Source organism: Polypterus senegalus, chromosome 13 (assembly GCF_016835505.1).
Source record: "Polypterus senegalus isolate Bchr_013 chromosome 13, ASM1683550v1, whole genome shotgun sequence".
NCBI lineage: Eukaryota > Metazoa > Chordata > Cladistia > Polypteriformes > Polypteridae > Polypterus > Polypterus senegalus.
The window spans coordinates 22493483-22565571 of record NC_053166.1 but is presented as its reverse complement, the minus strand read 5'-3'; the positions used below and the strand labels follow the sequence as shown (position 1 = coordinate 22565571).

At 37.7% G+C, this 72089-nt stretch overlaps 3 protein-coding genes across 4 annotated transcripts; 1 reads left to right on the top strand and 2 right to left on the bottom strand.

The window, feature by feature from the left end:
- Positions 1-13422: 13422 nt before the first annotated feature.
- Positions 13423-30681, bottom strand: ik (IK cytokine). The gene is made up of 20 exons (XM_039773860.1): positions 30545-30681; positions 29977-30043; positions 29082-29174; positions 28702-28761; positions 27581-27748; positions 27191-27305; positions 26146-26216; positions 25015-25061; positions 24740-24903; positions 23275-23383; positions 23085-23124; positions 19619-19814; positions 19410-19428; positions 18357-18435; positions 17148-17231; positions 16924-16981; positions 16088-16176; positions 15858-15966; positions 14059-14093; positions 13423-13911 (listed from the first exon to the last, which is right to left on the bottom strand). The coding sequence occupies exons 1-20, from the start codon at positions 30558-30560 to the stop codon at positions 13884-13886; spliced, it is 1647 nt and encodes a 548-aa protein (XP_039629794.1). The 5' UTR covers positions 30561-30681; the 3' UTR covers positions 13423-13883.
- A 171-nt stretch (positions 30682-30852) lies between these two features.
- On the top strand, positions 30853-40797 carry ndufa2 (NADH:ubiquinone oxidoreductase subunit A2). Its single transcript, XM_039773864.1, has 3 exons — positions 30853-30994; positions 31646-31752; positions 40589-40797. Exons 1-3 carry the CDS (start codon positions 30891-30893, stop codon positions 40678-40680), a joined length of 303 nt encoding a protein of 100 aa, XP_039629798.1. The 5' UTR covers positions 30853-30890; the 3' UTR covers positions 40681-40797.
- A 42-nt stretch (positions 40798-40839) lies between these two features.
- tmco6 (transmembrane and coiled-coil domains 6) lies at positions 40840-71771 on the bottom strand. Of its 2 annotated transcripts, none has more exons than XM_039773862.1 (15): positions 71618-71771; positions 68944-69108; positions 68583-68681; positions 66329-66441; positions 63336-63445; positions 58925-59108; positions 55207-55311; positions 55029-55114; positions 53994-54110; positions 53706-53823; positions 51192-51369; positions 47911-48005; positions 47062-47229; positions 46408-46524; positions 40840-41190 (listed from the first exon to the last, which is right to left on the bottom strand). In XM_039773862.1, exons 3-15 carry the CDS (start codon positions 68674-68676, stop codon positions 41170-41172), a joined length of 1506 nt encoding a protein of 501 aa, XP_039629796.1. In that variant the 5' UTR covers positions 68677-68681; positions 68944-69108; positions 71618-71771; the 3' UTR covers positions 40840-41169. The 2 variants fall into 2 exon arrangements, with proteins under 2 accessions (XP_039629796.1, XP_039629797.1); XM_039773863.1 differs by lacking the exon at positions 71618-71771 and adding an exon at positions 70161-70325.
- Between the last annotated feature and the right edge of the window lie 318 nt (positions 71772-72089).

Sequence of the window (72089 nt, the reverse complement as noted above, 5' to 3'; positions counted from 1 at the left end):
TACAGGCGGTTTCCGAGGAAAGCTGTTAAGTGATGTGCAAAACCATTTATTTTAGTGATTCGATTAATTTTGTTCAGTTAACCACTAATTCACTTCAAATACAACTTACATTCTAGTTTAAAATCTACTGTAGAATAATATCTTAACAGTGTAACAACTTTAACCAAACAATATAAAAACCAGAAACAAAATAATTCAAACATAATCAAATGAGCAAAGATTTTTATAGCCTAGGTTTTGAGTGCTTACATCTTTCATGACTAAATAAAATTGATTTCAGTTTTGGATTAGGCTAGCCTATAACCTACATAAATAGAGCGGGATAGGTTTTGTATGACAAGCCTGTAGCATGCTGTTAGTGTATGCTGCAGGTAAACATTCGCACAAACATTAGGAAGTTTTTCTTTACACAAAGAACGATAGACACTTGGAATAAGTTACCAAGTAGTGTGGTAGACAGTAAGACGTTAGGGACTTTCAAAACTCGACTTGATGTTTTCTTGGAGGAAGCAAGTGGATAGGACTGGCGAGCTTTGTTGGGCTGAATGGCCTGTTCTCGTCTAGATTGTTCTAATTCTAATTCTAGTTCTAATTCTAACTAAGTTGTATTGTTCGTATTATAAATGTAGCTCCGTTAAATATTAACAATTTGCAGTAGATGGCACTCTAATGCAGGGGTCGCCAACTCAGGTCCTGGAGGACCACCGCGGCTGCAGGTTTTCATTCTAACCCTTTTCTTAATGAGTGGCCTGTTTTTGCTGCTAATGAGATACAAAATGAGCAAAAACAACTGTTGTCCAAAGTACAATATATTTGAAAATAAAGAATGACAAAGGTCTCAGGAATGTCGATCTGCTCAGGTTCTCCAAAGCATTTGAACAGGGCTTTTAGAAAGAGAAAAATCAACAATTTCAGAAACATCTGCTAATGCGTCACGAGACCAGCAACAAGCTACGAAATTAAAGAATGGGTTTAATTAAAGACAAGAATCTGCACCTCATTAAGCAGCTGGTTGGAGTGAAATTGGTTAGAGTTTGAGGCCTTCACTTAGTTGGTCTTCTGTTGGCTCCGTCACTTCACATTTAATTTCTGTTTGGGTGCCATTTAAGGAAAGAAATTAAACAATTCAGAGGAACGATGAAATTCAGGGAAACACATATTAAAAAGCAACTCAATTAAAATGAATTCACAAGAAGTTAATTAGCAGCACAAATAGGGCACTCATTTAAGAAAAAGATTTGAATGAAAACCTGCAGCCATGGACCTTGCGAACCCTGCTTGAGTCCTCCCAGTCAGTGAACTGCGATTCAATGTACTATGTTACATGCGTCTGCAGTTTGTTCCTCCGTTCAGGGCACAAACCGATTCTTTCGGTTTGATGATGATAGGAGCCGGACTGTCGCGGAATGCAATATAGAATGTAGCAGGTACTACGCATGCCTCGAAAAGATTGGTTCTTTAATATAATTTCATAAGTAAGTTCGTTCAGAGAACAGGTACAAAAGAACTGGTTATCTCGCTCATTGCACATCACTACTGTTAAGAAAGCTGCAAACAATTTGCAGAAAGGCCATACCTGTCTTCAAACCACTCTTTAACCATCGAAGTCACGCTGACCCGAAGCGGCCTTCGGCATAACGTTAAAGGCCCATTTATACTTTTGCATCCTGCGTGTGCCATTGAGCGGAGTTAAGTTTTATTGCGGACATTTGTATATTTATAGAAAAAAAATGCTGACAGTTTGTGTCGCTCCAGATGATGTCAAATTTCTTTACAGGCTATTATTATATTTGCCCCTTACGGGTTTCGTCTTAATGTATTCAGCGACCTATAAGCCGAATTCGCCAAACGCTGATCACTAACTTGGTTGTTGTAATGTGGTGAACATGTGTCATAATAAATAAATGCACATGCTCACGAATTTCTGAGAAACTTTCTCATCGATTTGCACTGTTTTGTTCGGAATCTACCTGCAACAACACAACGCGCACCATTAGAGGTTGCTGTGGCCTCCGTCGTTGCGATGTACTGTATAGTTTTTTTTATTTATTTACATTTAGTTTTACTACAGTTACAGTAAACTTCCTTCACCCGAACGATTCAAAAACCGAGGTCATTGTTTTTAGTCCCGACTGCAAACAGGCTCCACCCCTTGGCCTCGTTTCTCTTCCCATTCCAGTAACTTCGTCTGTCTCCAATCTTGGAATCAAAATGGATACGTTCCTGAAAATGGATGCTCAAAGTCAACAGCACAGTAAAATCCTGCTTTTTCCATCTAAGGCGAATCGCCAAACTCAAGCCTATTCTTTCTAACCACCTCCTGGAATCAGTAATTCATGCATTCATTACGTCCCGGCTTGACTACTCTAATTCCTGCCTTTTTGGTATCAGTAAAGCCACTCTTTCTAGACTCCAACTGGCTCAAAATGCGGCTGCAAGGCTTCTAACTGGAAGTAGCAGAATCCAACACATTTCACCGATTTTAAAAACCCTACACTGGCTGCCGGTTAGATTCAGAATCGATTTTAAGATTCTCCTCCTAACCTATAAGGCATTAAACGGTCTAGCCCCCGCCTATTTGAGTGTCTTGCTCCATTGTCACAATCCCCCTCGTGTTCTTAGATCCACAGATCAGCTGCTCCTAACCGTTCCCAAGGCACGTTTTAAAGCTCGTGGTGAAAGGGCTTTCTCCGTCTGTGCACCCAGGCTCTGGAATTCCCTGCCCTTAGTGGTTAGGCAAGCCGCTTCAGTCACCACATTTCAAATCTCTTTTAATTCTTAACCTGTTTCATTTTCCACTTGCCTTTTGCTATTTTCTCTATTTTATTTGGTCCCTTGACCTGTTTTTAGTATCTCTGTTTTAATTCTCTCTTAATGTTTATTTTTAATATTTTGCTTTTAGTCCTGCTTGTTGTAACTGTACAGCGCTTTGGTCAGTTGTAATGCTGTGTTTTTAAGCGCTCAACAAATAAATATGGTATGGTATGGTATGGTACACTTTCGGAGAGGTTCACGTCAGGCCACACCGTAAGTTCAAAGCACAATTATAAATCAGCCTTAACGGCTAAGACGATATCAATTTGCTCGTTAACGGTTCTCTCCTCTTGTTATGTAATGTAATGGCTCTTAACTGAATACGCCACTGTTACGATAAAACTGGGTCGCCAGACCTCCGGAGTTTCAACAAACAAATCCAGATTGAACAAAAATTGTATGCAGTAAAAAAAAAAAATAGTACTATTGAATATCTATTAAAGAGGCTCGCTAAATTTTTGAAGACAACTTGGCGTATCACGTTTTATGAACAAAATCTGTTAACTGCTGAAGCAGACTGAATCGTGCGTGTGTTCCTGTCGCCGAACGTTTCTTGTGCCCATTGTGGCTGATCCTGTATAATTCGTTTTGAAAGTGATCCGGATAAAGGCTTTTCGACTAAAATGGTAGGTCGTATCTTGATGTATTCTATTTACATATATCGTGTCATATTATATGAAACATAAAACATGTTACAAGATATCAAACATAACCGTATTTTGGGACTAGTTCATATATTTTCTATGTTTTATTTGCATGTACTTATGTTTAGGTTATACATGTTTTATATATATATCTGTAAATATAATGATCTTTTTTTTTTTTTTGTCTTCCATAGTTCCTTATCTTGTTTGGTCGTTCGAAAACAGTGGCTGCCCCGATTTGTGATTTTGGAAATCTGGCAACCCTGCTCTAAAGATTGTTAACAAACCAATCTGCGCACAAAGCCTATAGACCTTCAGAATGGGACGAACCCTATGGTCAGTAATCTTAAATTCAGGGTTAAAAAGCTTGTTACTTTTAAACTGTTGCACGTCATTCATTTCTTGTTCGAATGATCCACGTTAAAGTAAAGCTTCAAAGTGAATAATGTTAAACTAGGGTTTTTTTATTTTAAAAGAGCCATGAAAAACATGTGATAAAAAAAAAACCGCGTTGTCAAATTGTAGTTTTATTTTGGCCTCAAAGCCCATTAATTTACTAGTGGATGAAGTTGGCTAACGTTAGTTTACCAGCTACAGTTTAGTTACGGCAAATGGCGCCTAAAACGAGCTATTGGAGTGCTACAAAGGGATAAAAAAAACATTGTTTTGAAAGGTCACAATTAATCAATTTCGGAAACTTGTTTGTTCGTTCATCGTGGCGTATAAATGCATTTAACCTCTGACAGCTTCTGTCAACTTGTCAAAGGTTAAATTGCGCCGAAGAGAAATAAACTAACAATCAGACTAAGATAACAAACGTCATTTAGGTAATTGAACTTGGGCCACGTTTCATAAAATGTTAAGTTACACTATTACAGTACACGTTTATTTAAAATATATTTTGCAAAACGTTACCGATACCAAACCCTCAATGAATACACAATTGTTCGTTACCTGACCTCGTAAAAATCTCCTTTTGTGATGGCGCCTTTTCGTCCAGTAGGAAGAAGTGGGGAGGAGCCAAAAAAAACAAACTACCAATGAACGCCCAGATTCTAAGATTATAAAACAACCCATCATCTGGAGTGGCTTTAACTCCCTCAGTGTTGACAACAATTTAATAAACACTGGAAATTCAACACCCGTGATTTATCTGTACAGTCATGAAAAGGCTGTATATTTGCATTTTATTCATGTTCCCACTTCTGCACAGGCAGAGAACAGCCTTCAATGATTTGTTACTGTGCACATCATGATTGTGTTATATAGTGTTTTCTATGCATTATTATGACAAAAAACTAATTTTGATATAAAAAAGGGAAGGTGGTGAAGTATAGTCAAGTTACCTTTAAGTTCAGTCAGGGATTTCCATCTCCAATCCTGGAGGGCTGCAGGTTTTCATTATAACAGTTTTCACTGCTGATTAACTCCTTTTCCCTTCATTTTAATAGCCCTGTTTTTATGGATTCAGTCTTCTGAACTGATTCTTTTCTTCATTAAATAGCAGCCAAATAGAAATGAGAGGTGAAGAGAGCAAACTTATGACCAGCTAAGTCAGGGCTTCAAACTTCAACCGATTTCTTAATTTGAAGCCCATTCTTGTTGTTAATTAAAACTATTATTTAATTCCATGGCTTGTTGCTGCTCTCATACTGCACAGCGGACATTTCCAAACCTGTTGATTTTCTTTTTACTTTCTCGTATACAAAGTATAGGGAAAGTATTGTAATTGTCCAAATATTCAATGTTCAGATTTTGATGAATCTCAATGTTTTAGTCCTTCCTGACTTTCTTGTATACGAAGCATAGGGAAAGTATTGTAATCATCCAAAAAAATTGACCTCGAGATTTTGATGAATCTCAACATTTTAGATCTCCATGAATCTGAAAATACCATTTTTGGAATTATAACTGTGTGTGTGTGTTTTTATGTAAACACAATGACTTGAGCAGTGACATGCGGTGAGGTTCATGGCTGGTGAGGCACTGACTCCTTCATAGTCAGATTTACAAATATATGAAACTAAAAGAGTAGATAATTTACTATTCAGTTTGGCAGCATGCACATTGACTACTGGTTATGTTTCATATCTCATCAGCATACTTTACATACACATGGGTAAGGTACATATTTGGCTAAGAAAGAACGATACATTGGTAGCAGCAAGAGAGAGTGCATTTGCTCTGCACCCTCCAAGTGTTCTAAATTTGCTGTTGCAATTCCATAATTCATACTCATTTAATACAAATGAAAGTATAGAGTGATGTACAAAAAAAAAAGGATTTCCATTTTGACCTTGATTGAAATATTTAGCTGTTTGTAAAAGCTTTTAATTCTGATGCTTTGATCAATTTTAATGCAGACTGAAACAAAAGGATAAAAAGTTCAACAAAAGGATAAAAAGAAAAACTAAAAACTAAATTTCGACCTTAAATGAAATATTGTTTTAATATTGGATTGTTTTTTTCTTATTCTGATCCCATTTTTTATAAAATTGAAAACCGTTTATGGTCTTACCTTTTATTTGTAAATGAAGTCCATGCACCTATCTTTCTCCATGAAAATTTTCGTCACTTCCTTGTAAAAGTCCTCTTTATTTTCATTAGTTTTAAAAATCTTTAATCTTCCATTTTGGAAGTCAGTTGAAACAAAACATAAAAATAAACGGACCGCTGAAGTGCACTTGACTTTCTGATGTCGCTAACTTATTGGCGCCTCTCCGTAGAAGAAAAGCAGCAATGAAAACCTGTTGGGCTCACATCCGCCCCCTTCAGTGCGGCAAGGTACTGTCTGCCTCACCTTGTGCCTTTTCACTGCAGTTTTATGTCCGGTCAGCAAGACTAAATATGTCACACACATTCAATAAAGATATTATCCAGACTGTGGAAAGTCAGGGTGTATAATAAACGTGTCTGCAAACATTAGATTGGGACATACAGAGAGACAGCAACAGGCACACACCAATGGGTTGTATTAAGCTGACGCCATTATCAAAGTACACATAAATGAAAATGAGGTGGCAACCATTTTACCGGGGAACGAGTTGGACAACCATGACTATCAATTGTTGTGTTTTTGGCTGTAGTAACAGCAGCAAGAAAACCCTAAGCAAAGTTTCTTCGGTTCATAAAAATCAAGGAAAAGAAACCGAAGCACTAACGGAAAAGTGATGGAAAGCTTGGCTAAAAGCCATCAATCGGAAAAACTTGAATGACCATACTGTCAGGAAGTGGCACGTTGTGTGTTCTGAGAATCCGAGAATTTCCTTACAGGTAGGTTAGATCCACACAGATGTACTTTTACAAACGCAGTAAATATATTTAAAAAACTGCAGTTTATCTTTCGGAATGCTATGCTAAGTAAAAAATGTGACGGTGATTACTGACAGCATCAAGAGCTGCTATCTGGTCTACAGTTATAACACATACATACTTACACACTAGCACCTTCCAAAATAGGGATATAAAAGTGACATAAGTAATGATGAAATGTTAAAAACATCCTGTACTCCATAGTGAGTTTTTATCTGTAATGTTTTGGCATGTCTTTAATTAAATTCATTTTGAAAAGATTATTTGTATTATCGATAGGGTTTCTTTTAATTAAATACAAAGTATTTGCTTTCAATTCCAAATCAGCAAATTCTCTTGTAACCCAGGAAAGCATCTTTTTGACAGGAGCACCAGCATATATGCAGGATGAAGTCAACCCTGACTGGGTTCCTAACTTAAAACTAGGCTATGCTGATGATTCACAAACAGCAATACTTAGTACAGTCAACCGATGTATTTGGCAAAAGAGAAGGAATCAACGTCCTACAACTAGTGATTCCAAAAAGAGAAAGGTAAATTTTATCCCAGATTTCACAAAAGGCAGACGCCAGATGCCTGCATGGCATATTGAAAGAAGCAGGAAGATCTCCGAATCCATGTAGAACATTTTATTGGAAATATCACCCAGAAATATTCCATTTTGAAAAAGATTATTCCAATAGATTACCTAATTACATAGGAAGGAGAGACCCGAACCCTGGATAAAATTGTTACAGTGTGTTGTGCTTTATCAAACACGTGCCCTTCAGTTGTACTTCGAATTGTTCACTGGAACAATGGCTTTTACCAAGCACCAAATAATTAAATAAGCAAGGCCACGATATCAGCGGAAATACTTCTTCATCTCGCGTCCACTCTGGTATATTAACATCATGTGGATTCCTGCCGCCAACTTCTTGCAATACCGCATCGAATTTCCATCCATCCATCCATTTTCCAACCCGTTGAATCCGAACACAGGGTCATGGGGGTCTGGACTGGACTGGAGCCAATCCCAGCCAATACAGGGTGCAAGGCAGGAACCAGTCCCGGGCAGGGCGTCAACTCACCACAGGACACACACACCCACACATCAAGCACACACTAGGGACAATTTAGAATTGCCAATCCACCTAACCTGCATGTCTTTGGACTGTGGGAGGAAACCCACGCAGACACGGGGAGAACATGCAAACTCCACGCAGGGAGGACCCGGGAAGCGAACCCGGGTCTCCTAACTGTGATGCAGCAGTGCTACCCACTGTGCCGCCCACCGCATCGAACTTTCTGCATCTAACTGAGCGACGTATGACATCTTTGACATTCCCTGGTAAAATGGCGGCCAAACAGAAATTGTGACGTAATACGCATGGAACTTAATACAACCCATTGTATGCATCAACCCCGTGTGTGAGGGAAAGCGCAGTCCAAGGTGAGGCTCCGCTTGTCGCTGCCGCACCTCACATTTCTACCCTGTATTTGAACAGGAAATGCACCAATTCAGCGATTTTGACTATAAAAATGATCAAAATTATTGGAATCCTACAGCCAACAAATGTATAGTACAGACCATTGGACAATTTTATTTTATGTTGTTATTATATATATTTTTTATTTTTCATTTGTAAACTGGTGCCGGTTCAGCACACAGCTCTAAGAAGATAGCTCTTGGAAACTGAAATCGATTAGAAGCCAGTGATTTCCATCTCTAAATACCCGCTGTCTGCAATTCTTCCATTTGCAATGTCTACTAACAATGCTAAAGCAGCTAGGGTAGTTGGAACAGTTTGGCCATTCCATACACCATTATATTGTTATAGAATGATTACAATTAAGTGATTTAAATTTGTAAACGACATGCAATTAATTTAGGTGTATTTGATAAAACCCGCATAATAGATGAAAATATAAAAAGAAAAGCAGACCACAGAATCAGTAGCACTGCTTTAAAGTTGGGTTCTGCCAATTTGCAAAACCGAGCAGAAAAGTGTTTACGCACTGTTTATACATGAGACTCCAGAAACTTCACCAGTAATAGCTTTATGGAAGAGAAAGCCATTGTGAAAAAAGATCACTTGATATCTCAGCCAGAAGACACATTGGAAGTCTCTGAAGTCAACTGGAAGAAGGTCCTATGGTCTGGTGAGATCAAAATTGGAGATTTCTGGCAAAATCACCATAGATGGTGTGTCCCAGGCTGCTGACAGAATAGTCCTTACAGATGACAGTGCAGTTGTGTCCCACTGGACTGGCTACTTTGAGCAGTTGTTCAAAGCTGATCCTCCAGCTAGGACGTTGGGTATCTCTGGGTCCACGGTTCTTGAGGCTGATTCTTCCATTATCTGTGAACCACCCAATCTCACTGAGATTGTACAGGTGGTGAATCCACTGTGGGTAGGGAAGGCTGCAGGGATCTGTGGTTGTCCTCCTGGCACTGAAAGCAATCTTCGATTCCATTTGGGAGACAGGCATCACCCCAAATGACTGGAAAATGGGACTTCTCCCTCTCTAGAAAGGGTAGGTTGAATGAATGGATTGTGGCAACTACAGGTGAATAACACTGCTCTCGGTGCCAGGTATGGTCCTTGCTAGGGTCATCCTCAATAGGATCCATGAGCACTTGCTCACCTGCCAGTAACTGGAACAGTCTGTTTTTATGCCTAAAAAGTCTACCATCGACCGGCACTGGCATTGAGGGTTCTCATGGAGCGCAAATGCGAGTATCAGCAGAGTTTCCTTGCTGCCTGTCGATTTTCATCAAGAATTCGAATCCGTTGATTGAGGTGCCCTGTGGGACATCCTGAGACTTCGTGGGATCCCCTCAAGGTTGTTGGATATCATGGCCGGCCTGTACACTGGTACTGGGAGTGCTGTGCATAGTGGAGGCAGAACCTCTGCATTTTTCCCAGTTGATTCTGGGGTTCATCAGGGGTGTGTTCTTGCTCCTATTCTGTTCAATGCTTGCATGGACTGGGTGTTAGGCAAGGTCGTGCAGTCCAGTGGCTGTGTGGCATCTGTTGAAGAAAGATTCACTGATCTTGACTATGCTAACGATACTGTGATCTTCACAGAGTCAACAGAGGCTCTGATCAGGACTCTCGAGAGACTGAGTGAGGAGTCTGAGTGTCTAGGCTTGCGAGTTTCCTGATAAAAACCAAGATCCAGGCCTTTAATGACCTCTTGGGCGCAGCCATCAGCAGTGTATCTGTCTGGGGAGAGAGTGTCAACCTCGTTGAAAGGTTCATTTACCTTGGCAGCGACATTCATGGCTCTGGAGACTCTTCCTATGAAGTCAGTAGACTGATTGAGAGAGCATGGGGGATCAGGAGGTCTCTGGAAAGGGGTGTGTGGTGGTCCCAATATCTATGTCAAAGGACAAAGGTCCAAGTCTTTAGAATCATTGCTTCCTGTCTTTCTATATGGTTGTGAAACATGGACGCTATCCAGTGACCTGAGATGAAGACTGGACTCCTTTGGTACTGTGTCTCTTCAGAGAATCCTTTTTTACTTCTGGTTTGACTTTGTGTCGAATGAGTGGTTACCCTCAGAGTCCCGAATGAGGCACATTACCTGCATTGTGAGGAAGTGTCAGTTACAGCACTATGGTCATGTGGTGCTATTCCAGAGGGTGATCTGGCTTGCAGGACCCTCATTGTTGAGGGCCTGAGTGGCTGGACCAGGCCAAGGGAGTGTGGGACTAGACCACGTGTTTGTCTGGGGGTGGGGGGTTTTTGTCAATCAGGATCCCAAGCTGTTTTGTTGTGTGGTGTGTATGGCAATGCGCTGCATCAGTGTATGATCCTCAATCTGACCTGACCAGAGTCTAAACACCATGTTTGGCGTAAACCAAACACTGTGTGTATTATCGAAAACACACCATCCCTGCCATAAACAATGGTAATAACAACATCAATCTGTGGGTATGCTTCTCTGCAGCAGGCCAAATAAACCCTGAAAGGATAAAAATTAATGCAGCACAATATGGGGAAATCCTGGAGATAAACCTGATGCATTCTGCAAGAAGCCTGTGACTTGGGGAAAGATTTGATTTCCAGCAAGTCAACATACCCAATCTGAAAGCCAAAGCTTCACAAGAATTGTTTAAAGAAAAAAAAAAATGTCCAGGAATGGCCAAGATAGAGTCCACATCTCAATCCAACTGAAAATTTGTGGCTGGATAAGACATTCACTCACAATTAACAGGACACCTGACAGAGCCTGAGCAGTTTGGAAAAGAAGAATGGAATTAAAAATGGTAGTGAGCAGATGTGGAAAGCCGAGATAAAGAGAACCAAACACACAGACTCAAGGCTGTCATGGCTGCAATCTACTAAACACTGATTTGAACTTTTGCAATCATTTTGTATTTTATATTGTAACCAATTTAGGCCACTTTGACATTAACGAGTCATTTTATGCTGATTAATGACAGAAAAGCCAAATTAAAACTGCACTGATTCAATGCTGAAAAACAATAAAAACAAAACACATCTATGTGATGAATACTTTTAGACAGTGTAGATTTTTTTTTTGTTCACTTTATCGAATTGTTAGCTCTTCATCTTCTTTCACTAAACACTATTCTTCAAATATTTGGTGGTCTGATATATTTTTTTTTCCAGTTTCCATGAAGTGGTAATTTTAAAATGTAAAAATCGGGTTAATTTCAACACCCTTATACTTCACCAAATAATTTTTTCATTTTGGGGCAACTTAAGCAGATGGATTAACTCAAATTTCCTCACGTGGCGGAGAATGAGCAAAACTCCACTTGGAGCCAAAGATGTAACTTTACCCATCCTTTAAATTTCCTAATCTGTTTATCCTGTTCAGGATCATGGGAAGCCCAATTCCATCCTGGTAGCACTGGCCACAATGAGTGCATTTCCAGTACTTTAATAATCCTAGTTATTCACAGAATTCTGATTACAAAAATGCCATGTATGCCCTTATTCTGGTTAGAGAAACCAGGCTAAAACAGATAGATTTTGAGATTCCTCCAAGAGTAAACCAGGAAATGTGGGCATGTAAACCCTTTACTGGGTTGTTGTTAAGGATTCTGCAGTCTGCACAACCCGTTGCGCTCTGTTAGCTTGCATATGTCTTTGCTTCTCAGATGCTTAGCATTCACAGGTAGAAAACGAAGGGAGCGGTCACAAAGATAGAATTCCTGATGCAAATGCATTATTCCATTTCTTGGGTAAAATCTGTCTTGTTGATTCAGAATTTGCTAAATTTACGAGCTGAACATAACAGTGCTAAGGTTAGCAACACAATTCTCCGGAGACACAGGTTGCATGATTGTTGTCAGATTTTTGGCGGCTGATGAGATGCAACTTTCTTTTGTACAGTTTAATGTCGGAGCATTTTCCCCAAGGGAGAACTCCATAAGTGGACTTGTGCTTGTAAATGGACATTTTTATGATACCAGGTTTCTGCCTTAGCTAGGTTAACTCGGCTCATCCTGGTTTTGTGTGTGAAAGTAAACACACCCATGGTGAGAACCAACACTAGTGGAGGCATCACTCAGTTGTTGGGTAGAGTCATGTGGATTTGCATTCACTCACACTGAACAGATTAGAGAATACGTGTAGAATGAAAATGGTCAGGTAGGCAAAGGTGGATAACTTTCAGAACAAACTGAAAGTCAAAGGTAACCAAAACAAGAATCCTCCCAACATGAGCGGTTAAATCTAATCAAATCACTAACGACAGACGCCATCTTTTTTTATCTAAAAGAGTTATTGATATACGTACATTCACATTGCAAATTATTAGGAAGACTTGTACACCTGCTTATCCATGCAATTATTTAATCAGCACATGGGAGAAGGTGCAATGGACAAATCAAGCAGATACAGGTCAGGGGCTTTAGTTAATGTTCATATCAAACACTAGAATGGTGAAAAAAATATGATTTTAGAGATTTTGACCATGGCATGACTGTTGATGCCAGACAGGCTGATTTACATATTTCTGTAACAGCTGATCTCCAGTAATTTTCACACACAAAAGTCTCTAGAGTTTACACATAATGGTGTGAGAAACAAACAACGACCAGTAAATGGCAGTTATGTGAACAGAAATGCCCTATTGATGAGAGGGGTCAGAGGAAAATGGCCAGAATGGTTCGAGCTGACTGAATGGTTACCTTAACTTAGACAGCCACATTTTTAGAATTGTGGTGAGCTGAAAAGCACCTCACAACACCACATCAAACCCTGAGGCAGATGGGCTACAACAGCAGAAAACCACGTCACGTTCTACTCCGGTCAACCAAGAGCAGTAAGCGAATGCTGCAGTGAGCACAGCTCTCACCAAAAATGGACATCTAAAGACTGCAAAAATGTAGCCTGGTGTGATGACACGTGAACAGATTTATAAGGTCAGTATTTGTGCACCAACAGCACCTATCCATGTACCCAACCTACCCTGTCCTCGCTGGTGGTTTAATGGTGTGGAAAACCTTTCTTGGCTCACTTGAGGGCCATTAATACCAATCAATTATCATTTGAATACCATTGTCTATTTGAGTATTGTGGCTAACCAGTGTCCCTTCATGGCTACTTGTTTCCATTGCCTTATGGAGCTTATGCCATAATGAACCGAGACTGTTTTGAGAGCAAAAGAAGGGCACTACCCAGTATCAGTATCTGGTTATTATTTTTATAAACATTTCTTCATTATGAAAAGAAACAGGAGGTAAAAACAAAGCTCAAACAGATACCACAGCGTACCAGTTAAAGGGTGCTACATTTACACCATACAGGATATACAATTTACCATTTACCATAACTCCACAGATCCTAGATAACATTTCTAAGTACACCTTGCAGACTTAAAAGTGATGATTTAAAGTATAATTAATTAATCAAAACAAAAACAGGAATCAGAAGTGCAAACAGATTAATACTCAAGTGATTTATTCCACCACTGTCTTTTGTATGACATGAGTTAAATAAGTAAAGCCAGAGCACAGTTATCTACAAATATTCAAGAATCAGGGATTTAATGTGAAAAGATAAATCTTATTATTTTTAAAAGAAAGTATTTGTCTACACTTGGGGAATAAAAAAAAATATATAACAGATTGAAATGGTGGAAAAAGCAGCTTCAGTATTTTGGCCTTTTCACATCAACTCTGGAAAGAGAAAAAAAGAAAAAAGTTACAAAAGATGAGATTGTATTCAGATGTGCATTTCTGGAGGCACAGTGAGACTGTTTGTGCTTTGACAGTTATAATAAATATTCTATGTCATCTAAGACACGTCATGTAAACAGGACTTACCCATCTGCTTCCATCTTCTTTCTCTTCTCAATTATCTATGGATAAAACAAAATCATTGCTAAATTACACTTGCAGCTTGATCTGCTTTCTTGACTACATGGAATAAAATACAAACAAACAATCACTGCATCTCATAAAATCTCCAATACAAATAAGAACAGCAGTGTTCTTAAGAGACACCAATAGCTGTGGTTAACTATACTGGCAGCCTGTCAATTTAACCATATCTTTTAAAATAAAGATAAACAGAAAAAATACATAATTTTACTTCCACTCACACCTTGAAAACAGAGCAAAGAATGAAACTGTAAAGCTTAGCATTCAGAAAGCACAAATGCCAGTTTTTTGTTTTTACAATAGATAGAATTAAGAGTGCCAATAAATTAGACCATAATTGGTTTTCATTGAATACTTTGCGGGGATTTCCCAGTTCTGTTTCTTTACCCCAACAACTGATATTTAAAGCACTAATCAATAGCTTGAAATCTCAACATGAAACTTAAGGAATTTGTTTCCCCACCACCAGCTGTCACATTAAAGTTAACCCATCTGTAATTTATAAAGTTTGCCTTTATTATAAATTGGATTGTTTAATCATTCTTTCTTTCTCTTTCACAAAAGGCATGTTTTTGCACTCCTCTAGAAGGTTTTAATGTCAGTGTCTTGTAAAATTTTCAGATGTTTTCACCACCATTTTGTTTAGTTACAGTTCCGCAATTTTCTATCTCGCATCATTCTAACAGCAACACCCACATCTCCAGGGGCATGTCCTCCGACGTTGAGACCTTCCAGTAAAGACACAATGGGTTAAAGGGTACTACTTTCAGAGCACTTCCTCATCCACGTTTGTGGATACAGACCCTTTTTTGTCAATCGTTTAGAACTTTTAAAATACCCTTTTCAAAATCTTGTTTTGGTGGTAAACCTTTACTTTCACAAATTGTTGACTTTGATTGTTGATTCTTGTTTTGATGTTGGTCTCCAATTCTTTGTCACCTGGTTTTGACCACATAACTCCTGGTCCTACTCAAATTCCCTTGCTAGTTCCCTCTAGTATAACAGTTTTGTTGGTAACTGTAATTGTTTTCAATATCAGTTACAGTATAGCATATTTATTAAATCTCTTTTGTGTCACTCAGTGGGGACTAACTCAAAATAGTGGTTTCCCATCTAGATCTACATAACCATGGTGTGCCCATCAGTATTAATAAAATCATCACCAGCATAATAACTTGTACATGGAAATAAACTAATGGTATGTTGTAATTTCACGCTCAATGTTTAAGTTACCACACAACATTCCCTGTAACTACATTTTTGTTAATGTACTTAATTCAGTTTAGAGTTGCTGGTGCCACAGTCTTTCTCAGCATCACTAGATACAAGGCAAAAAACAGGATGTCTTTCTATCATAGAAGTCACTCACGCAAAGCCAATTTAGAGTCTCCAGTCAGCCTAGCAAACACCCAAAAATTTACGTGGGAAGAAAACCCATAGACACAGGGACAAAGGGCAATGTCACCACAGATAACAACTGGGTGAGGGTTTAACATCCAGAACACTGGGCCCATGATGAATGCAGCACTAACCACTGCACCACAGTGTTGCTCAACTTCCTTAAATACAAAGTAAAAAAAATAAAAAATAAAAAATAACATCCACACAGAAACATACAAATGCATATTAGGAGATTTCATAATTTTTTGGGTTAGATTACATACCATTTTAAAAGTGAGTACAACAATTAAGCCAATAATAAAAGATTTTCGTAGTTTAAAAGTTAATTGCTCAATACATACTGCACTAATCTTTTTCCACTGTCGATCCAGTTCTGCTTTCTCATTGGTTTCTTTGAAACGGCGAGTTTTTCGTCCTTCAGACATTTTGATTCCGTATTGGAATGCAGCTCTGTTACACAGAAAAAGTTCTTCTGATTAAATAAATAATCAATTAGCAACCATGTTCAATTTAGCTACTGCCTCCAACATCCAATGCAACATGTTTGACTACTAATAATATTAAGACTTACTTAGGCAATGCTTCCTTATTGTTCATATATTCACTGTATTCTTCCTGTGTGTCAAAGTCCCAGCGTCCTAGGGGTCCTTTCTTGTTACCCTGTAAAAGGACAAAAATGAAATGCAATAAAAACCAGCGAATGAATTGGCTAGTTGTCACAACTGACTTAACAACAAAAAAAAAGCCTCACTGATCTCTGGTTAAATTTAGAACTTGGGGATGAATGAAAGGTGAAAATTACATATAACCTTAATTCTAGAAATTCTACAAATTTAATATGGTGTGCATATACGTTTTGAAAGGCCCAGAATCATCTTTATTGAAACATGAAAACTCTCACAGACCCTGACTGCTTCAATGGGCACAGTTCCACTATGATGGACTCCGCTCAAATGCCCGTGGATAAGAACATTTGCACATACACTACTACTCTGGTAGGAAGTTTCTGTAAATATTGGAAGAAATGGGTGTTGCAGGCAGGATTCAAGCCCCTCTACATTTCCATTACAACACAAGAGTAATGACAGCTCAAAATGGGGCTTTGGAATCATACGTGAACAATAAATTATAAATCAGTGATTTCAAGCAGTAATTGACATTTGCAACATTAGTAATGTTTGGGCTATATTTTAAATTCATTAAATGGACCTTTGATAAAAAAAGGATCAACTTCTATTAAAAAAACATTCTGCTTAATTCCAAACTTTTACATGGGCAGGGTACCTAATACAATTTTTTGAGCAGCAAATAAACACTATAGGAAAAAAAAGAAAATGTATAATTAAAGCAACTTTTAACATTTCTATATTTTGTATGTGAAAAATATGAAAGAAAAACAATCAAGACCTGGTCCATTTTGCTGTAGTCCACTTCTTCATCACTGTCCACTGCCAGATCATCCATCCTGAGTAAGGGAGAAGAGAAAGGTGCAGGTGAGAAGAAGCCAACATGAGGTGAAACCACCACACCAGAGTGTGGATAAATATTTCATAATGTTTTTTTAATTTAACAACTGATTAATATCTTGCCATTAATGCCCACATGAAAAGGTTGGCGTGGAGATTACTTACGTTGCTGGATAGCACTCAGCATAGCTGTTGGACATCCCGAAAAAATCTCCCACATGTTTAATCTCTTCACGTTTGTTTGCAGCAGTGCTCAGTGTTAAGGAAGTAGAACAGAACAGAAAAACAGCCAAAGAACAAAACTTGATACTTTCAATTGATGTAAATTACTCTAACTACTCAAAGCTTGTGTGTACCCTGGGTTCAAACTCCACACCAGGTCTGTATAGTGCTTGAATTATCTCTCCATATCTATGTAGGCTCTTCCCTAACATTCCAAAAGGTGTGTATATGCTGGATAAACCAGTTTACTCCAAAATAATCCTACCTGAGTGAGTTTGGGTGTGTACATGACTATCATTTGATGCCTTCTCAAGGGTTGGTTCTTGTGTCCTACGCCAGCGAGATGAGCATTAATCTATCCAACCCCACAACCCTGAATTAGATTATAATGGTTTGACAATTTTATATTACTTGTATGGTTATCCAAGCTGAAGATGTGTGATATCAATTTAATATTTTATATACGATCAATTATGAAAGCCACCAAAAGAAAGTGCCTAGGCATGCAGTGATGTGTAGTTACTATGTAACTGGACTTGTAAAGCAATGGGGTGTGCAAGTGCAATCCTCATATCACTTGTACCGTGGGGTAGGAAAGAAAGGCATTCAAGTAAAAGGATGGCATGCAAAATAATTAAAACACTTTTTTTTAGCAGTGGACATCTGAAACACAATATACTGAACAGCGGGAGAAAATGTTAATTATTGTTTGACAATCACTTCCACTTTTTAAAAGAAATGGTGTCTTATTAGCCCATACAGTACATACGACACATCTACCTACACTGCAAGTATCAAGAGTGGCCTTGCCACAATGTGGTTCAGTCTCTACTAGTACAAGTTGATGTGACAACTGAGGAAAGCAGCTGCCTAGAAAGTAGGAAATGCAAAGCAGCACACCATGTGTACTATGATAACACGTCAGAAGGCACCCACAGGATCGGCACTCATACTGTTATTCACTACTGCAAAATAGAATCCCAATGTCTGGTTTAACATTTTAAGCAGTGACTTTCCTTAAAAAAAACAACAAAAACTCAAATTTGTGCAATGCTTCATAAATAATTAAATTCAAAAATTAACATGACAAATACAGTACATAAGATATTAATATGTATAAAGAAAAGAACTAAGTGTATTTTAGAAGGATATTTTTCTGCACCCTGCCATCCAGGGGTTCCAGCAAACTTTACATTAATTGATTTAATCAACTCCTTTGCAGTACCAGGACCTAAATAAAGAACACACACAAAAAAAACAAGTTTAGGAAATTAAATAAATAAACAAACAAACAACTTGCTCATAAATCCAGACAAATAAAGTAGGTTAAATCACTCCTTCCTGATCAGGTCTTCAGTATACAATAGAAATAAGTAATGAAGCTTCGGGGGGGAGGGGTGGGGTGGGAAAGAGTGTCTAATGCATTCCATCTTAGTTCTTCTTATCCCAAATCTATGCAAAGTTCTGCAATTTTGAATGGAGGACACAGACTGGAGAAGGCTACAAACTAGTGCAAAAAAAAAAAAAACACTAACTGAGGGAGTCCCGTCTAAACTAGACGAGAGTTTGTTTTTAACTTGTATAGTTTTTATTTCTTTAAATCACGGCAGGAATCTAATATTTTGCATGCTTCTGAAATGTACATATGCACAAGGTAAGTGGGAATATCCAGGCCTTATGGAGTCATAAAATGTTATCTGATAAATCAGTTTTTGCAAATTTTTGATTCTTCAGGTTACATATCTTTTAATATTAAGTACACTAATCAGATAAAATGTTGCAAAATAAAACAAAGCTATCATTGCTGGCACCGTGGCTTAGTGTGCAAATCCGTTTTGCTACTACCTGGAGGTTTCCTTTGTTCTCTGGCTTTTCCTTTTTAGATCTTAAAATAAACCTTCATACAAAGGTTCTGAAGACTTTGGAAAACAGAAAGACTACTCTCAAGTGCACACTTGTAACAGGATTCAGTGTGAATCTGCTACACTATGTACAATTACACCAACAACTTGCATAGGGAACATATTTGAAGTCTTCTGGGATGGGGAATGATACCTCTACATATCTAAAATTTCCAATAGCATTAATTCTGATATTTGACTGGCAGGGTGCACTATAAAAAAAAACAACAAATGTAACATTTCTCAAATTTATCACTAAAGAAAAGCACTACAGAGAATTAATAAAAGAAAACAAATCACATACCTTTATCCACTTCAGCTGTCTGGAAGGGCAGAAACAGAAAGTATTTTAGTACACAAACTAAAATATAGTACAGAATTAAGCCAAGATTTTAAAAACCAATCGGGTCTAGGATATTTTAATTTAAAAAGAAATCTCTTGCTTGAGTTGAGTTATTCAAATAGTATACTGGGTCATATTAAAACTACAAACAGAATACAATTAATTCTTACTTCATCATCTGGTTTTGGTTTTTCAAAATAACTGTGTCTCCGTTTCTCCTCCTCTTTGCCTCTCTCCCTCTCACGCTCTTTCTCTCGCTCTCTCTCCCTTTCTTTTTCACGCTCCTTCTCCCGATAGCGTTCTTTTTCTTTATCTTGAATTGCCTTGGAAGTGGATGGTATGTAGTCTCCAATATCATCAAAAATGCTGCGGAAGAAAGCATACTTAGTTACTGTTTAAATATGGTATCAAATAATCTCTGAAGACACATACAGGACAATTCTAGGTAAAGACTAAAAACAAAATTACGGGCATTTAGAGAGATGTGGGTCCACAGTAAACATTTTTGAAGAGGGAAAAAAAAAAATCAAAATTTGGACCATCTGGTTAAAAAAAAAAAAAAACCTATATGGATCACATTTAGAAGAAGTCTGCTTTTCTTTTTCTTCTCCTTCCTTTCCTACCCTTCTCATTTATTCAAACAATCTGAATAGTTCATATTCCTATTGATTTAAAAAGATCTCACAAATTAATTTTCTTTATGACACAGCAGAAGTGAGGAACACAAAAAGCCTAACCATACACAAGCCTCCATAATAATAACAACTAGTAAATCTGACCCATTATTCAACTACAATCTTTTTGCGTTTTATCAAATTTTTAGTGCGCTACTTGCAGGTCAGGACTTTGAGAAATCAGACAGACTCAAGACATTAAATGATTAACACTAAAGTAGTGCCACACTATTTGTCCAAGAAATGTTTCAGTTTTTTTAAATGTTATCATTGTATCATAACTTTATCTGTAAACAGTTTAAATTCTACCGATAGTTTAAAGAAATGTCAATATTTTTTGGAACTGCAAAATCCTAGTTGTAGTTTGTGTACTTTTGTCTTCTCTCTCCGACTAGCAGTTCAGCTTGTGCAGTTAGTCACTGTAATATGCCAAACTCATGGAAGCTTGAAGTCCAGGTAGAACTCTACCCGATAAAGGTATCCTTTAAAGAGGCCTTTAATTAAAGCCTACTTCACAGTAAAAAAGGTTCCACTGAATTTTCCATATAATCCAAGTTAATGCCTTGAATGCCACCAGATGCAAAGTAGAAGGCCATTGCCATGCTGCAGGCAGGTAAGTTATGTCCCAACAATGCTGCACCCTATGGTTTAAGCTGCTTCACTGTGTCCTAACTGCAGGCAAGTTTTCAAAAACACCAGTAAGACAGTTGACTGACCAAGATCTGGTCACACTCAACCGACCTCACCGGTGAAAGACAAACACATCAAACTGGTTTATCTGAGAGATCATTTTAGATCGACCACCTGTTACTGCTGCTGAAACTACTGGCATATACAATAATAGGGAAAAGTGTGGGACAAACTACATGCTGCTGGTTTTAGAGCAAGGTGACCTGTTAGAGGCCTTCTGCCTACACCTCCTAGTCAACTGTCCTGAAAAATGAATAGAACATAAGCAGCTTTTGATGGGAGCAGACCACTCAACCCAACTAAGCTCAGAGAAAAAAAAACTCCCAAAAAGAATTTTGGAGGTCCCAAAAGTTCTACTCTCTAATACACTACTTGGTGATTTATTGTATGGGTCACTGTGGGAAGAAAAACATCCAAATTTTTGTGCAAAATTTTCCCTTATCAAGTTTTCAAATGTGTCTCCTTATTCTTATTGAACCTGGTTTAAAAGTAACAGTCTGGAACTACTGCACTAAATACTTTCATATTTTTAAAAATTTCAATCATGTCACCTCTTAAAGTTTACTTGCTTAAAAGGACCAGCTCCTTGAATCTTTCTTCATAGCTCATGTCTCTCAGACCTGCAATCAGCCTAGTCACTCTTCTCTAGATTTTTTTCTAGTGCTGCAGTATCTTTTTTGTAGCCTAGAGACTAAAACTGTATGCATATCACATATCATATCAAGCACTCATTTTAATTCTTATGATACAATCACAATATAAAATGTTCTCTCTTACTACCTTGCCTTTGACATTCATGACTGTAATGCTTATGTAACTTATACCCAGGTCTGATTATCATAAACTATTCTCTAGCATGCCTTTCATGGAACAGAGTTATTGATTGCACTTTTAAAAAAATAACATCTGAATTTCACCTGTCAAAAAGTAGTATCTAAACAGTAAAAAACAGAATGTTTTATCCAGATGATGTAAAGTTAACCTCTTAACATACTTGAAGGAAAAGATGCACAATTAAATAATTACTTAAAGCAGGTAACATTAAACATGTTTTATTACTCGAGTAACAAGTGTAACATCCATTCTGATATCAGCAATTCTTAGACGGATATTAAAAATCCATGACACCAAATAAGATGTTACGCCCTCATTCTTTTATTAAGGTGTATAAAGCAACCAAGTGTAATCTCTCCAGAGTAAATAGAGGTGACTTGTTGGCTGAGAGTTTTTTGTTGTTTTAAATTATACTAGTTAAGCAAGTAATATATTTATGAAGAACCTATACTATAGTATTTTAAAACGGAAAGTAGAGCTTTCCAGGAATTTAAAAATCTACATTTGCTTTAGATAAACTAGTGATCAATACAATATAATTATAATAACAAATAATAATTTATTACAAATTGCACATTCCTCATGCTGGAATTTATCTTAGTAGCAACAAAAACAAGGGAAGTTCTATTTTTAATGTGAGCTTTCTCCACACACTCACAAAGAAGCTATTATTAGTTGTCTGTCTGTTTGGCATCAAGTTATTGAGTATTGAAGAAAACCTATAAAAACACTGAGAAAACCTAACATCTTGAAACTGTGGTAAAAAAAAAAAAAACAAATTAATTAATAGGTGTGAGATTTTGATTTTATATTTTAAAGTATTTAAGCACAATTAGCAAAGTTCACTTTATCTTGTAAAAGCATTTTCAGGTAGCCTAGGGTAGCTGAAACAGGATGCAAGCAGACTACATTAGGCTGTCAGCAGGAAACTATACGTTTATTTGCTGTATGAGGAAGGCTTCTGCCTTCAGCTTCTTTGCTATTAAAGAAAAGTGCTGAAAATGGCTAAGCAAACACACAATGCTTGACATTAATGGTCTACGTGTTTTTACTGACCATGTTTACTTATAATTTAGTACGGTTCATTTTGGCCTGTGTCTGGTTAGCAACTGGAAGCAGCCAATGATGATAAGAAACTTTGTATGATGCAAGTAACCTAATTCTGTACCTTTTACTTGTGTATATAAAAAAAAGACCTCATCTAGCAGAAAAGGTGTACATCTTGTTACAGAATACTGTGTGTGTCTAGCTACAGCGTCCTGTAATAGGAGTGCTCCCACTTCTAAGAGAATAAATGGTTATGATTGAAACTTCCTCCTGCCTGTTTTCTCTTAGAGGTTTTAGGTCACCCTGGGGTGACGGTCGTTGCTTCCACAAAGCTGAAAAAACGTTTAAGCTAACAGATTAAACTAAACACACTCCATTACTTATTACTCACTTTATATCTGCTTCTGCTGGCTTTTTTTCATCAAGTTTTCCTAAAAAAAAAAAAATTGTGACAACAATATACATAGATATAAAAAGCAAAACAAGCTGATTTTGCAAAAATCAATTAATTTTGCTTTATAAAGTTAAAAATATTTTATTATACATGTTTTTTCATTTAATGGCATAAAAATTATATATACCTTTTTCTTTCTTTTTCATCTTTTTATTCCGTGTTCCCTGGCGCAGATATGACAGAATCTGGGTTAGTTTGCTGATGACAATATCATTTGTTGTAAGAGTGGTTTGTGCCTAGATAGAGAAAAAGAAATGTGAAAACTGTTTACTAAGAGCCTAGTTTAAAGTTAAAAAGTAAATGTTTCGATCTACTAATGTAATGCAAAATTGTATATTTACACTACTGCACAGACATTTATGCATTTCTTAAAGTTATTTGAGAAAAGACACAGCTATTGACAATGTGCAGCTGGCACCCCCGATGCCATACAAATCCAGGACTTTGCGTTAAAATCCTGCATTTAAGTACAAATTTAGCATTAAAGTTTTATATTAATCATTAGTCCCACAATTCTAGAAAATGTTATGCAGACGTTGCCCATAGTGGTACAGAAATAAACAAATAGCAAAGATTATATGTTTGAAAGCAAAAAAATTCTGCATGTAAAAACTTATTACTATACCACAAAACAAAAATTTACCTGTCAAAAACCTTTAAAAAGGCTTCGCTTTTCCCATCGTTTTAACACTACTTTGAACGTATTCCGAGATTACATTTTGATTAAAACAGGCTATTATACATAAGTAAGCAATTGTATTTTTATCTCCCATAAACATCCAAAATTTATTTTGTGAATTCAGCGGCTCTCTTTGCGATTTTTGTTTATTCATTAATGAACTAAATGTCATTTTTTTCGCAACTGGTGTTAAAATTGTTTCATAAAACCCAAATAAGAATTTTTTTTTTTAATATGTTCATAATCAAAAAACTAATTTCATTAACTTATAAAAATCAAAGTATAAAAGAAATATAGCTATGTTACTTAACTTATAATATTTACTTATATAGGTAAAATATTTAACGTTTGATTGTAAAAGAATTTCATTTGGAAGAGACTAATTGGAGATTCGGTCTTGTATGTCTGCTATCAGCCACTTGACGCTCCAAATGTTTGCACAATCATTGAAAATTTTTGGAATCAATTTGGACACAGCCTGTTTCTCACATGGACATTTAGGTGACATGTTCAAGGATACAAAGTCCTGAGAACCTTTATATATTAGCTAAAGACAGAAAAACTAAAAACATTGTATATAACAAGGCACTTCAGTAAACAATACAAGCATATTAGTGAGTCTTCATTGTTTGTTAATTTATTTTTAAAGTATTTTTCTCAAAAAAAAAAAAAACGCTTTATTTTCCTCCTGGCAATGCCAGATATTTCAGCTAGTATTGGATAAAAGATTACTCTACAAGCCCAAACTAGACATTTACATTTAACTTATCAAACCCATAAGAATGTGATTTCTGGACTGATACATAACTCCAATTTTCCCAAGCCAGACAGCATTATTACAGTTTTTCCCCTTATTCAATATAGTATTAAAATCAGGTACACTTTTGAAGCTGTTTATTCAAACTTGTTTTACCTCCATGGTGGGACAGTCCGCTTTGCTCCTAATTAATGTTGTTGGAATATCTGTGTCCGCATATTCATCTTCCAAATCCACAACATAAGCCATTCTTCCAGGAAGAAACAGCTCATTTCGTTCCCCTCCCCGGTTTTTGAACAAAATGCGGTAAACGTTCCTTCCTTTAAGAAGAATACGAAGAAAACTCAAAAAGCTGCATTCAGAACATAAGCAAAATTCAAATTATTATATTGGCCTAATTACTAATTTTTTTTAAATTATATGTTCCTTACCAAGACGTGTCTTGAATTCAATTTTCTGTTCTGGGTCTTCATCTTTTCTGAAAATGCAAAATATAAAAAAATTTTAAAATCTATACAACAGAAATAAACAGTTAAAAATAAATCCATGGTTCAGCCTGAACCTCTGTTGATTTATTCTACGGTTCATTTTTTAGTTAATGTAGAAAAAAAGAAAAGCAGTTGAATTATTGAAAAAATATTTATCTATCAAATTTTAAACAAAGTAAAAGTATAGTATACTTTTATTTAGAAAGCAGTAATCCCAAATTTAAAACTTAGTTTTTTTACTTTTATTTAAAAGCTATACTTTTTCTGATTTTTGGTTTTCACTTTAGATGTAAAAGATAAATTTTTAAATAAAACTCCTTACCCTCCTCTACATCAACGTTCACCGTTCTACAGAATATTTGTTTTTGGTAAATACAACATGTTAATTTATTCTGCAATTGGAAAACAATACAAAAAATGCTCTGTTTTGCTTATAAACCAGAAAAAATGACAGCATAAGTAGAAAACAAAAACCCAATTCTTAGCAAGGTAGGAAGCAATGATTATAGGGAAATTAAAAAAATTACCAAAGTGTTTTTTTATTCTCAAAAATAGTCATGCAGCAGTTACCTTTTTGGGGAAAAACTATAACCACAATCTATGGGGAACGTACCAAGTACAAGGTTATCAAGTTTAAAGATGTTCAACATCTTTATAGAACACTTCACTCACAGATCTATTCCGCCTTTCAGGAAGAATCTCCATCTTATTCTAGTCTCCCTGGAGTCTCGATCATGCTGACACCTGTGGTTTTGTGAAGTCTCCAGCACTTCTAAAAAAGTTTTTATTTGTCTACTCTGCACAGTGTCTAGGGGTTGCGAGTTTGAGTGGAAAGCTGCCGTTTACTTCCAATACTGAAAATTCTGAAATGCTGGTACCATTACGTTTTAAGTTTAGTTTTTCTGTACTTTATCGGTACCAATATACCTTATAACCCTAATGGGTGAGAATCTTTTCTTCACTCATCATCTCAGCATATCTGGCAGGCATCAAACATTAAAAAAAAAAAACTACAAAAAGTAAAGTTTAACTTAAATGTCATCATAACTCTTTAACTGATGGTTCTTTACTTACTTTACTTCTTTTTGCACTTTTTCCATCATTTCTTCCTCTTCTTTCTCCTTACTGGTAATCTCAGCACGTACCTGAAATCAGAAAACTTTTGACATCAACCTTAAAAATATATGAGAAACTGAAATTAAAAGAACACACTCTTTTTTAAACACCAACTATTTTTGTAGGTGGATGTAGTTACACTGTAAATGCTCAGTTATCCAAGACTATAGTATGTTTGCATTTACAGTCATACAATGAACAGTGCTGCACTGCTCTGGAATCTGTTTACCATGGTTCTTAAAGAATTACTTTTTCATGTAAGTTCTTAAACCTTTATCTTATATAACATAAGTATTTTTAAGTAGCCTTTGCACTAACCATTCATTTTACAAAGCACGCTGAAATGTGACACACTTCACTAAAAGAAGAAGAAGAAACAAACAGTGGTGCTACACAGCATCAATGTGCCAAGAGTGTGTGCTACAGTATTAGTGGCATTAGCTGCAGTGATTATATTAATTTTAATTCTTGGACATATTTTGCCCAATAGGTTAAAAAAGTATAGTCAGAAAAAGAGGAGTTTACATTAATAAACGGCAGAAAAAAAAGGAGCTTCAGATTATCATCTGACTAAAGCAGAAAACACACAGAACATGACAAGAAAGGCTAAAATGATTATTCTTAAATGATGCATTGACAAAAAAATCATTACTATCCGCTTTCATTCTGAGTATGCTGGTAAAAATAGTAAATCACAGTATTATATATATATATATATATATATATATATATATATATATATATATATATTCTATTTTTTAGCTTTTTTTGGTGTTTTTAGTATACCTCTCCCTTCTGACCCCAATCCTCTTGGTCTGCTGCTGTGGCTGCCTACTTGCATTCATAATCCTGTTCAAGTATGCAATTCCCAATTACTAATGTAATACAACTTACCTAAAGATAGTCACCAGGGAACCATTCAGTAGTCTGAAGGGTACATTTGTCAAGGAGAAAAAAAAAAAAAAAAAAAAAAAGAAACAAAAATACTTCTACTGATACTTACTTTCTGCAGCAAAGCAAAATCCAACCCTTTCACCAAGTGAGTGTGCTCCATGTCACCACCCAAGAACTTGGACTCCTGGATCAGCTGTCTTCTCTTTTCTGCTGCAGATTTATCCCTGTTCAATTGGAAAAAACGAGTTGAAAAATTACTCATACTTGTAAAATCAAAGTCAACTAACCGGAATTCGGGAGAATAGCATAGATTCAGTTTTAGGTCTTGACTTAAGTGTTAGTATTAGTAAAGATTAGACAGTAGTACGATTAAACAAAAAAATTAACTGTTTTAAAAATGTAATTTTTGGTATATACACCAAGTCACCTGTACATATTTACGTCTTGTAAGGAAAATTCTCAAAAATGCAAATCAACAAAATGAAATCAAAATACTCACGCCTCAGCTGTGGGTCCCACTGCCCTATAGTTTGCAGTGGTACTAATGAGCTCTGTTTCTTCATAATCCTTATTTACACCATCTCGACGTTCTCTGGCTCGGTCTCGGTACTTCTCTGCCAGTTCACGCTCACGCTCCAGCTCTTGTTGACGAAGTTTGGCATAATAACTGAGAGGAAGAGGGAAAAAACCCCACCACACATTTAGATAAAAATTCATATGAATAAAATACTGAAAGTATTTAATAAAACCAGAAACAAGTGACTCAAAATACACAGGCTAAATATAACACAGGAAGGTCATTTTGATTTAATACACTGTCAAATGCTTGTTTATGCTAAGACAGCAAAGCATAACTTATTTCTGTAGCACTGTTTGTGATACACCACCTGAGACTGATTACACTCTATATATATATAAAATAAATAAATAAATAAAAACACCCAGACAGGTCCTTTCTTAAGCTCCAGCACAGTGCAGCAGTAATTACAGCTGCAGCCTCACAGTTCTATATTCATCTCAGACCAAACACTGTTTAAGTGTTGCAGGTTACAATGACTGGCACTTGCAAATGGGGTACAGCATAACTCAATGTCCCAAGTATTTACCTTGCCTAAAATGATACGCTAAAATAATCAAGTATGAAAAATTAATGAGTAACTTTTGATTTACAGAGAATATTTTTATATTAAGTTATTTTAAACTATTTCGCTTTAAAATTGTGCCAGTTATAATGAAAACATTATAAATGGCAGTTTATTACTGGTCCTTGCTATCAAGCAAGTCTATGTTCTAAATAATTAGACAGGTGGCTTATCAACATCAAAGGTGTGGTATGTGGATCCCCCCCTTCACTTCCCACTCCATTACTTGTCAGTGAGTCTTTGCCTGAAATTCACCACCCTGGTCAGGATGCAGCCTAGAAATGCTCATTCAAAGTGTGTCTTTCCTTATTTATAAGGCCACTGCCATATCGGTTCATGTTGTGTTCCAGCCTACAGCCTCTTCTACACTTTGCCAGCTATTATTGACTAGGATGCTTCTTTTTTATCATTTAAGTGTATTTATTATAAAAAGTATTATTTTAAATGATGGTGTATAGTTCTTTTGTCTTTGTCCCACCTTTTCTTTTTCCTTCTGCGAGCAGCTGGATCTTCATCTTCATTGTACTCCCTTGGCATTCTTGAAGTAAACAATAAACAAGTTTTGAGTTAATAGCTTTACTTCTTATTAGTTACAAGTACATTGGAATACTAATTCTAATTGCATATGTTCTCTCAGTGAAACTTAAAAGAAAACACCTAGTAATATAATCATAAGATGTAGTTTATAAGGCACACTGATCAACATACTGAGTCAAAGATCATAGAATATCTGCAATTTATGAAGGCTGGAGGTGATTTATATCATGAAAATTCATGTAAAATGATAGCCAGGACTAGAACATAATCTCTCAATATAAAGTCATTCCAAAAATATATAATTTATATACGGTCACTCACTCATGATGACGAGATTTTGATGGTGGGGCAGCAGATGGAGTTGCTCGTGGAGTCATCAACAGTTTTCTAAAATCCTCATTGGTCAGCTTGGATCTGTAATGTATTAAGCAGTTCATTGGATAAGAATCAGAGAATTGGAAAAATCATCATTAAGTGCTTCTCATTTTAAGCATTACAAACTGTAAACCTAGAACCACTATAAGTAAATACAAATGGATCATAAACAATATTTAAAAAATAAACTGAATATTAAAGTTATTATAGAACTGGAGGAGGATCAGTATAACATAATATTTACAAAGCTATTGAATCGAATTCACAACCGACTTCCCTGCAGATGGGGTCAGTCTATCCTGGGACTCACTTAAATTCACACAGGTTTAATATGGAATTGTCAGCCTAATCAGCTCGCCTTTGAGAATCTAAAGGAAAACACATGCAGCCACAGACAGGAAGACATAGACTACAACAAGACATGAGATGTGAACTCTGAAAGCTCGCTCTGAATTTCACTATCCTCTGTAATTATGACAATAAAGATCATATAAATATATACATTAAAAATGAGTAAGCAAAATATTTCTAGACGATCAATGAAATGCATCACTGAAATTGCTTCAGTTGCAAACAGTCTTTAAACAAGTTGGTTGGCACTGCTCCTATAAACAGATCAGCTTTAATATCCTTATATCTTAATGACATGAATACCATTTTAAATGTGAGTCTAAACATATATGTATACTGTTGTCAAAGCGTTTCCTTATAAAGAAGCTAAACTATTTAAACTATTAAAACAATTTATAACAGCACTTTTTTGGCACATACTGTGTGGTATATAAAAAAAAGATAAACATATTTAACCACAAAAAAAAAAAAACAACGAAACGGGACATACTGATAAGCTGATCGGTGATCGTCCAAATCGTGGCCATCTGGAGCCAAAGGGTTTGAATAAGATTCACCTAAAGGGAATAAAAAAAGATATTTTTGACTTTTGCATTCCTACTATAGTACAAAACGGATGTAAAGCAATGCAAGTAGGGTGCCCACAGATATATCCTATATAAAAAAGAACATAAGTGAATGTTTAGTTGATATATTCTTACTCTGGATTCATCATTTGAAATTACCAGCTTAGGGTATTTAAAAAGAAACCATATTGTAAAATTACACAAAGCAGTTTTACCACTATGCATATGCAGTTTTTCTGCAAAACAACTCATTTGAAATATTTTCTACATTTTTTTTTTAATTCTGGCGTTTCTCCACATCAAAAATACAAACACATGTGTGCAGAAGGTAAATAAATTAGTAACTGCACACACACGAAAACTACAACTGTTCATGTTTGACGCTTGTTTATCAACCTTTCTATTTTGACGCATGTTTACATGGCAGTTAAGCCTTTTTTTCCCAAAGCAACGAAGAGCAAACGAAGAATAAACCATAGTTACGATACTCACTGTCTCTCTCCGGCATTTTTCAGCCCTGAAGATCGTTCAGCCTTAGTAAACAAACTCCTATATGACAATACTTAACAGAACACGTAATCTGTTCTTAGAACACTCGACTAGTTTGTCCCGGAAAGAAAACGGAAGTGGTAGGAAAAGCAGACGTACGACAAGTACCGATTCATCGATTCACTCATTTGATTGCTATGACTTATTTTTTTATCCACTAACATTTTGATTGGTCACCTTGTTTCTAAACTCCACCCTCTTGCTCGCGCTCAGTTTTTTTAGAGCTCCTATTGGTATGTCGCCTTCGCTTAGTGGGCGGGGTTACGACGGAGTCTGAAAGGTGAACAATATGGCTGCTGCAGTAGTGAGAAGCTTGGGGACGAATTTGGGAAGAAACGTTAAAGAAATTCGATTGCACCTGTGTCAGAAGTCTGCTGCGAGTCAAGGTGTCAGGTAATGGAACATTGCGAAAAGTTTCTTATTCAAATGAATAGAAATGGGAAATAACAAAAATGTCGATAATTTGATGGCTTGCTAAATTTACTGTCTCGAATTTTGCCTCTTGGCTTTGTGAAATTTTAGTAAGGATATATGTTGATTCAAACGGGACAAGTAGATTGATTTTACAAAAAAAACTTGAAAGCATGAATAAAAACTAGCAAATACAGCAATGATTGTAAAATAGTGTTAGAGTCCTCCCACAATTGAACAGTTGTCATGGCTTTATACCAGCGGCAATTAGCCTTAATAATGCCCAACTATGACATTCCGCTCTATACACCTTTAGCCAAGTTTTCTTTCTTTTAGTGGCATCTATCTATCATATAGTGCCTTCACTTCTATCTATCGTAAAGAGATACATTTCCCCCTTTGGACAAATAAAGAGTAGGTATCTTAATTCTTCATTTACCACAATTAATGGTGGACAACACCACAAACAGCATTGCAGTCCAAAGGACAGTACAGTAAAAACTAAAAAGGGTCAATACAAATGATCGCAATAAGAGTGCACAAAGAAGCCTGAAATTATGACTAACTAACTTTTTTGTATGTTGTAATATGTACAAGGAACATAATTGAGACTTGGTTTTTATGTTGAAACAGGGATTTCATTGAGCAGCACTATGTGACACTGAAGAAGGCCAATCCGTTATTTCCAATTTTAATAAGAGAATGTTCCGGAGTTCAGCCCAAACTCTGGGCGAGATACAGTAAGTTGTAATATGTCTCTTGTATTTTTCTGTAATAGTTGTTTAGTACATAGCAGATTTGTGAGAGTCTGTCCTGGTAGTAATTGGCACAATAAAGGACACTAGTCGATGACCGGGCACATTCACAGTCAGTCACACACACTCCTACAGACATTCAGCTGGGGCCAGTTTAGATCTAGATAGATACTTTTGATCTATGAGTTATCCTAATGTATATGCATCCCTTGCAACTAGGGTTGTGAAAGTGCAAACTCCACAACATGGCCATGCTGGGTATATGATCAAAGAAAAAATATTATGGCCCAATGCATTTTTTTGTGATTAAAAATAAATTGATTTTATGAATGGTGGTAGTTGATATGTTTCCATTCTTAGACAATGGAGCACCCTAAAGACCAAGGTGCGATGAATGCTTTTCAATGCTTGTGTGCCCATAGTGTTCTCCAGACTGTGACTTCCTCAGAACATTCTTCTTCTTCCTTTTGAAGTTTTCCTTTGAATGTCTGTTGTGCTGTGGAACAATAGCGAGGGTGGATTTATTCTTAGAAATACACTTGAAGGACGTGACCCTTTAAATTAAAATAAGTGAATTCCATCAGCAGTTTGTAGTACTGGTATATAGCTTGTAACATAACACACTTAAATATTAATCCAGTTCCAGGTTGTGTGGGAATATAGCCCTATCCAGGTAACACTGGGTGCAATACTGGACCCAGCCTTGGACAGTGAGGTGCAGTTCACACATACACACTCCTACAGACAGTGAATTTTAGAATCAACCGCTAACCCAACACACACACATCTAGGTGATCTGGTTGAAAAGCTCATGTCTTAGGGTGACTGTGGAGTCTTAATATGGGTAGCAATTTCACATCAGTGTCACTATATCTGTACGGCAGCAGCACTAACTGTTGTGTCACTGTGCTACCCTTCTTCATAGACCATGAGGGATCAAGTAGATTTGTGCTTTACCTAGTAAGAGAAATATCAGTAAAACCAAGCAAGTTTTATATTTAGCATAATATCCATTGCACTTGTTACTGTTCACAAAGCTTCTTTTTACATCACTAATACGCGGATGTGGATATGTTTTTTTGGTACCCTTATAGCTTATTGGGGAAAAAGTGCTGTATGCCTCCTGAAAAGCGATTGAATGAAAAGCAATTGTCCCATGTATACCTACATGCCTTTGCTGTGTCATTGAGTAAAGCAAAGCAAGTGTGAAAACAGTTAAAGTATTGCTTATTCTAAGAAGGTATTCTAAAATGGCCTGGACACATTTATTGGTACCTCCTATACAAGTTCATAAATAATTGGATTAGAATGATTTTTAAAACTAGCTGCTCTCTAATTAGTACCAGTCTCCAATCGTGCATTCATTCAGTCTATTTAAATGGAGAAAAATAGTCACTCAGCTGTTAGTATCACGTGGCCTACACTGAGTTGAGAAAACAAAGGAGAAAGTTGTTTGAGGAGATCAGAAAGAAAATTATAAACAAGCACATTAAAGGCAAAGAGTAGATGGTCATCTCCAAGCAGCTCGATGTTCTTGTCAGAACAGTTGCAAATATTAAGACGTTTATGGTCCATGGGACTGTAGCCAATCTCCTTAGATGCAGCCGTATGAGGAAAATCGACCTCAGAATGGGCAGGAGGATAGTAAGGATGGTAGAGAAAAAGCCAAGAACAACTTCCAGAGAGAAACAAGCTGAACTGCAAGGTCAGGGTCTTTCAGTGTCTGATCACACCATCAGTTGCTTTCTGAGTGACAGTGGGCTCAATGGAAGAAGACCCGTGTGGACTCCAGTGTTGAAAGAAAACCATAAAAAAAGCCAGACTGTACACAGTGCTTCTGGGAGACTGTCCTTTGGACAGTTGAGACAAAACAAGAGCTCTTTGAAAGCTTCATTTTTCTCTCTGTGGACAAAGAAAAGATCACACCTACGGTGAAACATGGAGAAGGCTCGGTTATATTTTGAAGCAGCCTGTCTGCATCTGCCACAGGGTGCCTTGAATCTGTGCAGGGATCAATGAAATCTCAAGACTATCAACGTCCTGGAGCAAAACCTACTGCCCAGTAAGTGTCAGAAAACAGTATTTCAGTCACAGGTCATGTATTCACCAACAGGATAATGACCGCAAACCACACAGCTAAAATCACACAAGAAGAACAAAACATTGGACTATTCTGAAGTGGTCTTCTATGAGCCCTGATTTGAATTCTATCAAACATCTATGGAAAGAGCTGAAACATGCAGTCTGTAGAAGGCCCCCTTCAAACCTGACACAGCTGGAGAAGTTTGCACAGGAAGAGTGGGCCAAACGTACCTTTTGACAGTCACAGAAGTCTCATTTTGAGCTACAGGAATTGTTAGCAGTAATTGCCTGTAAAGGTTGTGCAGCAAAATGAGGTTAAAGGTACCATTTTTTTGTCAATGTCATTTTCATTTGTGTTGTTATTCAAGATATTCTGTTGAATCAAAACTTTTGTCAGTGTCGAGTTATTTTAGAGACAGTTGTGTTTGTTTTTTTCGGGAGGGGTACCAACACATTTGTCCATGTCTGTAAAACTGTTTCTCTGGCATATGCAACCACTCTTCTGTAGCTTATATATTCATTTGTGTAGCTTTGCCAGTGGATTGTAGCCCTTCAAACTGGGAAGTAGTGGTCACATGGGGTTAGGCCTGAAGAATAGGGTGGGTTTGATGTCTCTTCGAATGCACAGTTTTGCAGAGCACTGTTTGCAGTGGGAGTGGGTGATGTCTTGAAATGAGGGGATATGGCTGACAGTTTTCTCACTGCTTTTCCTTTTTGTTACTGCCTAAGCCAAAGCAAATCACTATAGACTATGGGGCATAATGCTTGCATATTTCATCCCCAGTTATGAACTACTTTATAAATTTCTCAAAATTGAATTCATATGGGGATGTTTAACTGCAAAAGTCAACATTTACCTTGTGTTCGTGAAGAAAAATAACATTTATTTATATAGCACATATTCATACAAAAGTACATACGATGTAGCTCAAAGTGCTTTACATATTAAAGAATCTCTCTATATAATCTTCATTTGGATCTTGATCTTTGTTTGTCCGCGAATGAATTAGAAGAAGAAGCACTAGATGGCAGTAGAGAGACAGCTAAAACATAGGCATTGCATTAAGAATCTCCTCCAGGCTTATACTACTGGAGACTGTAGTACGCCAGTCACACCTCAAAACACAGACATTCAAACTAAACAAATTGTTGTGCTTTAAATTAACTAAAGAGATCTTCATTTAGATCTTGATCTTTGTCCGTATGCGTAGACCACCTTCCAGTTTAGTACACTGTTGTTACTCACGGATGTCAACAATGTGCTGGAATAACGAAAGGGGTGGTGGACAGTGTTACGCTGGTTAGCTCCTGAGGCCTGGTTAGAGAATGAGATTGCCGAAGATAAAAGGTACGTGCCTACGTAACATATGAATGAAAGAAAGACAGTGGGTAAAATGAATGACAACGTAACAGCACTTTCCGGAAATTATTGTTGTTACGTTGTAGCCAGTGTGCGCGTCTCACAGTTGTACCGTGGCTTGCTCACATGTCAGTGAAGTGATCCCTATTTATGCTTTAAAGAGCCTGGATACCTATGTGTCCCCCTTTTATAACCATTGCTCCGTGTATATTGCCTTACTCTTTGGATTGCCACAAAGCAACCTGCGAGATTGGAGAAAGGTTGAGAAGACATCGTTAGAGGAAACGATAGCGTCGTGAAAACGAGACGGACTGTGAACAGACAGAAGCAGAAATGCTCCTACACCACCACATAATTACTATTCGGACAGTGATTCCAAGAAGGCCGTTCCTATCGAATCAATGTCCAAGGGTTTTCTTTTGTAATTTTATTTCCCTTATAAAATATCATAATGCTGTGCGACGAAGGGCCCAGTTCACGACTGGCAGCCGTGTTTAAACAGGGAGCCCTTCACAGACAACTTTAAAACGCGCAACGTAGTTGGGCGCGCATGGCTAGTAGAAGAATAAAAGACACAGTAAGAAAATAAAATAAGTCAACGTTAATTAACATAGAATAAGAGTAAGGTCCGATGGCCAGGGTGGACAGAAAAAACAAAAAAAAACTCCAGACGGCTGGAGAAAAAAATTAAAATCTGTAGGGATTCCAGACCATCAGACCGCCCAGTCCCCTCTGGGCATTCTACCCAACATAAATGAAACAGTCCTCTTTGGAATTAGGGTTCTCACGGAACAGAGTCAGTTAACCCGCAACAAGTAGTATTTGCTATCTTATATCCTATCAGGTTTTGATTATTAGTTAGGATTTGCTCCACGGTGGCAACATTTTGTTCCAATATTGATTTTGACGACCTGCCAGGCCTTGGCTCATTTTCAAGGGATGTTCTGTCACTACAGAATTCTGCACCTCATCTCTTGACCGTGGCATGTACAGCAGACTGGTCCTTATACGTGTTTGATAGGCAAAATGGATTATTGAAAGCTTCCTGTTCTCTATCATTGCAAGTTCAGTGATCGCACAGCACTTGATGTTGTGGTTTTTGGTATTCATTTTGACTTGGTTCTAACATACTATACTAGTGCTAGGCGGTATGACCAAAATTCACAATATTTGTCAAAATTATACCGGTTTCATGGTATTCGACAGGTACTGCAGTAGACTGGCTAAGAATAACCTATTCCACTGTCATAAGAATTGTACATTGTACAAAAAAACATTTTAATGTGCACACAAGTATTAATACAAGTCTGCATGGCCCCATAAAGTGATCAGTTTTCAAGGGGGTGGCACTAATGAAGAGAAGGAATCACATTGCATGACAGTTGCAGTCAAAATATAGAACCTTTTTCTTGAACAAATTTTGCAAACAACTCAAACTATAATTTTGATAATATATTTTCAACTGTCCAAAGAGGCATTTAGACTTAATAAAATATCCAGAGGTGCTTGTCAAAGGTTGTATTGCGCTGAAAATGTCTTAGAAAAGGAATAAATAGTAAATATTTTTTGTAAACCAACTACGCTTTCTGTTAATGTTAACAATCTCTGTCCACTGACATGTTAGCTATATGGATTGTCATGGCGTTGGTTATCTCGATCCACCGCTTGCTTTTTTTTGTCGTAGGCAGTACCTTTAGCAAACATGTCTACAAGTGACGTCTGACTCGAGTGTCCTCTAGCTTTTTCAGTTTTACTTGAGGATGTGGAGGGTGACAATCTTGGTTCCATACATTCGTGGTACTCCAAAGCATGTTTGCGGCTAAGGCGGTGCAGCAAATTGCTCGTGTTGCTGCCTCTGGCGACAACTTTAGCTCGACAGCATTTTCAGTAAATAGTTCTTTGGTCCACATCCGACCTTTTTAAAACCAAAGTATCTCCAGACAACAGACACGGCTCCTTTTTTCGGCAAAAGATCTTCAGTATCAACATGTTCAACTTTATCGTCTGCTACAGCCTCAGTTTCGGAATGTTCTCTGTCCATTTTCATCGCTCAATACCTCCACTAACGCATGTACTCCGTTGCATGCGTGTTTAGTGGTGTAGCAGTGAAAAAGGTCTCTTTCCCCCCCTATAAACAGTTTCCTGCTGCGCCAGATTCTAAACGTTGTTTAGCTTATTTAAACCGATGTTGCGGTATAAGAAAAATCCATATCATAACAAAATTAAAAAACGGTTTTCAGTATGATCCGGTATAACTCCCAGCACTATACACACCAGTTCAATGCAAAACTTTGGACCCACCTGGCCAAATTACATATTGTGTTGACGTGTGAATTAAAAAAAAAAAAAAAAAGTTTGCTGTTGATGTTGTTGTAACTAACTGAAGGAATGGCATGTTTATGAAAATGTTATTATACAGTAATGCTTTTTTTAAACTGAGATAATAAATGAGTAAATGTGGCATTTTCAAACACTTGGGCACCCTTTTAGTTGCAAGGTCTCTGAACTCATTAGGTCATTAGTCTGGTCAGGCTTAACATATTAATTGTTAGTCTAGTCAGGAATCAACAGCTGACGAGTCTTAAGTTCGTTGACACTTCAAGCATTGTGCAACACTCAGTAATCATGGGTTGTTCTAAACAACTGACTTGAGTTTCTAAAAAAAATACACTAATTTGATGCCTACAATTTAAGGGAAGGCTATAAAAAATATCAAAGCACTACCTGTTTGCAGTTTCCACATTTCTAAAATGTCATTAAGAAATTAGGTGTTAAGGAGAACTGTGGCGGTAAAGGCAGTATCTGGAGGATCAAGTAAAGCGACAGATGAAACCGCTTGTATACTGTGCATTAAGCAGAGCAGAGCAAACCCAACCCACAACACACACACGACTGCAAGGGTCCTTCAGGCAGGTTTATCATAGAAAGGAGTGGGGATCCGCCACAGTGCTATGCAGCAGTGCTTACACTGACATTGCCTTCATGGAAGAGCAATCGGGGGGCATGAGTCTAGACACCTTACCTTACCTTACCTTCAATCGTGTCACAAACATCATTTTAAGACACAGGCATTTTGGAATTGTGATGTGGACAGACAAGTTAAAATAAAATGTGTTTAATTTGCTTGGGGTGAGTTGCAGACTAGTTGGATTGAGTTGCTGGGTATGCCACCCTATATGGCTGAAAGTCACGGGAGCACACCACAACTTCACCTGACTGTCAAAGATTATGTAAATGAAGTCTGTGATAGAAAAATCACTGGAAAAGTTGTGTATTGTGATATGTTTTAGAGTAAAGAGTGAGGATGCACAACTGCAAGGGGTTTTGCCTAAGTGAATTTCTCACTGGTTCCACTGTCTAATCCCTAGCTACTGGTCCTTGAATAATGCAAACCTGTTTGGTATCTGCACGTTTAGTCACAAAGCATATTAGATCAACGTATATTTATACCCAGGAATTTTCAGAGTGACAAAGGAACAGAATGACTATCTAGTGCGTTATCCATATCCTGTTTACCAGGCCTTTAAAGGAATACTTCACCCATAAATAATTTTTATACACATTTGTACCCCATGTATGATGTGTTTTATTTTTTTTTGAGATGGCTAGGAAAAAGTTTAATCTAGTGTTTTTATGGAGAATGGAGATCAAGTTTCTGATAGAATGGACATCAATGGAGACCAACGCTGGGCCACAACAAACACTATTAAAAAGAGGTTGGGAGCACGCACTGACACCGCGTATTGCTGCACCCACCACACAACAAACCACCTCAGGATCACAAATTAGGATCCGAGTGCAGTCAAGCAATGAGTGACACCCCATCACCACACTAGCAGTGGAACAGCATGAGGTGGTGTTTTTTAACAGTGGCTGGAGTGCCAATCATGCCACCAACTCCCAAGTCTTCAATGCTAGTTGGAGTACCTGCTTGCAGGGCTAGATGCAGGTTAACGTCATATCTAGCACGGAGCAATTGCAGGTTAAGGGCTTTGCTCAAGGGCCCAGTGGAGTGGAGTCACTTCTTGCGTTTACGGGATTTGCACTGGCAATCTGCCGGTTTTTAATAATTGCCATTATTAGTGTATAAATTGATATAAATAATTGCATTTAAACGATTTGCCAAAATCTGTTGTATGTAAACGATACTGTTTTAAACTTTTTTTCTTCAGAAAACCCGGTTTCCACGTCTACTTCTATTAGTGTAAATGGCACTTTAGCCACTCGCAATATGGCAGACGCGCTGACATATCGCGTCGACTGGGCAACACAGCGAATGCGGCGTCTATCTGTCTATGCCCACGCCACTTTTCTCGATCCCTATTCCTCCTTCAGACTATCGCGTTCCCTGCTCCTCGGTTCTTCCTGCTTCCTCTTCAAAACCGGTACCGCCAACACGGCATTTCTCGATTCCTATTCGTCCTCTTCCAAACCCTTCCCCACACTGCCTGTGGCCTCCCATACACTGCCACTCCGCTTTTGATTCCTATTCCTCCTATTCCTAGTCGGAGTACCAAACACCTATTCACAACTACGTCTTTCAAGAAATATTTCTTTCTTCTTGATTTCTGAATTCCTTTCTCACCATTTTCCGTTATTCCTACACCACCGTATGGTACAGCAGGCATCGGCTAGTTGTTAAATATTTCTGAGAAATGGGAACAGTACAAGCAGAAGTAATAAGTTCACGTAGGATTGAGGTGGGTTTTCAATTCAAAAGCACAATTTCATGTGAACACGTTTCTTCTGGGTGAACTGCTTACATTTTCCAGTAATATTCAACAATATTTAATATTCAACAATATATTGGAAATATGCATTTGTTTTGCATGTAATGGGCATATATGACTGGATGACTTGATTTGTGGATTATTTTTACATTAGTGACGCAAGCAAGATGGGCATCATGGATGCTCTTGTAGGTTTGCTATGCTTCTACCTTGGTCGCCATAGACACTAAGTCTGTTGTAAACTGTTATCTCCATCCTCCATGAAAACATTACAAAATTTTTCCTTACCCATTACTGCAAACCACATATCATTTTTAAGGATGAAGTATTGCTTTAGAAAATAGAGACTTTGTCTTTAACAGCATAACCTTCTTATTGGAAGGCAGTTTTCATATTTTGTCACAAAAAGAATCTAACAGTTGGCCAAGTTATACAGAGTTGAATGAAGTTCATGGTCACAGTTCATACCAAGTAGTGATAATAAGAGTAACATCGTAAGGTTTTATTTTTAATGATCCACATGAACAAAAGATTTTAAGTATACTTCTGTGTGTGGGAAAAAAAGCAGTATCTGAACCAGCAACCACTGGTTAAAAAGAAAAAAAAAATCTGACTTGATATGCAATTTTGTTTTTTTCTCTTCTCACAGGCTTTGGTAAGGAACAGAGTATACCGCTGGCCAATATGAATGCAGATCAAGTAGCCAAGGCTTTAGAGTCCCTTGTGAAAGCAAAACCCTGAAGAGATTTGTGGAAGGGGACACAATTGCTGTGCAGACTTTGCATTGTTGTGTATATTTGTATTTATGTTAAAAGGAATGTTGCTTCAATGGCAATAAAATACCCATCACTCACTCTACATATTGTCCAATTATTGCGTGAAAAGTAACACACAGGCCAATCTGCTCTGAGAGATTTAATGTCATATATAACACTTTTAAAAAGCATTTAGCAATGATAATGTGTCAAATTTCTTTTGGGTTATTTTACTTCATTCTTAATTAGTCATAATTGTAACAATTTTTCTTTACCTCCACTTTAATTACTTTAACAGTTTTAAAATAGTTTTAATACATTTATATAGTCCACATATAAAAGGTTGCATATCAAAGTTCATTATGTTACAATCTATAAATTGAATAATTTAATACAAAAAAAATTACTAATGTAGACATATGTTCACCATACAAAATCCTTTTCTCTGTACACTCCGAGGCTGGCCACATGGATTTCACTTGGAACAAACGTCACCCTTCAAACAAAAAAGAAATATTTGTGACAAATGCCTTGAATGCTCCGGTACATACAATCTACTTAGAACAGAACTTCCAAACCAGTAGGCTGTTCAGCTTGGCTTATTCAGTAAGTTGGTGCAAAATGCATTGTTAATTTATTCCAAGTTCAAATTATTATATACAGTATACACAGTATATCAACACTCATTATTTTAAGCAATTGTGACTGCTGCATTGCCAGCTGTAGTTGTAAGCTTACCTTTTCATTGTCACACATCAATCTGTCCATCACAAGGTTGCAAGTGAGGAAATGAGTGATTGAGCGAGTTCCAGTAGTTGAAACATTCATCCCCTTCCAAACTTTGACTATTATGCGAAGCTTTTACTTATTATTATAGTATTGCATTCAATGCACATGTCCCACCAAATGTAATTAAATCACATTTTAATGAACATTAAAGCATCAAGTCCTATAATGCAGATGTATTCTTGAGCCACTATTTTTCTCTGTGCATTAATATTAATCTTCTACTAATCCATAAATTGGTAACTCTGTTTTAACTCCAACCCACAAAGCAGTGTAATGTGCTTCATTTAAAATGGCCCATGGCAGCCTTCTTCATTTATCAGGGTAAAACAATGCAGGATTTATACCTCTTGTGAGACATTCTCAACCCTTTAATATTAATCACTTTTTAACTTTTGAGTAATTTTTGTGCCTCAAGTGCCAACAATGAAATTTCTCTCTATTATTAAAAAAAAATCTTGGAAGGGAGACGAGACGTGATCTTCTCGGAAGACAATTTGACGTCCTGTGAGACAACATTTAAAACAAGTTCACGGACATCTAACCTAGCAGTTGTTGGAATGCTTTTGGCGGACACGCTTCATGTACTCCCAGCCCTTAAAACAACAACAAGCAGAACATGCAACTCACCAGCAGCAGCAAGCCAGCAGATGATCTGACTGCTTCTCCTTAGCATGCATTCAGCCGCCACCCTTCACAATACGAGCAGTGTTAGGGCTCATTTATACTTCACGTGTCCTCTGAGCAGGTCCTCAGAAATTAGCGAGTTGCAGTACCATCAAAAAGTCGGGGAGCGCAGTGTGCTAAAAGTCGGAATGTGACGTCAGTGTCTCTGTTTACTATCTACATGTGACAGAAAGCCTCTATGCAGATCCTACGGGATGAATGCTTCGATGTGGTGAAGAAAAATGCAGACATACAGATGCATTCGTGGTGCTTTTATATTCAAGCGTTGCATATTCCCGATTGTAATGACACGATACATTTTAAAAGTCTCACATACCATCTTTTGTGCAGTCTTTTTTTTTTTGCAACTTAACAGCAACATAATGTATAGCGCTGTATTTGAGCCACTGAGAAAAAAATAAAGGCTTTAACCTCAAAATGTCCACTTTAACCTCGTAGTTTACTTTATCATTAATGCAGACCATCGTAAACGTCATACCAGTTTTTAATCGCTATGAGCTTCTTGGACCTGACAGCAGCGGCAAGTAGCAATAGATCACCACACAGAACACATGACATGTACGATATTCCAACTCTCTGCACATTTAGAATCTTTAGTTTTGTACTTGATACCACATTCATGATGAAATGCATTAAAGTGTGTATGTTACATTTTACATATAATTTCGTTTAAATAATGAGAACTGTTAATAATTACACATATGGGAAGGATAATTACACACATGGGGGTGTCACGTTGGTGGAACGATAGCACTGCTGTCTCGCAGGGATTTATGTTGCTGGTATTTCCTGCTTGTATTCCACACTGTGCTCCGGTTTCCTTCCAAAGATATGCAGATTTGGGGATTTGGTGCCGCTACAATGTTGCTGTTGTATGCGAGAGCTTGTATTCACCTTGCGATGAGCTGAGGTCTCATCCAGGGATTGTTTCTCGCTGGAATGGACACATCCCTGGATTGATGGATATAATCAATAAACATAATTTTCAGAGATATTGCGGTAAGGTGTCATCAGAATTTAATGATTGGTTTAGGCAATTCACAACACAGAGAAGCCAAACCTGTTCTCACCGTGATAATATCTCGCACTGCCACCTGGTGGATTCCTCCAGATTTACGTAAAGTACACGCGTAAGTATAAACACTACAATGTTTCGTAGCAGGAGCATCCACTGCAGCATACGTCACGTCGCGTTAAGTATAACTCCGGCCTTATATGTCCTGCGAGAAAGAGATTTAACCACACCCGGGGCTGGAAATAAAGGACAAGTATTGTTTTTATAAAAGTTTTAAAGTAAAAGCGAAAATAATGCATATGTAACAATTCCAATGAAAATACTAATCTCTTTAAATTGTATATCCAGTAAACCAAACCCGGGGGTTGGCGAGCGAAGCGAGCAGGGGGTGAAGCCCCCTAGTTTTTAGAAATGAAAAAATGTATCGTACATTACGAATTACTAACGTTGTGTCATACAAATAGCTGGCATAAGAAAAGACTTTCCTCTACATTTTCAGTTATGTCCTCTCACATGCACACTGTCCTGTCCTGGATTATTAAATGTTAAGTTCTTAAAAAGATCAAGAGATTTCACAGACTATTTTGAACTTGTGACAAACAACCAAAATTGAAAATTAAGTTTCTGATATGGAAAACATTTTCTAACAATCAAGATGTGGAAGCAAGCTAACTAAACTACACGTCTGTTCTATAGAAATATACACAGTGCCTTTAGAAGGTATTCAGACCCCTTCATGTTGTTCACATTTTGCTATGCTGCAGCCTTGTGTTAAAATCATTTAAATAAAATTTTCCCACATCAAACAACCCTCAATATTCCAGAATGCAAATGTAATAAAAACGACACAACTATTCAGATTCTGTGCCATGACACTTGAAATATGGCTCAGGTGTATCCCATTCTGTTGATTCATCATTGAGATGTTTCCTCAGTCTGCTTGGAGTCCACTTGTGGTCAATTCAGTTGATTGGATATGATTATAAAGACAATAACCAAGACAGAAGGTAGAAAGAAGTGCAGTTTAGAGAGAGGATTGTGTCAACGCACAGATCCTGAGAATGTTACGTAAAACATTCTCCAGCATTGAAGGTTCCCAAAAGCACAGTGCCCTCTGTAATTCTTAAATAGAGTAAAGTCGGGAATAACCATGACTCTTCCTAGACCTGACTGCCCAGACAAACTAAGCAAAGAAGGACTTTGCTAAATGAGATACGAAGAACTCAATGGTCACTCTGGCTGTTCTCCACAGAACCTGTGTGGAGATGGGAGAAACTTCCAGAAGGACAACCACCACTGCAATAATCCACTAATCTTGAGTTCTACAGTAGAGTGACCACACATCACACAAAATCCCACTTGGAGTTTGCAGGCCATCATCTGCACAATACCATTTCAACAGTGAAGTATGATTGTGGATACATCACGTTGTGCAGTTGTTATTGAGCAGCATGGACTGGGAGGTTAGACAAGACTGAAGGAACAGAATACAGAAAAATCCCTAATGAAAACTACTCCAGAGCACTCTGTACATCAGACAGGGCAGAAACTTCACCTGCCAACAGGGCAATGACCCTAAGCACAAAGCAAAGACATCACAAGAGTGGCTTAGGGGCACCTTGAGTGGCCCAGCCAGAGACTGGATTTGAACTCATTCGAACATCTGAAACCTGAAAACCGCGGTCCACTAACAGTCTCCATCCAATCTGACAGAGCTTGACAGGCTCTTCAGAAAAACAATGGCAGGAAATCCCCAAATTCATGTGTGTGAAGCTTATTGTGTCAGAACCAAGAAGACTTCTGGCTGTGTTCGATGCTACTGGTGCTTCAACAAATTACTGAGTAAAGGATCTGAATATTTGTGTCAATAAGAAATTTCATTTTTTATTTTTAATAAATTTGCAAAAACTTTCATTTGGAAGTATGAGTGTTGCTTGAGGAAAGAAAAACTTAAGTTTCAATGATTTTAGCGTAAGCCAAAGTGAAGGGGTTTCAATACTTTCTGAAGGCACTGCATGTCACAAAAGAACACAGACCAAAGTGAAAAATACCTGGAACAAGTTTTATACAGAATCAAAGGAAAACACCAAGCTCCTAAAAGCCCCACATACACTACTCTTGGCTCTGCTTCATTTAAACTCTTTGGACAATTTACTGGTGGTTTGTTCCAGTAACACTGTAAAGTTAATACTGTACAGTTCGTGGAAGTTTCTAGGCTTCCACAAATAACATTTTGTACACTTGCACTCTTCTATTACTAAACACTGATCCTCCCTATGAAGATCAGAACCATAAAAAAAAAAAAAAAAAAAAAAAAAAGCAGACTGCATGACAAAATAAACATAGCAAAGTGTTTTATTCAGCTTGTGTGACACTAAAAGTTAAACTCCGGCCACTTACAGATGGCCACCTACCAGGCACTTTTAAGCCAAATGATGTAGCAGAGTTAAAGATGTTCAGCTCTGCATTGGGTGTGATGAGGATGGACAGGATTAGAAATGAGTACATTAGTGGGTCAGCTCAGGTTGGAAGATAAAGTCAGAAAGACGAGATTGCGTTGGTTTAGACATGTGCAGAGGAGAGATGCTGGGTATATTAGGAAAAGGATACTGAAGATAGAGCTGCCAGGCAAGGGTAACAGAGGAAGGCCTAAGAGAATGTTTATGGATGTGGTGAGAGAGGACATGCAGGTGATGGATGTAACAGAACAAGATGACAAGGACAGGAAGATATGGAAAAAGATGATCCGCTATGGCAACCCCTAACGGGAGCAGCCGGAAGAAGAAGATGATTATGTTTGAAATGCAAAAGAACAGCTGGGACTGTTCTTTGGCCAACTGATTGGTGGATCACTATTTTTGATAAGTACAGTATATGTGAAAGACAGACTGAAGGTGCCATATATATTGTAGATTCAATATACAGTATTGCTATAACAGCTCATCAGTGTAGGAAAGAGTACATTTTAAAAAGTGTAGCACAGTGGATAGCGATGCTACCTCAAGAAATTTGAAGACTGGAGGCTGTATATGTGGGAGTGGCTATTCACATCACTGTGGCCTGGGAAGTTGAAACCCCTGTCAGTTTTGGTTTCTGTCTTGTGCCCAGTGCTGCTGTGCCCCCCACGACCCTAAACCGGGTGGATGGTCCACAAGTTGCACAATCAATGAAGAGCTAACAATATTTTTTTTTTCATCTGAAAGGTAATTAAATACAAGGACTTACTGGTTTAAAAATGTGATCCAGAATATATGCAGCTCGTACTCTGATCTCTTTGTCTTTATTGTACTGCAAAGTTTCTAGAGCGGACACTCCTTCCTTGTTGATAAGCGGACTGCTTACCTGTGTGTGAAATAAAGGATGAGACAAAGGACTAGGCTTCCTATGGTTATTCTGTTAATTCATTCCTCCCCTTTGGTTAATGTTACATAAGACTTTTCGATATTTCAATATTTAAATTTGAATTTGAGGCAGAAAGTATTAATACTTTACATTTAGGTGGAGCCATTATCCAAGGTGACATACATTTATTATAGTTGGAGCAGACACATTTGGTAACGATAGCAAAGTGTTGGAGGTAGGGACAAAACTGAAAAGTTTCTGGTTTAAGGTCCCTGGGTTTAATCACTACATCACACTACCTATTAAAGCTACCACTGAATAGTACAGCTTTTAACAACATACATTACTGTGTAAATAGTTTTTTTAAATATTTTTTATCAGGGGTTATTGAACATATTGTAATTAATAGTGTAGCTGAGGCAGTTCACTTCCATTAATTCAACTTTGTTTCACATGAAAACAACCAGACCCTGAACTCCTCAGATGGAGAGTCAAATGGTCGTTTTACCTATTTTACAGTTTCCAATTTTACAGTACCTGACGACTGCTTGACACAATCATCCAAAGAAATTCCAGGCTGAGCTGAACCACCTCAGGGTCCGCCATGATGAGAGTGGCACAAACGGCTTGTAGAACCTCTTGCTGGTTCATTTTCTTGCAGTACTCCGGTCCTTTCTCTGCAATGTTGCACAGCAGTCTAAGGACCTATAATTCAATGTCACATATATTGTAAGTGCCATATGGGATTGTCCAGCATCACATCCAGAAAGAAAGGTGATCCCTTGCCTGGAAGGGAGACCGGAAGGATGGAAGGATTGAGAGAGTTGGCCCGTTCAAAGTATATACTCCCCCGACATCCTCGAGTGCAGCATCCACGTATTTCTGCTCCCATTTTCCAGACCACGGGGAAGGCAGGGAATCGTAGTCCCGTGGGATAACCCTGCTGGGTGTCGTGGATGCCACCAGAAGGAGCTACAGGGATTGACTATCTCTACTTTATGACACTTCCGCCTGACCTGGAAGTACCTCCTCTGGACTTTGCCCAAGCACTGGAAATACTTCCATAGTGTGGCTTAAAAGGAGCCCACCGCCTCACCTTGAGGGGTCCAAAACGTGAGGCAACAGACAACACTTGTGAGGAGGAAGAGGGGTCAGGAGGATAAGAAGAAAGATGAGGGTTTCACCGTCCCTGTATATACAGTGCTGTGTAAGGTAGATGAACAAAATAAAAATTTTTATATTTAAACCCATAATTGTTTGTGCCAATCGTGTCGAGTGTTTGGGCTCAGTGGCACCCCCATCTGTCACAATATGTATAAAAAACTTCATTGAGTATTCCTTAGGCTCCCAAATTTCATTACAAAACATTTCAGCTTTATGACTTACCATGACATTTATTCCTTTGGCAAAAGGGAGGTAGTAGATCAATACAGAAATCAAATTCAAGTGGATACAGGTGGAGCAGAGCTCAGCATCTTCAGCTTCATGGAGAGAGAAAGAAAGAGAATTTCAAGTATGTGGTTCACAGAAAAAACATATTTGCCTCAGAGATATAAAGAGCCACTAGAGTTCAAATTTACATCACAGGCTAGAATTCTCAACCAAGTGGCTATGACATTGGAGTAGAAATCAAAGGTCATGGGTTTAATGCCCATCATCTACTCTATGGGGGTTCCAGGCTGGTCAATGGTCACCACTGTGGCTGGGCTACTCAAGTACATTTCCAGAGTTACCCCAAAGCCACTCATATGTTGCCTTTGCTTTTTACTTTAGGTTAGTGTCCTTTTGCCAGGTGATCCTTTGACTCAGTTTCAGGTCCACAGTACTCAGGAGCAGGTTTTCATTAAGGATATCTCTGTATTTTGCTATCCCTCAACTGTGTCTAGTCTGCCAGTCCCTGTCACTGAAAAACACACCAACAGCAAGATGCTGCCATCACCATGCTTCACCGTTGGAATGGTATTCCACAGGCGATGAGCGATTCCAGACATGTCACTATTCTTGGTTACATCATAACAGAGGACCTTGTTACTCACAGCCTGTGAGTCCTAGTTAAGTGTCTGTTTGCAAACTCCAGATGGGCTCCCATGTGTCTTATATGGAAAGAGAGGCTTCTGTCTGGCCACTCCATCATAAAGCCCAGATTGTTAAGAGTGTTGCAGTTATAGGAGTGTCCTTCTGGAAATTTCACCCATCTCCACAAAGGTTCTCTGGAGCTCAGCCAGAGCGACCATCAGGTTCTAGATCACCTCTATTACCATGGCCCCTATGAGTGCTCTGCTTGACCAAGTGGCCAGGTCTGGGAAAAGTTGAGGCTGTTCCAAACGTCTTACATTTAAGTATTATGAAGAAACTGTGCTTTTGGAAACCTTCAGTACTGCAGAAATTTTTGTAGTCTTCCTTGGATCTGTGCCCTAAGCTTTGCTGGCCTTTCCTTTGACCCAATGGCTTGGTTGTTGCTATGAAACACATGGTCACCTGTAGGACCTTCTATAGATGGCTGTGTGCCTTATATAATCATGTGCAATCAACTGAATTGACCTCAGGTGAACTCCAAATAAGCTGTAGAAACATCTTAGCAATAATCAATATAATGAAATGACAGTTTGATAGGGAAGGGTCTGAGTACTTGTGTCAATGAAATACTCCAGTTTTTATATATTTGTAAAAACTTTTAAAATGCTGTTTTTGAATTGTCATTCTGGGAAATTGAGAGTGTTTGATGTGGGAAAACTTTATTTAAATAATTTTAGCACAAGGCTTAAACAAAATGTAAAAAAAGTGAAGGGGTCTGAATATTTTCCTGAATTCATGATGGATGGATGGATGGAAAAAAACACAACGTAGTAGAAAGCCAGATATATTTGTGAAAGTCATTAAATATCACATAACTGATTAGGGAAATTCACTTGTTCCAAAAACACCATATAACATACAAATACGCTAATAACTAGAAAGAAAAAACTTTTAAATAATGCTAAATGCATAACTGTATATAAAATATAATATTGATTTAATGATATAATAAATATTGTCAATGTGTCTCTTAAACTATATCTAGGGCAGGGGTGGGCAATGTCGGTCCTGGAGAGCCACAGTGGCTAAACGTTTTTGTTCCAACCCAGTTTCTTAATGAGAAGTCAATTACTGCTGATGAAGCCCTTGTTGCTTAAGTGACATTTTGATGCTTCGTTTTTGTGGTCTCATTTGCTAAGGTTCCCCATCCTTAATTGCTTATTTCAGTCTTAAACAGCTGCATTCACTGTTTGAATGGCTCCTTATTAGCAATAAGATGTAAATGACAAAGCAGTCAGCAGTTCACCATCTAGCTTGTTTCGATGTACATTTTTGTGTGTTCATCATGCACTGTTTGATTTAAAAACACTTAATAGAAAATGTGACAAGCTTCAAAGTATTTTGATGATATCCTTGGAAAGGAAAAAAAATGCTGAAAGAACCTTACATTGCAGACTAAAAACCATAAAATTAAATAAGGTCTTAGATTGGAGAGGATTGGTTGATAATTAAGCAATTGGGTTGGAATGAAAACCTGTAGCCACTGTGGCTGTCCAGGAAAGACATTGATCATCCCTTGGCTAGGTTAAAAACATTCATGATGGGATGACTTGATATGAGATGTGATGGTCATCTGACTTCTCATAAGCATTTAGTCAGTAGAATGTGTGTTCTTATTCAGTTTGGTTATTTCTGGAGCAGACAGACAGTCCTAGGAGTTTAACCCATTAATGCCTCGTGTTCCATTATTGGAATGACAGTCAGGTAATTTTATATGTTATGTATAATGTAAGAAGTGGATTTGCCTAGTGTTCCAATTTTGAAACGCCACATAACTCAACAATGGAATGTAATAATTTTTTTTTCTCTTCAAATTCTTGTTCCTTATGTTTTTCTACGCAACTTATGTGAATTTCAGGCACAAACTCCTTAGGCATAAATGGGTTAAAACTGCTGACACTGTTCTGCGGAACCTGAAATTCACCTATGGAATGAAAGATGCATGAAAAGAAGCTAAATTTATACATCTATTAGAGTCATATTTCTTTGTCTTATTATCTCCACAGTGGTTACTAATGATGGATATGTAAAGTTAATATACATAAATATATTAGTAGTATGCTGTCAAACCCACTTAATCTAACTAAACATTGTAGGAGCTGGAGACTATTCTAGCAGCATTTGGCACAAGGCAGGGGATGGGGCAATCAGTCCATCACAATATATACACACTCACCCACCCACACTTTTTCCTACTAGGTCAATACAGAGCTGCCAATTACATTTCCCATCTTGGTGACGTGTGAAGAAACCCCATATAGACATGGGGAATATGTGGAAACTTCACAGATACAATGACAGGCTGCTTTATTCAACCACAGAATGCTGGATCTGTGCCATTGCGCTGCTGCAATTTTCAAGGAGCACTTTACCAGCGAGCATGCAATCAGTGCTGTATACAACATAGCATTACCAGTTGCAGTATGTGGAGCTTCACCTTTAAATCTAACAAAATACTTTGCATAAAAACCAAGTACATAGCCACACCACTTAGGAGAGACCAAAGCCTAGCATAACACTAACTTCATTCCTTAAGTAGTTGAGCATTCAGTGATAGTTTCACAGGTTGTACCCATGAGATCTGCTGGTACCTGTTAGATTGTTGAGAACCCAGAGACTCTCTCTCGCCACAAAAGAGTATTGCTGGAAGAAGTGCCAAACAAAGGCACAAAGTGCCACCAGGATTCGTCCATCCTTCAAATATGCTCGGCACTCCTGGCCGTGGCTGGCTGACAGGTTACCAAGGCAACGCAACAAGGGAGAGATGAGCTGTATGACAGAAAACACATCAGTTGTATTCCTTTAGAAATATGTCACTATTGATAAGTCCCAGAAAAGGCAAACCAGGTTTGTATAACATTGTACAGTCAAGTTAAATTTTCCTTAAAATTGCATTAAAACAGTTGGGCACAAAAAAAAACAGAAAAGATAAAAATGCCAAAAGGGTGTACTGAAAGACACACGGAAGAAAGATCACAAAGGAAAAATAAAGACATGAAGGTCCTGCTTTGGCATTGCTACCCTTAACCAGATGAGGGTAATGTGCCTACCACTTATCTCTCTCTCTCACTGTACAATACTTGTCTCATGCCCCAGGTGCTTATTTTCCAATACAGCAATATCCCCTGCCAATGCGTAAAAGTATACTGTCTCTATAAATCACGGGGGGTGCATTCTAATCTGGCTTAATGTACTTGAAAGACTAAGGCTGTGCACTCAAACTCAGAGATTCTGACATTAATTTCACACTGCTGGCATATTTAAAAGATCATGTTTCACACATGTTCATTGAAGAGAATTCTGTCTTGATTTGTGCTGGAAGTTCCATCATCAGGGCACAGTACCCCAGAAGCAAAGACATACTAGTCCTCTCTCAGTATGTTACATAAATGACTTCAAAAGTCTACAGAACCCATAACAGTACTTCCAAAATATACTATATGTCACAATAACAAACAAACAGTTAAAAGTTCTTAATTAAGAGGAGCTATTCTGATTATAATAGCATTTAACTGTTTAAGAAGGGACATCAGTAACTAGAAAGTTCCATGCCATGTTCACAGAGTAAAAGTTTGAGAAAACATTAATAATTTACATTTACAAGGTAAGTGTGAGGTGTAAAACTAATTAAAAAGAAAACAAGTTAATTTGTTGTTCATGTGTACATAGTACAATGAAATTCTTACTTGCATACAGTATATCTCCTCAGAACAGCTGTCAATAATACAATACAAACAAAGACAAATACACACACAAAATAAAGTATACATAGCATTCAACATATACATACATACATTCATACATACAGAGAGAAAATGTTTTAGGTTACAATGCTTATAAAGTATATTTACATTCTGTATTTATATTAAAATGACAATTTGAAAACATGAAATTGTCTAGCATACGTTCTAACAACATGTTTTGGAAGCTGAAAATGTGTTTACACTGGATAATACAAAAAATACACAGAAATATGGAATATTATTTATTTTCTATCCACACTACCTTTTGAAGACAGGTAACAGAATAATTTAAAAGTATTTGCTATTTCTCACCCTCAGTGTAACTTCAGTGCTTTTTCTCTGAATTTGAATGTGTCTGAACCTCTCTTGCTTAGTGCTCCCTCTTGAGTGTGTTCCCGTAAAGCCCGATTCTCAGACTCTGTCATTATTTTTGACGCACCATTTATGCCTCCTGTCCATCCACTTTTATACTTCTCATCTTTGCAGGTGACTCACTATCTGTATCCCTTTTATGCGTCGTTGTACGTGACACACTTTCTATTTTGACTGTGTGACCAAAGCCAAACTGATCAATCACATTGCTCTGAGGGATAGGACACACGCACACATAAATTAGTCTTTTATTATATAGTACATTTTTGATGCAAATGCTCCAAAACGGCTGGGAATTTAATTGGCAGCCTTGTGGTTTAAAGTCTGGAGCTGCCAGGCATTTTGTGTGTAGTGACTAAGGCATTGTTCTTTAAACCCAACGGCTGATGGCTGAATCCCTACTCCTTAAACTGTAAACAGCTGTAATGTGTGTTGAGCTGATAAGTCATTTTGGATAAAGGTATCAGCAATCGGAACCCACGGGTTTCAACTGGAATATGGCAGTTTTAAATTTGAAACAGTGATGACCACAGGTGATGTGCAAGATGACTGAACCAAATGATATTCATAATTTAAGTGTCAAGCGCTGTCTCCAATTCAGCTGTAGTGAACAGATATAGTTAATGATTGCATCACATTGAGTGAAAGGAAAAAATAATATTTACACACAAAAAAATGACAAATTCTTAAAAAATGTCAGTGCATAGTTAGAGCATGTAGCTAAGCTACTTAAAAACATGCAGGTTTTCAAAGTACATTCAAGGTCAGTCTGGAGTTTAAATTCTTATATATTCCTAATACCCAGAAAATAACATTTTTTTTCCCAGTGTAAATGTGCTATATAAAATAAACACTGACCATCTCAGCATCACTTAGTCTACTCCTGCTGCTTAGCTTAATGGCTCCAAGGTCACATTTCTATTTTAGTGTGTTATGAGTTTTGTTTTTTTATTTTTTATATAAAGAAGGGAGCCACTGTACCGTACATACCAGATGAAGACCTTGTGGGGTTGCAGGGTCTTTCAGCACAACTCCGCCCAACTCCAGTAACAAAGATGAACACTTCGCAGCTGCACCTTGAGCCATCAGCAAGCCATTGTCTACATTACTAGTCAAAAAAAGAAATAGACTAAACAGTAAAAATAAGAAAGCAATGAAGAGGCAAAATATCTACAAGAGCATTATTAAAGTATTCAACATGAAATTTGCAACATGAAGAAAACTAGGGTGATAATTAAAAGGATTAATAGTTTAAAGAGGGGAAAGATATTTTGTTACCTACAGACGAGGTAGTGTAAACACCAGGCACACTCGATCATTGTCCCTATCCCGCAGGTAGATGTCCCCTCCAGTAGTCTCAGTAAATGACTGGGTAGACTGGAATCAAGCACAGCTCTGTGATACACACATAAGACAGCAAAAAGAGAAGCAGGAGATTTTAAAAAGGACCTTAAATCGGCATCATCACTAACTTATGTGGATAATTAAAGCAAAAAACAAGGCAAAAGGTACAATTCTGATCAAAATATATAATCTAAGAGATTATGTAATTAACTCCATTCTTCCATAGCCAAGGCACTGGCCTCAGCAGTACACATCACTGTACTACGTCTTACCCACTGTAGAAGTATTTCCAGAACACGAATGATGAAGAAGCTCAAAATATTTTCAGTAGCGGACCTGTAGAAAAGAGGCTCTACTTCCTATGACACTCATCTTTTTTGTTCTCAGAAAGAAAGACCATGACAAATATGCTGGGCCTCCATATTAAAGTACTGAAAATGGTGGTGCCCAGGAATTTTTTAATTCTCCACTACCTCTACAACCTGACCTTTATAAAAATAAAGAAACTATTCTTTTGTAACATTTCAAATCCTCAACCACAATTTGGTTATTTCTTTTGTTTTATTCACATGTAAATTCTAATGCTTGAAGTCTGCAATATTCTTCATACTATACATCTGTGGGGGGTACTGCTGTGTTTTTCCACATGTAAAAGATATACAGGTTAGATTTATAGTGAACTCTAAAGTGGCACTGCACGAGTACAGTAAGTGATGTGTGAGTGAGCATGTTCTGCAAAGGACTGGCATCTAGTACTGCCTGGAAGACCACTGAAGCACAGTGACTATGTAATAGGATAAGAAGGTTTAGAAAATTAAAAATCATATTTATAAAGAAGCACAGGCAGGGCAAAATGTTTGGTGCTAGCTCAGTATGAAACAGTGGTGACATTCACTTCATACTGATTTTTTTTTAGAAAACTTCTGTATAAATCTTTGGAATGCTAACTTTTAGATGAGGGCCTCTTACCGTACTGTTGCCTCAGAAGACTCTTTGCCTTGCAAAAGCTGAGAAAGGGCATACCCAGCAGCCTCCACTACAGCAACATGAGGTGACTGAGGAAAAGGAAAAATAAAAAGAATGTCTTTTCCACACTGATGCTTTTAACCCTTGTGCATAAAAATGGCTACAATTTCTGTGATGTTACCTGAAGGCATGAAGCCAAACAGGGAATCACACCCTGAGCCAAAAGCTGTTTTCTGACTGCTTGTTTCTCTGCTGCCAGATTTCCCAAAATGTTGAGGCACAATTCCTAGAGAAAGCAATAAGCAAAGTTTTGTTAGGAGTAGGACACAGTGGAATAGCTTTTCTCCTATGGCATGGTATGTCAGACTTTTAAGTCTAACTCATGGACCTACGCTGCAACCATTAAATGTTCATTTCACATGAAACCACAACCCAGCCAAAGTGAATTTCCTTATGAAACGAAGGGATGAGGTTGGTTTTTGAAAAAGCATTCACATCTCGTTCTCTTCAACTGATATCACAGCATCAATCACAACTGAATAACAAAAACACAAGCATAACCTACACACCCAAACAACTAGTCTTGGGCTTTTTTGTGATCAGATTTTTTATTTAAAAGTGAAAAAATAATAAATTTAGAAAAGAATATACAAGAAAGGAGAATCTCTCCTACTGGTGCCCCCCACACACAGCTCAAAACACTGTTTAGTGCTAAGGATTACAGTTAAAGGTATACAATGGATAAAGCCAATGCTGCCACAAGGGTGAGATGTGGTGACCGGCAACCAAGCCAAATAAGACAGGGTTTTATTTTAAAAAGGACATCCTGCTGCACACCAAAACCCACTTCTTAAAAAGACACACTCATATCTATAGCAACACATTCAAAAAGAAAAAGATGTGAAAATACTGTTTCCAGTATTCAAAAGAATGTGAACTGGCTACATTCCAGTGGGAGGCCACAGCCATCTTTATACCAATGGAGTCTAAGAAAAATAGCCTGTAATGAACTACACTGAAAAAGATGCAGGATCTAGGAAAAAAAAGGTACCGGGGGAAAAAATCAATGGCAAAGATCAATGAAGGACAGGCGGAAACAAAGGATCAGTAAAGAAAGACAGATGGATAGTCCCAATACAGTGGAGACATGTGCCAAAAACATTTATAAAACGAAACTAATAAAAGGGTCCCAACAACAAGTCACTTACAAGGAGTATGATATTAGATGAATTCAGAAACTATTCAGACCTCTTCGCTTTCTGTGCACTTTATTACGCTATAGATTTAGTCTAATCTTAAATGGATACATTTGCCAGTTTTGCTCATCAATCTACATTCAATAATTCATAATGACTAAGTGAAAACATGATTTGAGAAAGGTTTAGTTATTAAAAATCAAAAACTGAAATCACTCATTCATATAAGTATTCAGACCCTTGTTTCAGGACTTTGCAGAAGCCACTCTTGGGTAAGTCTCTACAAGTTCTGCATACCTGAATTTGGGCAGGTGATCCCATACTTCCTGGTAGATCCTCTCAGGCTCCATTAGATTAGATGGGAAGCATCTGTAAACTGCCATCTTCAGGTTATCCACAGATGTTCTATGGAGTTTGACTCTGGGCTTTGGCTAGGCATTGTCTAGGTTGTATGTTTCGGGTTATTGTTCTGAAAGGTAAACTGTCACCCCAGTCTGAGGTTGTGTGCACTATAGAGCAGATTTTCCTCAAGGACCTCTCTGTACTTTGCTGCATTCATTCTCCCTTCAATTCTGACCAGTTTCCCTGTCCCTGCCAATGAGAAGCACCCCCAAAACATGATGCTACCCCCACCATGCTTAGCATTAGGCGGGTGATGAACAGTGCCTGAACTTTGCTAAGCAAAGTGCTTAGGGTTCTGCCCAAATAGTAAAATTTTTGTCTCTTCAGAGCACAGAATCTTTCTACCCATGCTGTCAAAATCATTTAATTGCCATTTGGCGGACTCCAAGCCAGCTGTCACATGACTTTCACTCAAGAGTGGCTTCTGTCTTTCCACTCTGCGATAAACTCCAGATTTGTGGAGTGCCGCTGGGATAGTTGTTCTTCAGACAGGTTCTTCATTCTGAGCAGGGAGTTTTGGATATAATAATTGAATTTTGAGAGTGACCATTGGGTTCTTGATCACCTCCCTGATGAAAGCCCTTCTTGCCTGGTTACTCAGGTTGGCCAGACTGCCAACCTGGTGGTTCTGAAAATCCTCAATTAGGGTTACTAATTGTTATTAGTTATTAGTTATTAGAGCCACTGTGCTCCTGGGAAAGTTCTAGAAATGGTTTACCACCCTTGCCCTGATGTATACTTTACCACAATTTGATTGTGGAAGTTTATAGAGAACTCCTTAGACTTCAAGGTGTGGCTATTGTCCTGGCACACAGTGTGAACTGTAGGACCTTATACACACAGATGTGTGGTCTTCTAAATGACATTCACTTAACTCAGTTTGCCACAGGTGGACTCTTAGTTCGAGACACATCTCAAGGACAATTGGATTATCCTCACCACAATCTGGAGTGTTACAACAATGTGTTTGAAAACTCAAATGAAAGATTTCAGTTTGTGACTTTTGATAAATCTGAAAATCTTCCTGAAAACATATCTTCATCTTCTTCTTATTTGTTATTGAGTATAAATTGATAAGCAAAAATGGTAAATTTATACAGTACAGGCCAAAAGTTTGGACACACCTCCTCATTCAATGTGTTTTCTTTATTTTCATGACCATTTACAGCACTATATCACTCTCCTTCTTGGTCAAATAGCCCTTACACAGCCTGGAGGTGTGTTTGGGGTCATTGTCCTGTTGAAAAATAAATGATCATCCAACTAACCTGACTTCTGCACACCACAACTGCTGGTCACAACCCTATTGATAAAGCAAGAAATTCCACTAAATAACCCTGATAAGGCACACCTGTGAAGTGAAAACCATTTCAGGTGACTACCTATTGAAGCTCATTGAGAGAATGCCAAGAGTGTGCAAAGCAGTAATCAGAGCAAAGGGTGGCTATTTTGAAGAAACTAGAATATAAAACATGTTTTCAGTCATTTCACCTTTTTTTGTTAAGTACATAACTCCACATGTGTTCATTCATAGTTTTGATGTCTTCAGTGAGAATCTACCAATGTAAATGGTCATGAAAATAAGGAAAACACATTGAATGAGGAGGTGTGTCCAAACTTTTGGCCTGTACTGTACGTTTCAAATTAAATCCACAACACAATAACGCGTGCAGAAAGGGGTCCAAACACTTTCTGAATACATTGTACATTTTGTTTTTACAGAATACTTCTCAGAATACTAAAGCAAAATTTGTGTAATTGTGATACTCAGAAGAGGCCGCATGCAAGTATTACCTAAAGGACATAGTGGCACTCTAATTTCACTCTAGTAGTAAAAGTTTAAAATCTTGACCAAAAAAAAAAAAAACCCCGGGGAAGGATTTATAATGATCAAAGGTGAAAGTCATTGCTTCTGAGTTAGGATCATTTTAAATAACACCACAGGATATGACAATGAAAACTGGATAAGAGCAGATTTCACACAAAGGGCTGAATAACATACGGAATAAATATTCTGTGGGTCCATAAAAAAATCATCTTAATACCACTAACACTGGTGGTTATTTTATTGTCACACTTAATATTGAACAGTCCTTTTTCATCTCATTAAGTTATTGTGCCTTTATAAAGACTTCATAATGTCTTACTTTTTCTCCAGGAATCATACTTCCATATTAAGAGCAAGGTATTTATTATAGGTTCAGTTACAAGTCCTTCCTTTACCACAAAAACTGGCCACTTATACATTTTAAGTAGTAGGTCACCCACATAGTATACTGATTAATACAGAAATCCACTCACCGTGAACTTTGGACTCTGACCAGAAAGGAAAGTCAGCAAATATGGTGTGGCAGGAAGGCATGCCAGTGCAATACTGGCCTCATCCGACTGGGACAGTTCCAGTAAACAATATGCTGCCTCGAGCTGACAAGCAGCATTAGAGCCACTGAAAATTCCAACCAATACATGGACAAAATTGTTCAGCCTGCAGAAATGGACAAAGAAACAATCTGACAACAGTAATTGTATTATCAAAGTCATTATATAAGAGAACATTCCACTCATGTCAGTGGTGTAACTAATCTGTCCTCTTCCAACTCTTTGGTACTCTCTTCCTAAATGTTTCCATCAGGGTACATTATTCAAAAATATGAACTTTAGACTGAAATGCCATAGTCTTGCAGCTTGCTTTTAATGCATTTATTTACTATGAAGTTGATTACTATAAAGTTGACAGTTAAGCCTTGTCTGCATTCATGATGCTATTATCTATTTTCAGTGAATGACAGTGAGGAGACAAGGTACTCCAGTGGCTGTCCTTTAACTTCACTACACCTTTACTCTGGTTCAGTACCTCTTTTGAGGCACTTTTGTGTACAGTCTTCATGTTTTTCCTGTATTTGTATTGGGTTTCCTCCCATACTCAAATGTCCTTTTCCCACTATTGGGCTGACCCAATAATTTTTAATAAGAATAATAATACATTTTATCAATATAGCTCCTTGGTCAGGTGTGACCCAGATCACTATCACTTTGACCAAGTTCATTTTCCATTTTAGTCCATACCAATTAGAAATAGGTTTAAGTGGTTGTAGTGAGAGCAAGAGCAAAACTTAAATAAGTGGTGAGGCAGCCGTCTACTGTTATGCACCTAAAACTTACAACTTCCCAACAGTGTTCAGAAGCCATTAAGAAGGCTAACAATGTTAGGTTATATAGCACGATCTGTGGAGTACAAGTCCCAGGAGGGTTTGCTCAACCTTTATAATGCACTGGTGAGGCCTCATCTTGAGTACTGTGAGCAGTTTTGGTCTCCAGGCTACAAAAAGGACATAGCAGCACTAGAAAAGGTCCAGAGAAGAGCGACTAGGCTGATTCCAGGTCTACAGGGGTTGAATTATGAGGAAAGATTAAAAGAGCTGAGCCTTTACAGTTTAAGCAAAAGAAGATTAAGAGGTGACATGATTGAAGTGTTTAAAATTATGAAGGGAATTAGTACAGTGGATCGAGACTTGTATTTTAAAATGAGTTCATCAAGAACACGGGTACACAGTTGGAAACTTGTTAAGGGTAAATTTCGCACAAACATTAGGAAGTTTTTCTTTACACAAAGAACAATAGACACTTGGAATAAGCTACCAAGTAGTGTGGTAGACAGTAAGACGTTAGGGACTTTCAAAACTCGACTTGATGTTTTCTTGGAGGAAACAAGTGGATAGGACTGGCGAGCTTTGTTGGGCTGAATGGCCTGTTCTCGTCTAGATTGTTCTAATGTTCTAAAATCTGGAATAGTCTGCCAATAGGAATTCGCCAGGCTGATACATTGGAGCACTTTAAAAAAACTGCTGAAAACATATTACTTTAACATGGCTTTCTGATGACTTCACTGTCATCTAATCCTGATACTCTGTATGTTCAATTCATTATAATAACTATTCATGGTGGCTCTAAAATCTGTACTGACCCCTACTCACTCTTCTGTTTCTTTTCCCGGTTTCTCTGTATTCGCGATCTGCACCATCGCCACCTAATCAAAGCACTGTGATGTCCTACATTGATGGATTAAAAGCCAGAAGTCTACATGACCATCATCATCAAGTCCTTCCAAGAGAACCCTAAATACACTAATTAATATACAGCTACATAATGTTTAGAGGTGACGATCACATTTATTCTCAAACTGCTGACCTGGCAAAGTCAATTTACAACATGTGCTCCCAGCATGTCAATGTGCCATTCTCCTCAAAAAAACCAAAAAAAAACCAAAAAAAAAAAAAAACAACGATTTAACCGTTTCTAAAACTGCAGAGGATCATGTTGCACACTGAGGAAATGTCTGCTGAGCAAAGAAAGATGAAAATTGTGATTTTCGGAAATATCTACTATTGGACTCATCCTAAGGACGACTACATTTTAGAATCACTCAAATGAATTGCAAGTACACCACTTAATTCTTGCATTTTTTTTTTTACAGTTTATACTAGATATTACTGCAATCACTATCACTGTTTTTGCTATTTTTAGTTAAAATCATATCTTAGAGAGCTGAACAGTGATTTGTATTTAATGCGATTTTCATTCTTTTTAGGGATTTTATGAGTTTGCTTATTGGTTGTATTTTTGTGCAATTTCATACATTGTCAATATTTACTCTTAAACATTTACTGTAGGTCTGTGTGTTGAGTTTTCCCATTGTTATCAGCTAGTGTTTTTTTTTTATCACTGAAAAAAATAATTTTCAGCACTTGAAGCTTGAAAATCAATAATTTATTTCTGGTCACCGGTAGGTTGTTATTGGAGTAATTGATGGATGAATTACCAACAGTTGACTATATTTCAAGTGAACATAAGTAAATTCAATGAAATTGTGTTGAGTAGCTTAATTGTTTGTCCAAAACAGATGTTTTTAATGGGGGGTTTACTTGTAGATGCGCAGACTGTAAATTCACACCACTTTTGGATTGTTTCTCAATGGTAGGCCTGTGAGGAAATGGATTTTATGTATTAAGGCAGTGATGTTTTTAATGTTTATGTTAGTGCTTTTAGAGGAAATAGACCGATTAGCAAAAACAGATTATTCCCTTATTGGCCAGATATAAAGCTTATTTAATGTAAAAACAGGCAAAAGGACTTGTGTAAACATTCCATTGCATATTTAAGAAAATGTAACAAATTATTTAAAAAAAAAAAAAATAGAACATACAGTTAGTAAAGGGCTGTGACAGGAAAAAGCTAAAAGTTACTTCCAAGCTGAGTAAAACAACGTTAGAGGTACAATGCTTTGGCGATGTACCCTTTACCTGATGAAGGGTTATACTGCTGAAACATACTTTTTTATTAGCATATGAATGACCTTTACTTTTTTCCTTTTCTGGTACATTACAAATGTGTTCAAATCTAAGGTATTTTAAACCATTACTTGGTGCTTGCAAAGTTCAAAAACCATCTAGTATTACATATGCAGATGGGTTACTATACTGTTACTAGCCAACCCTCAGGCCGGTTTTTTAATGATTTTAAAGCACAGGGAGAAAATTAACATTTGACAAATCGGTAATGTAATAAATGAGCAAGAAAAGCAACATTGTAACAATGCACGGAACGAACCAACACACAATCGTGACTGAAAACTGGCGGACCGCCATCGCTCATGTGCCCACCTCCAACTCGTCACTTGAGTCGTTGTCGTCTTTGCACAGTGCAGATGCACCTGTGACTTACGTAGACTTTCTGTGCTCCTGCAGGAGCATCTAAGAAGACGCATGTTTGTCGCGGAAGCGAATTGCTGTATGTAGCGTGTAAAACAGTTTGCTATGGTGCACGCGGTCGTGCGTCGTAACCGAAAACTCAGTTTTTAAAGACTGCTTACTTCATTGTGTTTAAACCTCAGTTGTAAAGGATTGTTTTGAGGATCCCATGGGATACCCCTCGCAAACCGTTTTACACGCTGCATATGGCGATTCACCTCCGGCATGGCTCCTTCCTTCGTGCGTCATAGGTGTCTTACTTGTCGGCGGCTTAGTGAATCCACGCCCCTTCCGGCGTGCTTTCCATGGGTGTCTTGCCTTAGTGAATTATATATATATATATAGATAATGCTTAAGTGTAACAAATTTATACAAATAAAATGCACCATTACATTTTTCCAGGGCATCCAAAGTTTCTGGAAATTTGTAAGAGGTTAAAGTTAATGTGCAGCTGTATACTCTAGCCACGAGATGGAGAGAAGGGAGCAAATGTTACTTGCCTATAAAATGTATTTGAGTTTCACTGATGGATCTGGGAAGCCTACCCTGAGGCTATAAAAGGGAAGAACCACATACTTTGAAGCTGATCTGTGCACAGCCTGCCCTGCTTGGAAAGAATGCCCACCGTTCTCACATGCAGTAGGAATATGGACAAAGTCGGGATCCCCGCTATCACCCTCATACTATTTCACCAGACTTTTCTTCAGTTGTTTTTATTTGGGAATAAAAGCAGACATTAAAAGCTAGTTTCCTTCTGTGCTTTATGTGATCTATTTGCTGTTGCTGTGACAGTTGAAGAACAAAATTTGCTGCTTTCAGAAGAGCTGTAATTTTTGAAGAAATGTTGTCCCAAGAAGGGAGTGCCCTTACTGAATAAAATATATTATATAAAAATAAAACCAAATGTTCTTGTTTAAAAAAGTGCAGAATCCACTTGATAACACATAAAGAATATGATTACTCACCTGACAAACACCTGCTGTGCCTCTTTCTGTCGCAGAGCTTTCCTGACAGAACGGAGGGCAATGACTTTTTCAGCACCGCTATGATGTAACCTTTGAAACAGTTCGTCAGCCTTTGATGGAAAAGCACAAAAACAAAACGCAACTAAGCAAGGTGTTCCATTAAAGTCTCAGTAATAATTAAGATTTGTGAACCTCATTCCTGCATTTGCATTTGACATTACTAAGTTTGAAACTAAGATTCTTAAGTATTAAGAGTTATCAGAAAGACATTTATGAGCAGAATGTAAGGCAAGAAGCAGCAACATCGAAACATGAAGGCTACTTCATTAATATGCTTATAAATGACCAAAATGAGGAAATGTGAACAAAAGCAGAAATTACTATCACAGAAAACTCGATCCCGCAATTTCCAAAAACAAAGGTTAGTATTATTTCTAAAAACCTAACATTGCAGCTTAAGCATGAGCAGAACTGTAAAATTACAAAGAGCAACATGCAAAAAAAATCAAAACAGCTTTAACCTCCTTTTTGCCCACTCGGGCAAATGTATAGACAGATCTCGTGTAAGTGTTAGACTCGCGGATTACTCTGGTTGTAAAGTGCTAACAGCGTTAGTCCTGAGTGTTACTCAGGCAATGGTATAGGCGTGTCTTACAGAAGTGCCAGGCCCGAGCGTCATCAGGGCAACGGTGTAGACGCATCTTCTCCAAACCTCATAATGGCACCTCGTAAAAAACGTTTTTCAACAGGCCAGGTGTTGCATGCTCTTGAAAGTGATATAAGCAGTGATGTTGTGCAGCCTCTCATCAGCAGTGATGACAAAGTGAATCTGTCTTGAGGTAGTGGAACTAAAACGGACAGTGAAACTGAAAGCGATTCTGATGAATCTGAAAGTGCCGCTTCTGTTTGGGCTTCTGTTGACCCCGCTTCAAATAAGCCAGCACCACCTCGTTTTGATTTTGTGGGGCAGTCAGAAATAAAAGTGAACGTTGACAGCCACTTATTTGCTTGAAAGTATTTCTTGATGATGACGTGATTGAAAGACCTGCTGTTCAGATGAACCATTATGCTGAACAGTATTGGATAAATGACCGCACACCTAAGCAGTTTTCCCATTCAAAGATATATCACAGAAAAGACATATTTTGACAGGACATATGGAATTAGCATCATCGTTATCATCATTATTATTATTATTAATTTCATATTCTTCTTATTATTATTATACTTTTTACACTTCTGAATTTGTACTTTTAGTGTTTTGCACTTTTTACAGTAGAAAGACGAGAATTAAAATGTCTTTTTTCAAGCCAAAAATGCAACACTTTTTAAATAACTTTTTTTTTTAGAAAATATGTAATGCTAAAGAGGTTAAGTAAAATGCCTCTATGTTAATAAGAGTAACCAATCACAAGAGTCTCATGCAATAACATACATATACAGTATCTGTGTTGCTCACGAACATCAACTTTTCTTGTTATGCTAGATTAACTATTTAAAAATTATCTGTACATTTGACAGAGTTAATAGGGCTATCCTATACCGCAGCCAAGGGGGAATACATTACACAATTGCCATATAAAGATTTTGCATGTGCAGAGTATAAAAGAGACACAGGGCCTGGGTTTACACCATTTGGATGCTAGTATGTTATTGACTTTATATACCACTTCTTTACAGTTCTATACCAATCTGAAATGGACATGTGTAAACAATATCAACAAGTCATCCATAACACTATAAACAAACAAATCCCACACAACTGTAGGGATGGTTGACTTAGTAATGATGTGAACAAAAGTGTGAACAAAACAGCAGACTCGTGTCTTGCTGAGGTTATTTGCCTATGTTCTTCTATTAAAAAAAATACTTGTATTTCAAAACAATTTGGGACAGTACTACTGGAAATTGATTGAAATGTATTGTTTTATTAATACCACTAAAGCTGATGCCACATTTCACAACTTCTAGTCAGATTTGCAGACTGCAGTTGCTGATCTCATTGCGGGACCATGTCAGTTTACTGGAAAATTGTTGGGCGTGTCACATTTAGCCAAACTTTCAGCACGGTTTTGCTTGCCCCTTTTTCTGATAATGAATAACGTACTGTCTGATGGAGACAGTGCAGTCAAAAAGGTTCAAAATCTGACTTTTTTTTCTTTTCTTTCATAGCACATAAACACGAGACATCAAATAGAAAAGCTTTTATCCTGTTTGTGATGTTCCAAACACCGGCATTCCTTAGTACTTGTCATTGCATTATATGCATCGTACTTCCCAATGAACATTCATTGGTTGTCAGCTGTTTTGCACACAGAGGCTGTCTCTAGGACAAAAAACAAAATTGTGCGAGTTGTGGACTAACTGCACCGAGTTGTTTGGTATATCACATTAAGTGACTGCCCTTCACAGAAGCACACCATTGCCTGCTTCCAACATCATGAAATTACGGAGATGAAGGTTATGACTGTAAAGTCATGTAAATGTATTGTTTTGTTATTAATATGATATTAATATGCATGTAGCGCTTTGAGTAGTTAGAAAAGCGCTATATAAATGCAAAGAATTGTTATTATTATTAATTATCATTTTACAATGTGCTATATTTCATCAAGAGTAGACTCTTTATTTCACTTGCTATGTTGCTTTACTGTGACCTCTCGAAATGGCCATTATCATTACTGTAAGAGAAATATATCATAGTTGTCATACCAAAACCTTGTGAAAGAAGAGGCTTATTCATTTTTAGTGAAACTTACAAATACAACCTTATCTAATCAAGGACAATTCCTAAGTAAGAATTTGGCATCTTTGTCTTTAAGTGTATACATAAGCAGGACCTATTTGGATGTAGAGTTTTAAGCTTCAGACGTACATATAATAAAGATAGCTGCCTTGCCCGACTAGTGTTTTTTAAAGATTTTTCCATTCACTTATTCACCAATAATGACACTATATGTACATTTTAACATTATTTTTGATCTTCAGCTTACCTGCTCTTTTGACAAGGACTCAGTATTTCCACTGACACCTTCTTCCTGTTCTAAGACGTCCCGTATTAGCCTCTTACTGATCAGCTGCTGGTCTTTACGGGCTTTTCTCAAAGCTGCAATGAAAACAATATATTTATTTTCGTAAGCTTTCTGTAATAAGCTACTCAGAAAAAAATACTTTACAATGCAATTTTCTCTTCTCTATTGTATGCAGAAAGCACACTGATGTCATGGACCTGGGGTTTGAATCCCTCTCCTGCTTTCTTTCTCCCTGTTATTGTGGAAGTTTCCCGTACAGATACTCCAGTTTTCTTTTCACATCCCCAAAAACTTTTAGGTCAGGCTTAGGTTTGGTTAAGTTACGTTAATTGGTGACTCTAAATTGGCCCTTGTATGAGTGTTGTTATGACTATGTGTATTAGTGAGCTCTATGATGGACTGGCATCATGTCTAGTGTTAGTTCCTGCCTTGTGCCCAATATTGCCATCTGGTCCCCCATGAGCTTAAATCAAATTAAACTGGGTTTTAAAAACTCGCTCGCCAACACTTCCCCAACCTGTGCTTTGCGCCAGCAACTTCGCGTCTCTGTCACTTGCGTACGTGGATTTCACTTTCACCAAACAACAAAACGTTTAATTCTTGCGGATAGGCCTCTTCATTACGAAGAAACACTATTTTTCCCTGAAGGCAACACGAATTAGACGATCTACAAGTCTCCGACTTAAAGTTTAAAGCCAAACAATATCTACATACTTCTGTCATATCACCTATGTCTATACATTCGATCTCTTTTTGCTTTTTCCTTTTCGTCGATATCGCATTGAATTTTGATTCCGTGTTTGGAATTACATCGTGACAATGCAATGTATAACTGCTTGTGAGTGAATATCGTTTCTTTCTCTTTACAAGAAATGTGTTTTAAAACAGCTTTCACACAAATGAGAAATGATTGTACCGTGCGCGTGGTTATGTGGGCAGGACTTTTCCAAATCTCTTTGCATAAGCTCTTGTCTCGCGGGTCTTGAAATTTTCTCTTGTGGGATTTCAATTTCACCAAACAACAAATCTTTTAATTCTCACGGATACGTCTCTTCACTGGGAAGAAACACTACTTTTTTTTCCCCTGATAGCAACATGAATTAGACAATCTACAAGTCTCTGACAAAGTTTAAATCGGAACAATATATTTGATCTCTTTTCGCTGTTCTGTTATTTCACTGAGTAATAATTTCTATTTGTTTGTGCTAATGCGATCTTTACTATCCTTTTTTTTTTTAAACTTTTGAATTTTCTTACTTCCATTATCTCTAACCTGCTCTACATGTGTACCGTGCCAACGTTTTTGAATCCTTTACAACGTTCTACTTTGTCATCTACTCTTTATCATTTATTTCTGGCCCGGGCCTGGTTAAATCTCGTGGCACAAAGTCTCGTCTTGCGGGACGTGAAAGTGTCTCTCTGAGAAAATCATGTCTCATCTCCTTCCAAGATTTTTTGTAATAACAGAGACAAATGTATAAACTGCCAGATGTGTAATGTATCACTGACTATATATGGAAAATCTGTACAATACTTAGAGCTGATCCCTAACAGCTATCCAGGTTCAGTCTCAGACCTGGCTACTGTGTGAGTGGAATCTGAATGTTCTCCCTGCATCTGCAATATTTTTTTCTTTACGCACTACAATTTCCTCATATGACCCAAGGAAATGCAAGCTAAGTTAACTGATGACAAAATCAAATGGCCGTGCCTTGCAACAGACTGTCCCAACTGAGGTTAGTTCATGCCTTGCGTTTGATGCTAAAGGGATATACTTGTCTTGTTACAAGCTTTTAGTGGAATAAGCAACTTCAAAAACTGAGCATTTAAAATCACTGAGCTACACAGACAACATGCAGTGTTAATGATGCAGCCAGTTCTGAACTAAATAAAATATCACTTAAATGGCTGTCATAAGTGCTTTAGATCAATATTTGTACCATTGGGAAATTAAGCAACTATACATGACTGGCAACATTTGCATCCTCTAATGGTGTCCACTGTCAAAGGATCTACATTAAATCTCCCTGAAATGATTTCTCCTTTTGATGGTAGTCACTGTGAAAGGCACTATACAGTATGTAATAAAAGATATACATTGTCAACTTTGATCCTTCTTCGAGAGACTTTATTGAATGAGGAAGAACTGTAGCTGGTCCTATCAAAGTAGCTATGCCCTTTTTTTTCCAGTGAGTACATTCAGTAGAGCCCTCACCTTTCTCATACTCCCTTCTCTTATGTTTAAACTCTTCCAGAATGCTACTGCATTGGCGTTGTAGCTTGTGAGGCACACATTCCAATCTCCACATTTGCCCTGGACATAAATTAAATACAGTACATTAAAAGGAATAAAAAAAAAACACATAACAGAAAATAATTGTTTGCTTCTACACAGTAAAAAAATAAATAAATCATATAACAGGTACTAAAGTTCCACTTTTGAACTCTATAGACCAACTAAAAAAGCCTGGTGAAGATGATAACTATAACATGAAGAACAATGTGGAGGCACAATTATTGAAAAAACTGACAGGAGTTTAGAAAAAAAGGCTCATCAAGTAAAATGGTCTCGTTACCTCACAATGAACAAGGATGAGGTGATGGCCAGCACTTCAATGGCCAGTGAAGTCTTCAACAGAGAGGAAGAGCTATGATCTGAGCATATGAACGGGGGTCTGAAGATGATGATCATAAAGAGAACAGTAAAGACCTGCACATAAAATGCTTCACAGACAGAGATGCTGGGAAAAGAAAAATGAAACAGGTCAGAAGAGTATAAACACCCTTAATTCATCTGTGTTTCATCGTGTTCATCTTGTTTTCAGCAAGCAAACACAAACATTTTGCTAACTTGGTCTTAGATTTAATTCAAAAAACCTTGCCACCAACTGATGAACTTGTCTCCCCTTGTGAATACAGCAAGTTAGGATGGCAAGATGTCACATGTCTGAACACCACCATATTACCTGTACAAAGCTTTACACTGCAGCAGTGTTTTTTTTTTTTTACAAAGCTCTTCTTGGAGTCTGTCAGTACTTCATTTTTTGGAGATTTTCTGCTTTTACTGTACTGCTACCCCTAATTAAGTAAGTAGTAGTAGTTCTATTAATATTGTCGTGTGTACAGAGTACAGTAAAATTGTTACTTGCATGTCTGACCAACTAACTCTCTGACACCCTGATAAACAACAATGTGGCGTGATTTTAATAGCTATCAATCAATCAATCATATAGTTCCTTTATCTATCTACTTATACCATCCAACCAGTATCCAACCCACTATATCCTAACTATACAGGGTCACGGAGGTCTGTTGGAGCCGATCCCAGCCAACACAGGGTGCAAGGCAGGAACCAATCCTGGGCAGGGTGCCAACCCACTGCAGGACACACACACACACATACCAAGCACACATTAGAGATAATTTAGAATCGCCAATGCACCTAACCTGCATGTGTTTGGACTGTGGGAGGATACCGGAGTGTCCGGAGGAAACACACGCAGACACAGGGAGAACATGCAAACTCCACGCAGGGAGGACAAGGGAAGCAAACCAGGGTCTCCTAACTGCGAGGCAGCAGCGCTACCACTGCGCCACCGTGCCGCCCCTATCTACTTATTATTTACTGTATAGCATTTCACATCTAACCATCTATCACATAGTGGCTTATACATCTATTGAAGATTGCCATCCCTAAGTATCGATTTATTTATAATATAGTGCCTTTCATTTTTATCTATCATAAAATTGTGTCAAAACTTCTGTTGTTAAGTAAATTTTTACTCTGACTTACTCTTGACTTGGTGTGTGCATTACTGGTGTTGTACACAATGGTGATGTTAGGCATTTTTAGGACCCAAAAGTGTCGTTTAGCAACTGGATTGCTCACCACTTGTGAAAAGCCATCCCTGGACAAGGCACAATTATAAACCTGGGAGGGTATGGACAAACAAAAAACAATATAACATAGAGTGCTGTCAAAAAGTATTCAGACTCTTATATATTTTTAAAATTTGCTGTTATGCGACAATTATCTCAATTCTTTTTTTTTTTTTTTAATCATTAAGCAACACTCAGTACCATGGAATTACAAAGGTAGAGCAAGTTTTTGGAAATTCAATGAAAATAAAATCTGAAATATTACATTAACAGAAGTATTCAGATACTTTACTCTGTACTTTGTTGAAGCACCTTTGGCAGTGATTATGGCCTGAAGTCTTCTTGGATTTGACACAACAAGCTCAAGCTCTGTCAGGTTGGATGGAGACTATCAGTGGGCAGTTATTTTCTGCTATCTTTAGAGAGGTTCAGGTCATTCACAGAGTTTCTCTGTTTAGCTTTCCCTCAACCCTGACTTGTTTTTCAGTGCCTGTTGCTGCTGCCTCACTTGAAAATGCTTTATTATGATACTGTTTCAGGGAGGCACTGGTGGCATGGGTTTCTTATGGGCACACCGCTTTCCTCCCATAGTCCAAACACATGGAAGAACAGTTTACTGTGATTTGTTCTGTTCTGGAGGAAACCACGGTTAAGGAAGAACTACAAGTGCTGAGGTAACTTACAATATTTTTTTTTTTCAAAAAATTACATGTGTACGCCATTTTACAGTGTGTGTATATAATTGCAATACTCAAGAACTATCTTGGCTTGAAAAATGGGGCGTATTTGTACGGTTTAAGGCTTTTGTTTTCTGGCTATATCCATGCCCCTTTAACTCCACAGTAAAATGGAAGTGTAGACTGTGCATTTTTTCAGATTTATACAAATCGCTGCCCTTTGAAACTCAATTTTGCGTGGTTAAAGTATATATATGTATATCAAGTTTGTGAAGAAATAAATCCTTATCCTTTAAAGTCCCGGGTCTTCGTCGATGTGTGGATTGTGCATGTTCTCCCTGTTTCTTCGTGGGTTTCTTCTAGTTTCCTCCCACAGTCCAAAGACAAGCAGGTTAGGGGGATTGGAGACGTGAAAACGGCAGTGATGTGTGTGCACGTTTTCTGGCTGTGATAAACTGGCGCCGTATCCAGGGATTTTTCCTGCCTTGTGCCAACGGATTGCTGATATAAGCTTCGGCTACTCCGAGACCCTGGATAAGTGGGTTAGGAAGATGGGTGAATGTATGGAAGATCTTCTTTCGCTGGCTAACTCTGGTCAATATGGGCCTCCCAATAACGAAGCATCCCAACGTCCTCGACAATCCCTTATGAGTAAAGTAAATCTACTACTACACCGGTCGAAGCAAGTACTCACCACTTTGGTCGAATAATCAAGCCAGTACTGTACAAACAAAACTTTAAAGCCAAGCGTTACTTTAACGCTGTACGTCACAAAATGCGCCAAAATTCCGGTCGCAAAATGATGAGATCAAAAGAAAAGCTAAACAAGTACTGCGCGACAGCACCATCTGCCGACCAATACTAAGAAGTGCGTAGAAATAAACACCACATTGACCGTGACACGTAATAATGAATGCAGGCAATGCGGCTTAATCCGGGCACCACAATTCAATTTAGGGTTGCCAGACGTCTCTTATATACGGGACATGTCCCATGTTTGATAATTTTGTCCCCTGTCCCGTAATGACCTTTCAGGGACACCCAAATGCCCCGTATTTTGTTCATTTTCAAATTTCGTAATAAAAATATATTTTTACTACCTTCTTACGGTACTTAGTTGTAACTTTATAAGGAATTATACTTTCTTTTCTCAGATTCTCTTGATG

What these genes read in the sequence shown, in the direction of transcription:
- ndufa2 (XM_039773864.1), top strand. Translation starts at nt 30,891, where the DNA reads ATGGCTGCTGCAGTAGTGAGAAGCTTGGGGACGAATTTGGGAAGAAAC. An exon ending in GCTGCGAGTCAAGGTGTCAG is followed by an intron (nt 30,995 to 31,645) that starts GTAATGGAACAT and finishes ATGTTGAAACAG; the next exon opens with GGATTTCATTGAGCAGCACT. An exon ending in CAAACTCTGGGCGAGATACA is followed by an intron (nt 31,753 to 40,588) that starts GTAAGTTGTAAT and finishes CTCTTCTCACAG; the next exon opens with GCTTTGGTAAGGAACAGAGT.
- tmco6 (XM_039773862.1), bottom strand. Translation starts at nt 68,676, where the DNA reads ATGTGGAGATTGGAATGTGTGCCTCACAAGCTACAACGCCAATGCAGT. An exon ending in GAGAAGGGAGTATGAGAAAG is followed by an intron (nt 66,442 to 68,582) that starts GTGAGGGCTCTA and finishes TTTTCATTGCAG; the next exon opens with CTTTGAGAAAAGCCCGTAAA. An exon ending in AGTCCTTGTCAAAAGAGCAG is followed by an intron (nt 63,446 to 66,328) that starts GTAAGCTGAAGA and finishes TTTCCATCAAAG; the next exon opens with GCTGACGAACTGTTTCAAAG.
- ik (XM_039773860.1), bottom strand. An exon ending in GTGGGACCCACAGCTGAGGC is followed by an intron (nt 27,306 to 27,580) that starts GTGAGTATTTTG and finishes CCAATTGAACAG; the next exon opens with GGATAAATCTGCAGCAGAAA. An exon ending in AATAAGGAAGCATTGCCTAA is followed by an intron (nt 15,967 to 16,087) that starts GTAAGTCTTAAT and finishes TCTGTGTAACAG; the next exon opens with AGCTGCATTCCAATACGGAA.